Source organism: Schistocerca americana, chromosome X (genome assembly GCF_021461395.2).
Source record: "Schistocerca americana isolate TAMUIC-IGC-003095 chromosome X, iqSchAmer2.1, whole genome shotgun sequence".
NCBI lineage: Eukaryota > Metazoa > Arthropoda > Insecta > Orthoptera > Acrididae > Schistocerca > Schistocerca americana.
The window spans coordinates 628,083,211-628,155,299 of record NC_060130.1 but is presented as its reverse complement, the minus strand read 5'-3'; positions in this window follow the sequence as shown (position 1 = coordinate 628,155,299).

Genomic DNA, 72,089 nt, shown 5'->3' with positions numbered 1-72,089 from the left:
TAACTAACTACAGAGCTCAGTGGAAACGTAAAGTGAGAAGGACCGCGATTACGTTGTGCGGAACAGGAGTCAGACCTCATCCATAACTGCTGGTGTCGATGATGATTTTATACATATTGCTGATATACATGTAGGCCTTCCACTCAGAAACTAAAGCAAACCTAGCTTTCTAATTAAGTATAACAAATATTATTCAATTATTTTACTTAATAATTGTTTTCAGAGAAATAATAATTTCCAGCTAATACCCTAATTGCACTGGTTAATAAGTACATTTCTCTACATACTGTCTTAACTATCTTATTAAGGTCACTGTCCCTTCTCCAGTTACTTCTTTCGTGTGCACAATAATTATTATTACTTCCTTATGCAATAATAATTATTGCGATAAAGTGAAGGCTTGTTATTTGGGGAGAAAAACAGAATATAGCCACCAAATAAACAGAAAAGAAGGAAGTATTGCACACATGTTTAATGAGTAAGGAGGATTCACTCAATTTCAATTGCATAATCAAAGTAGATACTGCGTGTCTGGGTGCCCCTGAAAGAGGTGCTTTTAGTGTGTAACACGTTTGCCATTGTCACCAACAGCGTAAGGCCAATTCTAAGGAATCCAGTGCAATGTTCCTCATTATTGAAGAATTTTGTACCAGTTTCGTTCTTGTACAAACTTGCAACAACAGTATGTCTGTTGTAACTCACAATAAGGAGGTTGGAGGAGTTATAGATGTTCTACAGATATGTGTATGTGTTGATTTTAATTGCTCTCGTTGTATCTTTTATTCGCCTGACTTTCCTTTGAGAGACATCACTCTAAGTTTTAAAAATGCAGTAACGTTTCTAGGACTCACATTTTACTCGTAGCTTATATACAACAGGTCAAAATAAAATATCATTCAGGGCAGTAAACGTATTCAGATCAAAATAAAATGTCATTCAGAGCAGTAGACGTATTCAGATGTCATAGATATTGGAAAGCAGATTTGTAAGACTGTCGTACGATCCCAGTTAAATTGTAAATGAATAGTGAACGGATCAGTGAAAACTACTTATATCAGACAATCAAGTCTGTCCTAAAATGAGGGAGATTCGAAATAGAAACTAGGACTCTGATTCAACGTTTGATAACCTGGAAGCTTAAACCATTGCCTATCGCCCACCTGTTGGTCAAATATTGGTGATGAAAATTCTTCCAGCCCCAGAATTCGAAACAACTATCTCCAGGTCGCGAGACAGTAAACTTGTTTCCGTTACTGACCTTGTCTACAGAGATGGGTAAAAGTGAAATGTAATTTTCTGGAACTGTTTCTTAACTCTTTCCACACCATTAAGATTTATCTTGCAAATCATCCATGGAACATGAAACTAACTAACTAACTAATCCAACTGCATTTCTCCTCCGTTAATATTTCACAGAGGTGTCATCATCAATAGAGCGCTATTCCGGCCTTGATGAGAATGAGGAAGTTATCACCCCTGTCCTTGTAACCCCAGCAGTCTGCTGAACTAATTCTTCAAAGATCACTTTGGTAGGATAGAAAGTGTAGTGAAATTTGCAGCTCTGAAAGAAACTGCTATCAGAAATAAAGTTCACAAGCAAACAGACTGTAAATAATTTACTTGCGATATTAATGACAGACCAGTCAGTCTGAATAAAAGTAAATTGTTTAACTCTTGATGAATTGCTTTTACTGAGAACCTACCCAAATCATGCAGAGAACTAAGCTTAACTAATGAGACAAATTCGGTACTGTACCACATCAAGTAATTGGACTGATGAAGTCGGTGACAACAAAGACTCGTACAAAATATTTCTAAATAAATTTTCCACAAGTAACTATGTACGTACATATCATATTAAACCATATGACAGAAAAGAGACCGACCACTTTTTTGCGGTGACAGTATGCACAGTTTTGCAATGAAGTTTTTGTACTAATGATCAGTACTAAGGACGTTGAGAAATAAAACCGCTTCAGCTGTATAATCCTTTTACTGTCAGGCGTTAACTGTTTCACAGCACTTACAGCTGATCTTCAGGTGCAAATCTGTATACAAACAGAAAAGCAATCATATAGAAAAATAAATAATCCCAAACCTAAGATGAAATCACAATGAAAAATGTACTCATTGGAGTCACATGATGATACACAGAACATGTTACGGGAAGACCAAGCGTTCATAGTCAGTCCCATGCAATGCATTATCTGCAAAAAAAAGGCGTATATCCTAAAGCTAGTAAGATATGATGTAGAATGCTCCCACAAAACCTACGGAGAAGGGTAAAAAACAATGTCGGAAAATTTTACGTATGACTGCACGGATAAGAAGGGGACGCGAGAGGCACTCACCGAACGTTACATGTAGAGGGAACACCCACTATCCCAATTTTATCTAGGTGACAGTCCACCGGCAAAAAAAATTTGCCTCCATAATAGCAGTATGTCAAGGAAAATGGACCGCAGTGTAAGGGTTCCCATTAAAACCTAAAATAACAATCGGTACTATAACAAGCAGGCGTAATGTTTCGCTAGTAACCCAAATGAAAATTAAACTGAAAAAGAAAATACTGACGTGTAGTGCCAGAACTACAATAAGTTTCGTTGTAAGCAGACACGTACCTATCAGTTTTGTAGATTAGGGCCGATTTCTACTCAGCGAGGTGTCAAAAACGATAAAACTTCGATGACATGTGTCCAGTTGCAAGACGAAAAAACTGGTAATGAAACATCGGCTGATAAAGCAGAGGTCGTATGTGTTGTATTTCGTCCTGAACTCAACTTGCTTGCTTTTACCTGACGTCATTCAGGTGCACATATGAGCTCCGATCTTAGGGATGACGAGCCTGGTATGAAAATTGTTACATATGCATGGCTTCTACATATGTCCTGGAGTATATTTTATGCAAAAATTCTTTGAATGGAAAGCCCCAGTAGATATCAGTATACACTTCGGGAGCAGTATGCACGTACTTCTGATGGCTGCAGATAGTGAAATATGCTTTCTTGATTTGCAGACAACATTTGATACTTTATCTCACTGTAAATTAATGAAACAATTATGTTCCTAATATGGAACATTGCTCAGACAAATAAATGGGTCCACTACAGTTATTATTAATAGGAGCACTTCAGCGAACGGTGTTATCACATGATACAAAATCCTGTAACTCTAGAGGTAATTTTCTGAGTGTAGAGACAACGAGTGCTATGTAGTGCAACATATCGCAACAATGGCGCTTGCTTATCTGGTCCGGCAAGCCTTTATTACTTCATCCTTCTAATTTTATGTTGCAGCCCGAGATCCGATACGTGTCGTATTCTCGACAATACGCGCCTTCCATATTCAGGGTGGGCATGCCAACGCACGAGAGCGCTTAGTAAGTTCGAAAGGCAAAGCAAATTCCCTCACAGAAAAGCTTTGTCCCACAGGCGGCTGTGCTGCCACATTGTAATTTGGCACTGGTTCTCGTTACTTTTGAACATAATCAACGGGGTAGTCTAAGTATTTTTCTCATCGCTGCGCCAAGGCAAAGAATGACGTGGCCAGCAGCATACATAAAGAAGGCAAGTCCAAGTTGTAGTTGCGCTGGACAGTTAAATTCACTGTTCCTAGATTTCAGAAATGCTTTCGACAACGGTCCACATTTTGGTGTATGAAGATTAACCGATACATCGTCGGATGTATCCCAAGGTAGGGTACTAGGACCACTAATGTTCTCGATCTACATGAACGTTGAATAAGACGGTGTCAGCAGCCCTCTCACATTGTCCACTGGCGACGCTGTTCTCTACACGAAAATACCGTCGTAGATGATCGTCTGTAAATATAGAATAACTTGGACAAAATTTGCACTTTATGTAACGGACGGCAGCTCTCTGTATGTGTGGATAAATGCTATATAGCGCTCACGAAAAGAACGCCGCTCACGACAAGAAGACGTGATAAAGAACCCTGTAGCCTCCGATTATAAGTGGTAATTTTTGAAGCCTGTCAAACTGTTTAAATAATTAAGGGTTATGCCAAATATTGGTGTAGCGAAGACTTCAGTTTGTCGGAATGGGTTGGAAAAGTGCATTGCATCTGTAGAATAAACCTCATACACTAAGCTAGTGCGAACAATTTTGCAGTAGTGACTCAGTTTGTAGACTCTTCGTCACCAGTGAGCAGTTCGTTGGACTTGTTTTCTTTTTTTTCAGTGAGTACTACAACCTCTCAAAATATTCCACAAATTTTTGTAACATCCTGTATTTGGTAGAATCTTAGAATAATGTAAAAACAAAAGGTAGTAGTATTATCATAAATTTGTTGTATGTTCAGCTGTTGGATAATTAAAATTTTTTCTTTGGTCTTCTAGTTGCGACTGAAAAATGTAATTCATTTGCTAGGTGTCAGTGGCAAGTTCTTCACATCTGTTGACATTTAAAGGAATAAAATTCATATATAAGCAAAACTATAACGATAAAGTCTCTGGCGATACCACTTCGAAAATAAAACACACCAATAGTATGTAGCACGCTCATTCGTTTTTCAGTCACATGCATATGAATAATGACAAAAACTGGGGAGAACGTCACTACCCAAGAACTAATGAAGGCCCCTTTCTTTCGTGTCCTCGAACAAAGTTTGAACGCGACGGTAACTATTTTGTTCGCGTCACATAGACATGATTTCGAAGTAAAGCTAATACTTAAATAATTATGTTACAGTTTTGATCACACAGTCAATTTAATTGAAATCTCATAAAGAATTTCTGCGCATTCACCATGATCATAATCGGCTGTACACGGAAGTTACGTCAGCGTACCGCACATTCTGAGACGATGAACGCAATGAGGTAAGTAGAGTTATGTCAAATAAATTGATTGTGCGGTAAAGAGTTTGCCTTAATTATTTAATCGAAATTACTGCTACCATTTTAAAACACTGTTTTGGTTGTCCTCTCTATACAAAAAAAAGTTGACAAATGTTTTAGGGCTCTAAGCACTATGGGACTTAACATCTGAGGTCATTAGTACCCTAGACTTAGACCCACTTAAACCTAACTAACCTAAGGACATCACACACATCCATGCCCGAGGCAAGATTCGAACCAGCGACCGTAGCGGTCGTGCGCTTCCAGACTGAAGCGCCTAGAATCGCTCGACCACAGCGGCCAGCGTAAAGTCATTACTATCGTTATAATACAGTAAATTAACTAGACCATTACAAAATCATTATGATACCTCATTCATTTTGTCAGTTTTGTTTAATGCCGGATAAACTTGGGTTAATCATCTCTCCAGTACTAATACGAAAACCTAATAAGTGATTTTTCACAAATAACAAATGCTAAACTTTGGAGTTCAATTGACAGTTCATCGCAGGTCAAAGTGTGCTGTACTGAAGCCTAGCCCCTCGTGATAAAGTGAATGAAATTAATCATATAATATCTGTGCGCTTCATTGTTTTGATAGCGGGAATAAATAAATGACTGAGACCTCTATAATGTTTCATTTTATTCACACATATTTCAATTCGAAATTAAAATGTTTTGGGGACTCTCTTATAAAGACTATCGAAAATGACTACAACAACGCTTACAAAATGAAGAAAAATTTCACTCACAACAGTAATCAGTCTCTTAATACTCATGTCTCTGGACATACTCGGTGGAAGATGAGAGACATATAATTGCAGTTGCTTGCCGCAATTTACAGAGAAATATAATTCAACCACACCGACTGGTTAACTTGCACATCAACATTTAAAGGTGTTCGTCGAGTGCCAAGATAATACTCACCACAAGGAAGTACGTGTGCTAACAGCTGGTCGATTTTACCACGACTTTTATATGCATTGGTATAATAAAATTTTAAATGGAAACGAAATTTGAATACTTCATCAACAATTCTCCTGTAACATAAGCAAGAAAGTATCTAAAACTAAAGAGTGTAAACCATTGCTGCTCACTATCAACGAACGTGTCATATATTCACAGAAAATTCCGTCAAAAAATTTAATTTTTAACGGAAATTTTAGAAAAGCATGAAGAAAAATACTTAGTGAAAAATTTGCAGTTTATATTATAATATTAGCATCTATAGTCATTATTTCTGGGGCTTAGAATATGAGGGCTTCAAAGAAACATAAAAATAATGACTTCGTTACTGCAAAAGAAAATAGTAACATAAACGCATAAATCTAAAAAGGAAATGCAGCAGTTTTAAAGCAAAGAATAACCATAAATAGCAGCAGAATTTTAGTTGATGTTAAAAAGAGATGAATTTTATCATGAAGAAACGGTTAAAAACAAGCATTTCTGCCACTTAAAAGTTCAAAACAAAAATGATTTCGGCAAAGAATTAATTTAGATTGTGCTTCAGTTGGCGGTGAAAGCTGAATACTAGCTGAATAAAATATTATGCCTAACGAAATAACGGCAATGTAGATAGGAAAAAGTGTACTAAAATCGATGGGGAAAAGAAACACAAATGAAGAATTGCTAAAAATGATAGCTGAAAGACGATCACTTAACAAAAACGTTAATAAGTGAAACTTAAACTTCATGATACAAATAAATCGATTCAAAAACTTTATTCGGCAGAAACCAAAACCAAACTGTAGCAAAAAGTACCATTCAGATTTATTCAGAATCATGAAGCCCCTTGATACAATATCACGAAGACGACAAACTTTCAATGAGTTAATTTAAAGCTATGTGACTTAGACCTAAGTTGACATAGAGATTCGTGTTGTGGACGTCAAGATTCTGAACAGGATTAGACTGTCAAACGGATTCCAATAGCTCAGACTCCGAAGAGTCTGATCTGGGAGGTACGAAACAAATTCTAAAAAATACTGTTGTTGACAGCAAGTGAAAGGCTAAAGCCGATGCGATAGGAGTCAAAGCAGAAACTCGTACTGAACAAGGTTGTGGCAGGGGACAGATTGTCTCCTCTTCAAAATGGTTCAAATGGCTCTAAGCACTGTGGGACTTAACATCTGAGGTCATCAGTCCCCTAGACTTACAACTACTTAAACCTAACTAACCTAAGGACATCACACACATCCATGCCCGAGGCAGGATTCGAACCTGCGACCGTAGTAGCCACGTGGTTCCGGACTGAAGCGCCTAGAACGGCTCGGCCACCGCGGCCGACTCCTCTTCAAAGGGACCTTCCCTGCATTCATCTATAGTGATTTGGGAAACTACAGAAAACATGAGTCAGTTGCCCTAACTATCTCATACTCGGTTAACAGTAGAAGACCTGTCACCGACATGACATTTCTAACAACTTCATGGGAGGAGATAAAATTCTTCCTCCGCCACAATATCGTTTCTAAGATGCTAACAGTTTCGGAGAATTAACTTTCGGTCTCAAGCCATAAGTCGAACAGAGTTACATTATTGAATCAATCCAACCATGAAGTAACTGAAAACAATTAAAATTAATACCACAAAAGCAAAACGTTTTTCATAAAATTATTATCCACTGTAATGTGGACAATACAACCAAGTGGAAAAGGAGAAGCTATCAGCCTTCAGTTTTATACATTCTCTACTATTTCCACAGGTAAGGATAACCCATTTTGCAGCACTGCATTTGGTGTGCCATATCTTTTTTTCCAGATTGAATGCATAGTGCTTTTAGGTTGTTTCTCGTGATGTTAAGAAAGGTATTGCATGACGCCAAATCCTTGACTGAATTGGACAGCACTGGCAGTTTATTAGTTTTTCTATGTTCAGAGAGCGCTGATTCCTCGGCTGTGTGTTCAGTCAAAGAAAAGCCACTCCACTTGCTAATAAGAACTCTATTTGACTTTGCTTCTCTGCAGCACAATTTGTAGATCCTCTTGGGAATTTCTTCACGTAAAGAGCTAAACCTGTCATGGAGTTAATGAAGTTCTTATTAGCAACTGGAGCAGCTTTTCATTAACTGGCGATTTAGACACATTCGCACAATATTAGTTCATATGTGTATGTATGTTTTCTTTCCGCACCTATGTTTATTTGTCATAGTTGTCAAAGGATTTATTGTCTGGAAACGCTTCCAGATGCAGGAAGTTTTAAGTGTAGGCCACCGTTCGTGGTAATTATTCTCGTCCGCAAGTGAGTATTTGAACGTGACTTGGTACACTTGATCTTTTAGGGGTTACCCTTTAGGCTTCATGCCTAGTCCATTTTCGTACACGCCCGTAGCTGAGTGGTCAGCGCGGCTGTTGTCATGCGGAGAACCGGACTTGATTCCCGGTACTACCAGGGATTTTTCCCAGGTGGAACGTGTTGCACTCAGCCTCCTGATGCCAGATAAGGAGAAAAGTTGCCCGAGTAGTTGCGGCTCCAGGTCACGAACATTGACAACGGCTTGGAGAGCCATGTGCTGACTCCACGCCCCTCCATACCGCATTCAATGATGCCACTGACAGAGGATGACACGGCAGTCGGTCAGCACCGATGGGCCCACCAGGACCTGTAGACGGAACTTACGTTACGTTAGTCCGTCTTCATACTCAAGGATATTAAGCAATGTCTGCGTCGATGTGGTGCGTTTAAACGTGGTAACATAGCAAGTAATGTTTTGTAAGTAATTGTTGTTATGCTGTGCGGTTAATTATAATGCTTGTGGAGATTGAAGGTTTAACTGAGACAGTTAATTGTTCTTCATAGTTGCCACGGCTAAAATAAATTGTACTCTACTAGCTTATTCCTTACTTGCTCTTGTAACTGTCCAGTTACAATATTAATTTCAGTAATGTAATTCTTTTTTAAAAATGCCACAAGGAGGATAATTAATCCTTCTCAAATAATAAACAAGATGGTTGAATATTTAGAGTAAGCTGCAAGTGCCAATGCTTATTATACAATTAATTTTACCTATCTCTTCGAACCCCAATACATTCTACGAAGGGACTTCAAAAAGTAAGTTATACTTCGTATGGCAGGCCAAATAACTTTTATTGAATGCTGCGCTACACTTCAAAGTGACACAGATACATGGCAGTATTTTTCAACATCGTCAACAAGTCTCTGTAACCAGCGATCGAAATGTTGTACCAATCGTTCAATTCCTCGAGGATAGAAATCCGCTCCTTGAACGTTGAAGAACCGCTACGTGAACGTCGTAATCGTTGAAAAATCCCATTCTTCCCAGGTGTTATTTCAGCCTGCCAAAAATACGGAATTCGTATGGTGCAAGATATGGACTTCCCCATCAGCATTACCAATGGCTGTGCGGCCTTGCTCAAATTGTTGGCATCATTTAACTACGACTGGACGCGACATTGCATATATCGGCAGAAATTTCATGGTCACTCTGTGACCAAATTACACGTTTTCCCTACAGCTGTCACACTGTACAGCGTGCTTCTACTTTAGAGTACGTTTCCCTCTGGCGCACCATTCTACTCGCACACTCTAATGCACTGTTGCCAGTACCGCAGCAAAACTGTATCTGCAGGAAACCGGGAACACGTACTCTCTTCTGAGAATGTGCCACTCTTTTTGAGCAATGGTCGTACCGTGGGGCGACATGTGTAACTTCCTCTCTGATATCCCAACGTTGCATAATAGAGTTGTGTCGTATTAAACGAAATACAGTGAGTTATTTTAACTTATTGGAAATACGAGGAACGTTTTCCTTGGCCGACTTCGGTCGAAAACATGCAGAATTTCTTGTGACACGTCGTGGAATATTCCCGCTTCAGCCCCTATAGCTTCATGAAGTTCCTATAGGTGGCGGCGCTATACGCAGCCTTCAAAATGGTGTCTGGAATGGCGGTGCGTTCCAAGCAGAAAACTGTCATTGAGTTTCTTTTGGCGGAAAAACGGAGAATCGCACATATACATAGGCGCTTGTAGAATGTCTACGGAGATCTGATAGAGAACAAAAGCACGGTGAGTTGTCGGGCGAGGTATCTGTCATCGTCGCAACAAGGTCGTGCAAACCTGTCCGATCTTCCGCGTGTCGGCCGGCCGCTTACAGCTGACTCTCACAATGTTGGAAACAGAAGAAACGACTTCCGCTCGTTCGTCGTCACAAAAATGCAAACGAGCTTCTCCTTCTCCATGACAACGCAAGGTCTCACACAAGTCTGAGTACCCAAGCGGAGATCACGAACTTCTCTGGACTGTTCTTCCTCATCCACCCTGCAGCTCGATCTCACATCCGACTTCCGGCATACAAGCCTTCCTAGAAAGGTGGCACAAGGCCCACGCATTGAACGGAGATTATGTTGAAAAATAGGGTTTTTTGGGCCGAAGTGTGGGAAATAATACGTTTTATTGGAATTCTGAATAAAGCCAGCATGGTTTCAGAAAAAAATGTGTTGTATTACTTACTGAACGCCACTTGTAATTAAGAACGGGCGTATAGTCTGTTCCAGTTCAACATGTTCAGTTTTTCCTGCTTGCGGACGGCAGAAGTAAACCGGCCCACCATCTTCCTCCCAGCTTTGGTGCTTGGTTGGCAATAGCCTCGTCGTCGCCGCACCTTAATTGCGCTGTATACATGTCACAGTATGTATAATATTTTTACATCTTATAAAATTTGGGTACAAAAACTGCAAATGTTCGGTACTAAAAGTTACGAAAATTGCATCTATGTGAAATGGACAGGATATTAACAAGTCATTGAGAGGGGGGAGGGAGGGGGGCGAGATAAGCGACGTCCATAGCACAATATTACGAAAGAAAATTTCAGGCGGAAATAAATAATTGAATGCTGTAACGAATTCGCGGTGATCGTATGGGGTGTACTGACAATCTAGAATAATTGTGAAATGGATAAAAGCTCCGTGAGTTCTGATCCTCTGAGACAGAAAGGGGGTAGTTTTGTGGAAATATCCACGTTTACATCTTCACTCCGCGAATCATTATAAAGTACGTGGTAGGCGCTACTTTTTATTGTACCACAGATCAAGGTTTCCTTCCGTTCCATTCGCGGATCGAGCGAGGGAATAGTGATTGCCCGAATAGCTCTTGGCTAGTTGTTATTAACTTATATCTAATTTTAAACGTTGTGGGAATGTTCTTGTAGAAGGTATATACATTAGGATTAAAGGAGACTAGTCACTGGAAAGCAGAAGCGTTAAGTTTCCGATAGGCACCCACAAAAAAGGAAAACTTGCTAGCTTTCGGAGTTGTCCTTTGACGAGTTAGAGTACACACACACACACATAAAGATGCCTATGCTCCTACATGGTGACGGCTGCCGCGTGTGCGAGTGTCAGTGTGTCTGTGTCTTTGACTAACTCGTCAAAGGATAACTCAGAAACCTACCAAGTTTTCCTTCTTTTGTGTGTGTCTATCGACAACTCAACGATTCTGCTTTTCGTGGATGGTCTCCTTCAAACCTAAAGTATTTATATCTAATTTTATCCACACGAGCTCTGAGGGGTTGATACATAAGAGGATAAAGAACGTTAGTAGTTACTGTACTGAAATGCGGCTCCTGAAGTTTTCCAGACAGTTTCTTACGAGATATTGGCGGGCGTCCACCAGCCAACATTTTGCAACGTTTCTGTTCCACTCTCTCTCCGTTACTCACACAAGGCAGAAACCTTTTCTTCCGCTCTTCTTTGTTTTCGCTCACCGCCCTTCTTTGTTTTCGCTCGGTATCTGCTGTTAGTATGATCTGATATGGGTCCCTTGTACTTGGAAAATATTCAAGTATGGATCGTACCCTAAAGAAGCCTGTTATTTACTTTACTGAGCCTATCTGGTCGTTCAGTTTCGTATCTCTACACACAGTTACTCCGATATATTTGTCTCACATGACTGACTCTAGATGTGGCTCATTAACCATAAAGTCGAATGGTACCAAGTATTTACGTCTCGACAAGTACACAACTTTTCGTATTTCTGTATTAATAGCCAGAAGGTAGTCTTTGCTCGAGGATGATATTTTGTCGAGGATAAACTCAACGTAACTGCAGTTTTTACCGGTAAGAGTTTCATCATACGCAGCTGCACCGTATGCAAAAGTCCCCAGATTACAACTGATCTCGTCTGCTAAGATGTTAATGTATAACATAAACAACTTCGGTCCCTTTACACCACTCCCCCCTTCCCACCAGGACACGACAGTTTACTTGAATGTCTGCAGATGAGCCTTCATTGAATATAACGTGCTGTGTCCTGCCTGTTGGGAAACTTTTCGGTCGCAAACCTGTGTAGATATCCTATAGGAACAAACCTTCTCTGAAGACGTTGATGTAGCATCAGAAGAAAAGGTTCTCAAAAGTCTAGTAACAACGAATCAGTTTGGTTTCCTTTGTCCATGGCATTGAGAGTGGTACGTTGAGTTACGTGCTATCTATGGTCTCGAAACCCACATTGAATTTCAAGAAGAAAGCTATTTTTTCCCAGACAGATCATAACGTTTGTGGTCAGAATATGTTCTAGTATTCTGCTAGAGCCCTTATTCGATGGAACAGTATCATTTCATTTTTTTATAGATGTGACTTGTGCTCTTTTCTAATAATGGGTAACTTTTCTCCGCTCAAGGGATCTGTTACAAATTATGAACAAGAGTAGTTTTCTCTTCTGAAGGAGCATTTGAAGACATAATTTAATGTTTTGGCTTTTCATTTGCTATTCTCTATTTCGGTTCCTACCTCGTCCGCAAGTGTCTGGACACAGATTTTCATTTCACCTATAACGTAAACGTATGATCTAATTTTTTGGCGGTTTTGAGACAGATCCGATAACAACATTTTCTACGGCAGCTATTGAAGGCTACATCCCTTCAGCAGCAGAGCGTATTTCAATTAACATCATGGATTGGCTTATTGTACAATTGGTGCTGTTCCTTAAGACGTTTCCTAATGCTGTCCGTATATTAATCGTCTTCCGAACAAGCAACATGCAGGAGAAAATGCAGTTTGCGAATCGCAATTATAGATCATTCGATCTATAATTGTGGCTGTGTAGGAACGTTAAGCAGTGCGTGTGTGTGTGTGTGTGTGTGTGTGTGTGTGTGTGTGTGTGTGTGTGTGTGTATGTGTGTGTGTCCAACCATGAACTACCAAATTGATGGTTGGAGACACAACATTGTTGTTACGAGTAGTCTGCGAAAACCAGTTCATAGAAGTTGGCCACTGACGAATCGTGTACACGATTGGTGTTAACCCTCTCAGCGTCAATTGAGGCCTGAAGATCGTGTTCTGAAGCACCGAAACTGGTAGCCAGATAATAAATATCATCGCAAGGACGGCTGTAGGTGTTCCATTTTATTACATAAGTGAACGGCCAAAGTCCCTCAAACCTCCAATCAGAAGGATGGACATACAAAAATATTTACATTTTGCGGGGCGATTATTATAACCACGAAAGGTGACACTACCATCGTTTATGTATATCATAAACTGAGAGCCAATGTTCTTCGGTAGGTATGCAAAACTACGTAAACAAAATTTCATTTGATTATTCTATAAATGTCATAGTTTCTGACATCCACACTTTCAAAATATTACCACCCATTTCGGTTCCCGAGAGAGGTGGCGCAGTGGTTAACACGCTGGACTCGCATTCGGAAAGGCGACGGTTAAAATCCCCGTCCGATCATTCAGATCGAGGTCTTTAGTAAATAGCTCCAGCAAATGCCGCTATGGTTCTTTTCAGAATGCCACGGCCGATTTCCTTGCCGATCCTTTCATAATCCGAGTTTGTGCTCCGTCTCCAATGATCGCGCTGGCGACGGGGCATTAAAACTCTAACCTTCCTTCTTTCCATCTTCCGGTCTGTTGGCAGACTTAACGCAGGCATTCTTTACTTTGGTAACAGGACATGTCCCACCACTAATGTCGTTAGATTTTTCGCGATAATCTCAGACTTCCTTGTGTTCTCTCTTTTTTGTCACACCTTATGTTCAATGCTCAATTTAGTTTAGAAAGGGAATATTTCAGGGATTATTGCCAAGAGGGCTGGTTTTAATAAATCCGTTCCTACTTCAAACTCATCTTCCTGAATACCTCAGCTTCTTGCCTAATCGCCCTGTATTTACAGAGTACGCCACTGAAACAGAGATAGTTCATCTAGCATTTGGAAGGTACAAGTTTTTTCAGGCCATGGGTCTGCATGAAAGGAAAGCCACTACTTACAGAAGTTTTCTCGTATCTGCATTTCCTTCCTAAACACTTTTCATCTGCAGAAACGTGAAGTGGATTCTCCGAACTGTGGTACAGAGCTGGTGTTTCTAAGCGCTGCCCGTATTTTTGGATAGAGGCCGGGTGGTCTGATGGGGAAGTGGGATCAGTCAACCGGTAAATCTCCCCTTTGTGCGCAAACGCTGCCCGCGGAATGAATGCATTCACTCCCGGCAGCGCTAAAATACTTCCACAACATCATGAATTTAAAAAATTGCATTTTTTACTTTTTTGTACCGCCGATTGAGAAAGTGAGTCACGTTAAAAGTTCTGTGATTCAATTTCGTTGTATTATTCAGAATGTACAACCAATAACTAAATTATTTTAAATATGTTTCTATAAAAAAGCATAACATAGAAATATTCTGAAAGTGAACTTTCGCATAATGTGCTTATTTTGCTTTTATCGATTGAGCTGGTGCAGCTATCAAAACATTGGACTCGTGTGCGGAATGAATGAGATTCCAACGATTTTCAGCTGCTTATGAAATAATTTCAGGCGAATGCTGCAACGTTTTCCTCAAAACAGCACGCGGGGCAGTCGCTTTCCCTGCCCCGTCTGCACTTATAGGGTGACTACTATAGAACTATACGAAATAAAATCGTCATAACTTCTGAACGGTTTGCGTTAGGACGTTCAAACTGCACGGTTGGCCGCAGGACATGGTTGGAATTAGTATGCGCTGTACGGTTTGGTTTAGCGACGAAGCTCACTTTCATTTGGATGGGTACGTCAATAAGCAAGACTGGCGCATTTGGGGGACTGAGAATCCGTATTTCGCTAACGAGAGGTCTCTTCGTCCTCAGCAGGTAACTGTGTGGTGTGCAATGTCCAGTCAGGGAATAATCGGTGCGCTATTCCTAGATGGCAGGGTCACTACTGGATGGTACGTGAAGATTATCCAGAGTGACACTGATTTCGACAAGATGTGGTTCATACAAGACGGAGCTCTACCCAATCGAAGCAGGAGAGTGTTTAATGTCCTGGAGAATCACTTTTGGGACCGAATTCTGGCTCTGGGGTACCCAGGGGCCACTAGCATAGGCCTCGATTGGCCACCATATTTTCCGGATCTGATCACCTGCGACTCCCTTTTGTGGGGCTATATTAAAGACAAGGTGTGCAACAATTACCCCCAAAACCATTGCTGAGCTGAAAACAGCCATTCAGGAGCTCATCGACAGAATCGATGTTCCGACACTTCAGCGGGTCATTTCGCTATTCGTCTGCGCCACATCTTCACCAATGATGGTAGGCGTATCGACCATGTCATACCCTAAATTCGAATATCTGTAGTGCCGTTTACAATTTGAATAAAGTACGCGCACACTGTAACTTGTAACTAACTCTCATTTCTTTTTTCATACAGTTCAGTAATTGTCACCCTGTATTATCCCTCCCTGACGGCTGCAAGACGTTCTGCATTAACATTTCGTTCTTTCTTTTCATCATCCACTTACCTAAGACTGTTTCTACAACTCAGTAGCAAAAATAATCAAATGAATTGACGCATGGACAGTAAACAAAAGGAAATGAATTTAAGTAAATACGGAGCACTTACGAAGGCGTGCTGGACAGTAATGCCGCTGAATTTTTTTATGTGAGGCTCTTAATGCTCTATAAATGAAACGAATGTTATTAAAATTTTACATTGCAAATTTGCAGCCCACTGTCGATAGAGGGCTCCGATTTGCACCGTGTAACATTGCGGTGAGTGCGTGAGAAACAGAGTGCTGTAATCGAGTTTCGAATTCGAAGACTTCGTCCATACATGGAGCACCTTCTACTTTAGCATGACAATGCGAGACCTCACACGGCCACTGCGACATCTGCATCAATCCGATGCCTTGGGTTCGCTGTCATCAATCATCCTGCCATATATTCCCGACTTGGCTACATTCAGTTTTCATGTGTTTCCAAAAGTTAAAGAACATCTTCGAGGATTTCGTTTTGATAGTGATGAAGCAGTGTAAGTAAAGATGAGGTTGTGATTCCGTCAACAACGTCCAAGATTCTACAGTGACGGTATCAACAAACTGGCCTCTCGTTGGGAGAAATGTGTTCGTCACCGGGGTAACTATGTTGAAAACAAATATGTAGACGTGAAGAATAAGGATGTCGAATGGTAATAACGTTTGTGTTATTTAGAAAGCTTTAAGAGTTTTCACACAAAAATTCGGATGCTTTGCTTTTCAGCACGCCGTTCTAGTAATACTACTTATAAATGGAAAACACGATTCTCTTACCATATCGTAAGGCTAAAACCATTTGGACACAGTCATTGTGAATACTGATATCGTCATGCGATGAATCTTCGTGCTAACATGTAGACTAAACATTGCCTTCGTGAAATAATAATAATATGCGTTGCGTAAAATAAAGAAAAACCATGATTATTCGTCCAAATCGCTGGCATAAAATATTACAGATAGTATCTGTTCATTAGTGTTTCTTGACTTTTGAGGCTGTTTAAGCAGACATTGTTGAGCTAAAGAAACTATAGTTGCACACATTCATAGAGAGAGCTTCGAAATTCGGATCTTTTTTATATTTCAGTGTTAGTCGAAGTGAATTGTCTTGTTAGTAAAAAAGTATAGTGAAGTTAAGAAAACTCAGATTTCATAATAATGAAAAAGTGAAACAATTGTTTCGGTTCTGTCAATTAAAGCTCATGAATAAAGAGTATCCCGTCTTCGCGGTTCCGTAACAGTTGCAGTTCGTGCAATCAGGGCAAGGGAGAAATGTGTAACCCTTAGCAGTTCATATTATTCCCCTCTCTGGAGAAGAACACGAAAGAATGAGAAACAAGGACGCCCTAGACATTTTCCTTCACAGGTGCTGCCAACTCGTCATCGTCGATTTCATTCAAATCTATGATATATGCGGGTCTTGGACAGAAATGAAAGTGACAGAAGCGATAGCTTCTGATGGTCAAGAGTGTAGAAAAAATGAACTTTTGGCGCGGGTCATGCGAGACATGGGACATTTATATTTGTTGCGTTGTTTACGTGCAGCGGTTGGTGCAGCGGGAGACCGATAATCCGAGGGTCGTGGAGCCGAATTCCGATGCGGAAACATTTTTATTTTAAAATTTTGCGTTACTTATACAGTAAATAAACCCTAATTATCCTCAGTATATTGTGTTTATTAATATTTTCATCACAGGACTGAAAAACATAGGCAAAGGAAAATTTGGGATTGTAAATCAATTTCCAGGAAGGTACGTGAGCTTCGTATATAAAATTAGATTCTTTTTTTGTTTTACAGTTGATGATTTGCAGCCGACCGCGGTGGTCTAGCGGTTCTAGGCGCTCAGTCCGGAACCGCGGGACTGCTGCGGTCGCAGGTTCGAATCCTGCCTCGGGCATGGATGTGTGTGATGTCCTCAGGTTAGTTAGGTTTAATTAGTTCTAAGTTCTAGGCGACTGATGACCTCAGAAGTTAAGTCGCATAGTGCTCAGAGCCATTTTTTTTTTTTTTTGATGATTTACATGTCGTGGGGGGATATTCGTCGTAAGAACCGGGGATCACATAGTTCGCGTGCAGCTGCGAAGGGCTAGTCGAAGGTCAAATTGAAACTAACGGAATACGAAGTCCTGTGCGCTTTAATTACAATGTCCTCTTGAAAAGTTATTTGCAATGTCCTCGTGGGAACTGTGAGTGCAGTTCCTTCTTGGAAATTTTTTACAAGCCCAGTTTTGATTTTGCCTTTCCTTTTCATGCTATTGGTAAATACAGTATACTGTGAATTGTTTCGGTTTTATTGCAGAGCAAGTAACGTAAAAATTGAAAAGTTTCTGCACTGGGACGCGACTCCATGACCCCTGGAGCACCGTTGTGTAATCTTTCCGCTGTGGACAAGATGGGCTGTCGAAATACAGTGCGCTACAGATTCGTTTTTGTGATCGTGTTTCCAAGATACTGTTACGTTAGTGAAAATTTGTGAACAGTGACCAAGAAAGCCAAGAGAGGCATGGAAATGGAAACACCTCAGATCATCACAACGAGACAGACGCCAGAAGAACAAAGATAACCACAGCATTTAAGGAAAGACTATGTAACATCAGTATGACCTTATTGTAAAATTGTTTTTGTAATGCCATTTAGCCTGAAGATGAGGTATTTCCTCGAAACATGTCGCTAAATAAATAAGTTATACAATAGTCAACAAAGTTTGTGACTGGTAGCGCTAATTTAAAAAACTTCTACGTCAGTGATACTACCGTATATGTACATTCACAAGAACTAAATTTTCTATGAAAATGAGAGTATCTTTGAATTTAATAAAGTATAATACCTATATGTTTACACTAAGTTTAAGACGCGCTAAACAATTCGGCACTTCCGCTAGTGCAGCACCCATATGTGCAAGAGTCTAGTGTATTTGAATGGAGTGCCGCGGGATACATCACGTTTGTTGCCAGATAAGTTTGAATTTGATTACACAGTTGATCGGGGACATATTATTTCCGCGACGCAACTTTACGTTGACACACTGACATAGTCTTCCAGGTAAGACTTCGCAGAAGCCGCTGCAACAACAGAAAAAGCTATTTCCAGTCCGTCATATCTTGACAGATCTATCATGCGAAGTAGCCAGCTAGAATAGAGAAAACCGAATAAAATTATTATAAAAAGCAGAGATGCGTCTGTTCTACCACCCATCATGGTCTTTTATCTGTGAAACTGTGCGTTTGTGCACAATCGTTGTTTGAAGGCTGACGAATCTAAGGACTAGGAAATACACGTCGCAGTACCGGGTAACTCAAAAGTATACACACCTGATTCATAAGAATCGTAAATTAGGTATTATAAGGAAAAAAGTTAAACTTTTACTTGAAACAATACATGTTAAAAAAATATTACTTAAAGACTCGCGTTTCCCAAAAAAGAAATTGCTGTGTTGTAGTTCTTCCCTTATACGTCATCAAAGTGCAAATGAGGATTTTCAGTTAAGTGATTAAAACACAGCGGAATGGAACAGTACGCACACTTGTAAAGGACAACATGTGGACATGCGACATCAGTTTCAGTTCCGTGCTGCACTTGTGGAAATATCAAACGCTAAAGTGATTACATTACCCAGATCTCTACCACGAGCTGTTCCATTCCGCTGTGTTTCAATCACTTCACTGAAACTCCGCATTTGCACATCGATGAAAAAACACGGGAATAATGTACCAAAAAACAAAAAAACAAAATTTTATTTTGGGAAATATGACTCTATAAGCGCTGCATATGTTAACAAATATGTTAGTTTTTTTGCCAAATAGTGCCTCTTTTCAGATGAGCAGCAACATGCATTAGGTCAGTGAATAACATATGAAATATTTTCCTGTTTTCTACTGCACAATGGTTATGTTAACTCGTTATTTATATAAACGGAGAGTGTTGTTTCGGCAGTTTTTCATTTTCAAGTTAGCCTGCAATATACAATGTACAGTTTTTTTAGTACAAAATTACGAAATATAAGCTAGGTGGCTTACGTCTGTTTTTGTAGATATTTACGTTTTTATATGTCACAGCACAGACACTCCAAAACTATTAGCACACAAGAAAACTTAAATACCCATAAAAATGGACGTAAGCCACCTAACCAATACTTTATTATTTTATAGGGAAGAAACTGTACATTGTATATTGCACGCTAATTTCAAAATGGCAAACCGCCGAAACGAGACTCGTAGTTTACGTAAATAACGAGTTAATAAAATCATTATGCGCAGAAATCTGGAAAATATTTAATATTGTTTTTGCAGTGACTAGTGCTTCTTTAATCTTTACATTTGCTAACCTTCAAACAGCGACTGAACACAAATGAAGGGTTTTACATGTAAATGATCTTGAGGTGTGGTGACACCGACACGTCCTTGTATTTTGAAATCATTTTCATTCTGCTTTAGCCCTTCGAACACGGGTACTTACCTTGCAAGAAACAATTATTTGTCACATTAGGAATTGCTGTTCCGGAGCCAAATTACGACGTACTTCCATTTAAAACGACAAAGTTAAGTGTAGTTAATCCTCTATCCGTCTTTGTAAGCATAGACTGTTAGCACCACATTATCTACCATTTATTTATTTTTTATTTATTTATGCATTTATTTTACCTGGCAAGATCAGGGCCTTCAGGCCCTCTCTTACACCTAACCAGGCATACTCAGATTCAACAAATTTCAGTTTCTACAGAACATTAAGGACATATAACATGTTATACAGTATTAATGTTAAAGAAAAAAAATAGAGATTATAAAAGTAGTACAATGATAATTATAACAATCAAAAAATAATTATAACAATCAAGAATAATAATAATAATAATAATAGTAATGATAAGCAAACATATTTTTCTTTTATGAATGTCAGTCCTATTGCTAGTTGGGAATTTACTCGTTATATTCTTGCAGCTTGTGAGTTATTCTCATCAAGCAGAGACATAAGACGATAGAATGGGGTGAAAGAGATATAGAAGAGGTAGATAGGTTAGAGGAAGAGAAATAGAATGGTAAAATTCGAAGCTATGATGGAGAGGAGAAAGAAAAAGATGAGAGGGGCACAACAATGGTGGCTATACCGTCCCTAATATGTTAAGTCTTGAGTAAGTCTTAAAGTCCAACAACTTTTATCTGAAGCTAATTTTGTCCTTCTGCAAAAATGTGAGTGTTATTCTGGTAACCTGATTCACCCTTTACAAAGCTATCAACTGTGTACAGAGACAACAGTTATTATAGAGATGAATCTTAATCGAACACCTAATAAATTAGCATCATATACGATTTGTTGTCCACGTATGTGCAACTGTTTTGAGGTAAAAAATATGCATATACTCAAGCCGAAATGCATAAATACTAATGGTTCAATAATGTCCGCTCAGCTACTGTTATTTCGATTATTTTTGAATGTATGCGTAGTGAAAGCGTCCGGAGAAGCAGAAATCATGAGCACGCTTGTTAAAAGTGAATTATTCGGTTTGACGGAAAGACGAATATCTCGTTGAAAGACATCATGTCTGCTTATGGCTATCTGTATTTTACTGCGTGCTGTTCAAGTTACGACATTACACCATTTTCAAGCGCAACCAATTTGCGACCAAGAGTTCTACTTTCTTATTAGTTTCGCCTCTTGTTTCTTCTGATTAATCCCGGAAGTAATACGCTATAGTTTCCGTTAAGCTTAACTCAAGTTTGTATCATGGGATGACACAAATTGATTGTCATACAAAATGATTTAATGCCAAAATTGTAATGGCACCGATAAAATATAGACAGCCATAAGCTGAAGTAATATTACTCCGTTCAGACAATTTATGTAGAACGCAGACCTGTTCCTCAAGAAGACAATGTACCTGTTATCCTCTTGGAATGCTAAATTCACGTCCTAGACTACTGTTAAGTATAATTTTCAAACACAAACTAAAATATTAGTTATAAAATGCTATGGGAGGCATGTAGTCAGCTGGAAGGCTATAGAAAGATAAATTACAGCTTAAAAATTTTAAATGTGGAGCTGGTTCTGTTCTTATCAGGAATATATGAGTTCCATAGTACTCGCAAGCCTGCTTTAAATTTTATTTTACCCATTAGAAATGGTTGGTTAAACCTACTTTTAGTGAAGCTACATTTTATGTAACATGCAAGTGGATCCACAAACTAAACCCTAAACAACTTTAGAATACAACTCCATTTTCCCAGTCCGCTTTTAATTTTATTTTATCCGTTACAAATTATTGGTTAAACCTGATTTTAATGAAGGTACATTGTATAGTAACATACAGGTGTATCCACAAACTAAACCCTAAATAACTTCAGAATGTAACTCCGGGTCTCAGAAGCCTAATCAGGTTGGTACACAATGCTGAATGCTAAGATGTGACGCATCGCGAAGTTCTAGGGCAGTTTAAGACTCGCACACAATTTGATAACACAAGTACAACTAAGTATCTACGAAAGATATCTGAATCTCTTGCCAAGCGCTGTGAAATTTTGTAGCTGAGGTGCCAAGTGTTGCATTTTATCGCAGATGAAGGTAATGCGGTTTGTGGCATCGACCACTGAATTTTATATGCACTGATGAGTGAAGCTTAGCTCCACATCAGTCTCCATTAAATATTGTTTTTACAGTTGCATTCAACGACTTTCAATTAGCTTTTGCAGTGTAAGATTGTCTCACATCCCAGATATACCTTCAAATTTTTGTAATTACGTTTTATTGGCAGATAAGTTAGATTTGGTATTAATTATTTATTTTGTACTCTCAAAAGGAAATTAAGATTACAGGTTCTTAAATACTTAACTTCTTCTTAAACTTTTGTACAATTATTCGCTTCCACGTAATCTTCAAAGCCAAAATACCAAGTGTTCCAATGCATTTTACACTTACTGTTTATTGGCTTGAAGGCGTGATAAATGAATCAGAATCCGATTTTCCTTTCAGACATCCGTCTAGACGGACACAGTTGGTTTCCAAAAATATTCAATGGTATTACATGTAATAAAATTAACTGGTATATATCACCGATTTATATGCGGTGGCCAATAATAATACACTTCACTCGAAACAGAAAAGGTGAATAGAATACGAAGAATTCATAGCAGAACACTGCGTGCAGGATAAATGAAGGTCAGTTGTACCTCAAATTAGTAATTGCGGCGGCCTGAAACGAAATGTAAGGACCATGTATATAAGAAAAGCCATACTGAGTGATGTTCTTGGTTAATTTTTAATGTTCCCTATTTCATTTATACTATTTATGAGGCATATATCGATAATATTTATGAAACCACAGTAACGAACTAGTTGTCAATTCTCTTTCCAGAAAAGCTGACAAAACCATCACTGAAGGCCACTCAATAGACGCCAGATTTGAGTAACACACTCTACTCAAGATGACATTCAATTGTTTAGTAGTTTTATGAGTTCAAGAAGTTATATTGTTTCTTCATACACTGTGTTACGAGCTGTTTCACTTTCTATCACGTAATTTGATTTGATACGTTTTATTAATGGAACGTAGAAAAAGCGCAAGATTAATGTATATTTCATATGTACTAAAATTTTCTCATTTTTATACTCCCACTAAATCAGAATGTGTTCCATTTTTTGCGATACACATTGCATATACGATTATATGGCAGATTTCGTATTATATGGTTTCATTAAGGCGCACAGTATCTATAGCAGCATCCTCGTGCCTTACCTAATGGTTCTGTTTTCTAAGATTTGCACTCCCGTTAGGTATAGTGTTTTTGTAAGCTCGCCGAATATAGCCTCTATCTTCAGAATATCGTCGCACATTCCTAGAGATGTTTAGACGGGGACTGATGACCTTCGCTGTTTAGTCCCCCTTAAACATCCCAACAACCACCACCACCATGTTTAGACGTACTACATAAGCTTATCAGGAGCGGCACCATCTAATGACGTTCACAGTCTAGCAAAAGAGCACACAAAGCAGAACTAGATCAACTGTTTCCTTTTCGCGGTATAGGCATCCTGATGGACATTAGTGTTCTTTCTCTTGGGATTAACAACTTTTATTAGTAATAAATTTGTGGATTACTAGGACTATCGATTTTTATCTGTACATAAACTGCTTTCGCCAGAGAAATCAGGAGACACGAAATCAGGCTTCTTGATGTGATGTTGAGTGCAGTTTTTCGAGACTGACAAATCGTTATCGTCTTCTGAAACTTACACTCCACCCTAGTAAAAGTCGGCATGCGAGTGAAAAAAAATAGGATGTAAACGCTCTCTGAGTGGATTATGTAGATAGATGAGGGCCAGCGATACACCTATGCAGTTCGCATCAGCTCGAGCAGAATCTGGTCTTGATAAAAAGGGGAGCACCCCCTACTCAGTATTCGTTTTAATTTACTCTGTTTCCTTGAAAGAGTAAGTGCTATTATAAGAAAGGCTCCTCTACCATCATACTACGGAGGATATATGTTTTTTTAATATCGTCTCACGAACGTTGTTATGCTGACGGAACGAGTGTGAGACATACAAAATACTAAATGCTTTCAATTACCTCCGTAAGTTACGTAGTTATGAGCAAAATGTGACTGAGATGACGTATATTGCCGAATCGTTTCGAAGCTCTAGTCTAATATCTTTTCTTTAAAGCCAGCCAACAGTCCACTATAAGAAATATTATATTTCGTCCAAAGGTTTCAAGGTATCGTCAAGACGGCCTGAATGACATATACGTTCTCTGCTCGAAAACGAATTCTTCTCTCTAAAATGACCTGTGAACCGCCACGACAGACGACAGATGCATGCGAGTCACGAAACCTGCCATCCAGATCCGCGACTCGGTGTACATCATGGTTTACCCCAGTGCGTCTTCTAAATCGTCCGATCTCTCGCGGAAGGTCAACCTTACTACACGGCAGATAAAACCACAGAAAAGTAGGAATGGAACAATTTCCGCAAACGCACTTAACAAATCTGGCGCACTCGTCACTCACTGTCTGCTATAATACCGATCGCAACCAATGTTTATCAATAAAAAATGAATGAGAAGACATTTTTTTAACCTGTCCTCGTTTTTCATCACTGTAGACCTAAATTAACGATGGACAGCGACGTGAAAACAGCAGCAGATGAATGTCAAAATAAAACAACAAAATTACGAGGGTTATTCGGAAAGTAAGGAACGATCGGTCGCGAAATGGAAAATACAGTGAAAATCTGATGAAGCTTTGCCCAGATGCGTTAGGCACTGTGTCTAGTACGCCCGACGATCGCATCATGCCGCTCTTTTCAGTTCTGAGCTCACAGTGAGAACGTAAAGATGGCTAGAAATTAGCGCCTCCCGCCAAGAATGAGGGCCTGGCGAAAGATTTCGCCTGAAGCTATGCATTCCACATAACATAGTCATGCGGTTCGTTCTACACTTCAATTCTCGGCCGCACTCTGCAGGGGATATGAAGATGCTCCTGCAGCATCTTCGATGGGAAGTGTTTGATCACCCACAATACAGCCCGTAATTGGCTACCCCTGAGGCTCATCTCTGCTCAAATGAACCGCTGGCTATGAAGACAATATTTTGACACAGACAACGAGTTGCAGTCCAGAGTACAAAATTGTCGAAAAGCACTGGCGGCTGTCTTCTATAACGAGAGAATTGAAAAGTCGGTACAACGCTACGATAGATGTATAAGTCTGAGCGGCGACTGTGTAGAGAAGTAGCTGGAAGGTGACGTTAACCGTTGCAAATCAAACAGTTTTGATTTTCACTGTGGTTTCCATTTCGCGACCTATTGTTCCTTACTTTCCGAATAGCCCTCCTACATTCGCTGGTATGAAATTAATAAAACTGGTGGAGAATGAATGGAATGATGTACAGTGAAATGAAACGATATCTGTGAAGTAGGTTCAGAAATGCTGAACTCCAAACATAAGGAATATGACGTCGTTAATGAATATTTCTGCAAATCGAGAATCGATTACAGATCTGCTTATTGTAAGCAGTCTCCATGAATATTAGGCAATGTTTTTCTTTGTTACCTTCTAGATTTATATGTTCACTGCTCTCATATATTTAAAACCCAATAATCGCTTTCAAAAGTTAGGCTTCCATATTGTACCTTCCGCATTGAAAACGATTATCTGAGCAAGCCCTCAAACTCAGACTCAAACTTTCTTCGTCACTGATGTTATTGCTTGTTTTTACTTTGAAAAATTCAAGGTTCTCTCCTACAAGAGGAACGGATATGATGGACCTTGACTTATCCTGACACAACGGATATATATCAGTACAATGAGATTCACTGATGTGTAAACAATGGAAGAATAGAATGAATTGCAATAACATGGTATGATCTATTGATACATAGCCAGCACGTATTTAGAAAATATTGTTCTTGTGGAACACAACTGGCTCTTTATTCACTGGAAGTAATAACTGTTATCGATCGATGATCTGAAATTGATTCCATATTTCTAGATTTCCAAAAGGCTTTTGACACTGTTCCTCACAAGCGGTTTCTAATCAAACTGCGTTCCTATAGTTTATCATCACAGTTGTGCGACTGGATTCGTGATTTGCTGTCACAAAGGTCACAGTTCATAGTAACTGACGAAAAGCAATCTCGTGATATCTGGCATTGCCCAAGAAAGTCTTATAGACCATCTAATGTTCCTAATCTATATAAACGATTTAGGAGACGATTTGAGCAGCCCTCTTAAATTGTTTACAGATGGTGTTGTTGTTTATCTTCTAGAAAAGTGATCAAAAGATCGAAAACCAATTGCAAAATGCTTTGGACAAGGTATCTGTATGGTGCACAAAATGGTAATCGATTCTAAATAATAAAAAATGCGTGGTCTTCCACATGAGTGCTTGAAGGAATCCGCTAAATTTCGATTACACGATTAATCACACAAATTTAAAGATCGCCTAAACGTTTGAGGATCAGAATTACGAGCAATTTAAGCTAGAAAAAACTCATAGAAAATGTTGTATGGAAGCCGAACCGAAGACCGCCTTTTATTGGTATCACCCTTGGAAAATGCAACAACTCTACTTAAAAGACTGCCTACATTGCCCTTGTCCGTCCTCTCCTGGAGTACTGGATTATAAGCAGGTAGGATTGTTGGAGGATATCGAAAAAATTCAGAGAAGGGTAGTTCGTCTTTTGCTATCGCAAAAAAGGGAAGGGAGTGTCACGGATACGATGCGCGAGTTGGGGTGGCAATCATTAAAACAAAAGCGCTTCTCGTAGCGGCGAGATCTTTTGACGAAATTACGATCACCAACTATCTACTCTGAATGCGAAAATATTTTTTGGCTCAAACCTACATGAAGAGATAAGACAATTATAATGAAGTAAGAGATATCAGAGCTGGCACGGGAATATTTAAGTTTTCGTTTTCCCCACGAGAACAGAACAGTAGAGAAATAGTCTGAAAATGGGTCAACGACCCTTCTGCCAAGCTACTAAGTATGATTTGCAGAATAGTTATGTAGATGTAGTTGTAGATACAGAATATGATGCAAGCTCAGAAGCGCTGAACTCCATACGTAATGAATATGTCGTGACAAGTGGAAATTTGGGCCGGAACGCGTATCGTCTACTTATCACGAGAAGCCTTCTTAACCATGATTATATCTGAGCACGCTTAGGTGGGGGACGTAGTAAGAGTAAGCATCAGAGGGAAATAAAGATCTGCGTCGCGATTGGAGCCGTTCACGGATAGGCGACAAATAGGACATCGGTGTTCAAGTAACTTTGTGGCACAAATTTTCGTAAGTTACAACATATATCAGTACATATTCGTTACATAGATGAAGAAGGTGTCGCAGTTTAATGACAAAGAAGAAAAAATGCGATTGTACGAAAAAATTATTGTTAAGGCACCTGCTCGCGATGAGCCAGAGATCCAAAATCAAGTCCCGATGTAGGACAATTTTTCATTACTCGCAGAATACTAATTACGTAAGCAAATAAATCATAATTAAATAACAGAAAAGCAAAAAGAATCTATCACAGAAGGTAGAATATGTTTGTTCAAACTTTTTGATTTAAAGGTGACAGTTGCAGGAGCCCATAAAGAAAGAATGTTAGGAAGAGTAACAGAATTTTGGAAATTTTATAAGTATGTTTGTTAATTTTCATCTAAATCCGGATAGTAGAAGGGAGAGTACGAACTCGGGGAAAACAACTTCCTGAGATATCTATAAAAAACATTGTATTCGCTGATTGACCATTGTCTGTCAATCTGGAATCCTTACCGTGTATGATTAGAGGAGGATATGCAGCAGGCAGTTACGGGCTTCTCGACGCAGCTGGACACAGTGTTTTACCAAACGGGTATCTCCAATCTGGTTCGTCGCTGAGATGATTGCCTCAATGCTCACTGCGATTTTGCCTTGCTGGCATACCGATTTTAGACTTCGAATTAAAACTTTTTAATCACCTCTTATGTGTAGCTTAATCCCTAGTCTGGCTCAGATGGTTCAAATGGCTCTAAGCACTATGGGACTTAACATCGGAGGTCATCAGTCCGCTAGACTTAGAACTACTTAAACCTAACTAACCTAACGACATCACACACACCCATGCCCGAGGCAGGATTCGAACCTGCGACCGTAGCAGAAGCGTGGTTTCGGACTGTAGTACCTAGAACCGCTCAGCCACAGTGAATCCCTAGTCTCTATTAGTTAATTATCTGTCATTATGGACCCCATTAAACTAAGAGGGACACATGATTGCCAGTTATTAACACCCTCAGCATCTAAATCTAGATTTATACCCCACAAACCCTGCTACTGGTTACAGGTCCTCTAGTCGAATCATTGCACAATAATGTCTAAGCTTCGCTTTAAAGGACACCGCTGAAAGAGGTGAATAATCCTTCTACCAAAATCTTTGCTCAATTACCTTATTATATGAAATATATAAAAGATAGTCAAGACAAATTTAAAACCAGAATACGCAAGATTTCCTCTGGGCGGCTGCTTCTCTTTCACACGGGAATGAATAACATCTTACTTCCACCAAGTTACATCGCAGTTGCTTTTAAATGATTTCATTGTATACATCTAGATCTATATCAATACTCTACGAACCACTGTGAAGTGCATGGTAGAGGGTACACCCTTTGTGCCAGTTATTAGAGCTCCCACCCGTTCCGTTCGCGCATGAAGCGCGGGAAGAATGATTGCTTAAACGCATCTGTGCAAGCTGTAATTAGTCTAATCTTGTCTTTGCGGTCCTTACGGAAGCGACAGGTAGGAGGCTGAAGCCTATTCCCGGATTCTTCACCTAATCCTAGTTCTTGATACTTTGCAAGTATGTTTTCGCAGAATAGTCAGTCTGTCTTCAAGTGTCTGCTGGTTCAAGTTTTTCAACGTCTCTGTGACGCTTTTCCGTAAGAGAATGCCACGTCTCTAAGACTTACGGTGTTTCACTGAAGTTCGAAATTTGCCGCAGACTTCAGTGCGAGATGTTTTTAATAGTTTCCACAGGAAACTCTGTCTCTAAATCTGGCAGACGAGCCAAAGTGGTACTGGTCGTATGACACACTCAGTACGGTCACTCCACAATAGCAATGGTAATGTTACCAATGACAGCGCCACTGAAGCGGAGTTACTGAATATTGTTTCCCAACATACCTTCACCAAAGAAGATGCAGTAAATTTTACAGAATTGGAGTCAAGAGTAGCTGCCAACATGTGGAATTTAAAATTAGGTACCGTCGGAGAAGCTAAGCAACTTAAGTCAAGTAATAAAGGCAGGGGAGGATCTAGGATGGAATTCACGTTGGTGAGGTGAAAAATTTCCCAGTGATCTGAAGCTGTTGTATATTAGTACTTAATTAAACTGTTTATGACACTTTTCGTTACCAATAATCAGACTAGGACATTTACGGTTGTTGGGAAAACTCGAGAAAAGTACATCATTTTTAGGCTGAGTTGTAAGGACCTAGTCTTTTTGAGAACAGGTCCCTGTGCTGCAGGGAACGGGAGGGGGGGGGGGGGGGGGAGGAGATGGATGGTGCCGGGATCTGGGGGCGAGATACTCCCCCGCCGCCCCCTGACCCCCCCCCCCCTTGTATTCGCCTCACCGGCTATGTATACCAATTATGTTCATTTCAGAGTATGCTGAAGTAATAGGTCCGTATATTGCAGTCATATACACCCGCACGCTCGGCAAAAGATCCATACGTAAGGATTGGAAAGTTGTACAGATCGTACGAACACACAAAGAAGGTAATATAATTATAAACCCAAATCAATTTGCAGTAGGATTCTGCAACATATACTGTGTTCGATCATTGAAAAATACCTCGGAGAAATCCATCTGTTAACACATAGTCACTACGGACTCTTTGGCTCTTTATTCACACGAAGTAATGAGTACTGTCGAGAGGAGATTTCAGGTTGATACCATATCTCTAGAGTTTCAGAAATCTTTTGAAATCTTTCCTCACAGGTGACTTCTAATCAGATTGTGTACCTACGGAGTATTGTCGCAGTTATACGACTCAATTCGCAATTTCCTGTCAGAAGGGTCACAGTTCGTAGTAACTGACAGAAAGTCACTGAAGTGTTAGAGGCTCTCTGATGTTCCTAATCTACACAGCCGGAAAAAATTCACCGCCGTCAAAGACTGTTAAGTGGCACCAGGGAATTATATGTCGATACTGTGAGGTTGTAGCGTCACTGATTCATCTGTCCCGGTCATCGGTGATCAGATGGCGCTCAGGAGGGCTGTCTGTGCACCCTACGTAAAGACTCTACAGACAGTAATTGTGCTGAGTTTAAGTGTGAACAGTGTTTCCAATATTCGTTTCAGGGTACAACCATGCCCTAAAGACGAGTACGTACGCCTGTTGAATAGCCTCAGTCATTTGAAACCGATCGCATTGCTGGCCTGCGGGAAGCTGCATGGGCGTACCGATGGACTGCTGCACATGTTTGGGACAATGTATCGGTGGTGTGTCGCTGTTTCCATTGGCACAGCTTTAGACACGGTTTCGGATGCCTGCGTAGTACAGACGTGCGGCAAGAACGACGCATTGTGCGAGCAGCGGTGGCCGCTCGAACGTCAAACAGGGACGGAATCCAGGCACATATTGCACAAGCTTTGTCATCACGGACCAGTGGGAACCATCTTCTTGCTCCAGGATTAACATCACGTGTGTCTCTGTCCAGGTACCTACTGACATCACGACATCGCAAAGCACGGCTACTCGACTGTCGCGAAAGAGTTGACTGGGGAGCGGAATAGCGCTCGATGTTTTCAGTGATGTGTGGGGGACCATCAGTTACAGTTCGCGGTCACATCTGGTGTTTCTGCTGGATAAAGTAACCAGCGCCCACTGCATTTGTATTACTGTTACCCCCGCCCTTCAGTCAATTCTTCGACAGGAAGGTGATGTGCTTCTCAGCGGGACGTACCGCTGCTGTGACGCAACGCGCTCTTCGTGGTGTAAATTGCTGTCGCCAGCAAGATCGCCGGACCTTTCACCAATTGAATTCGTAGGGGGCATAATGAAGCTGGAATAACTCGTTCTCCGGGCCGTTCTCCAGGGCCCGCAAGAGCCACTGCCGAATTGCCACAAAATGCGCAAGATGCTCGGGACAGTCGATCGCAGGATATCATTCGGCACCTTTGTGATCGTCTGCATGCGAGAACACACGCCTGTGTTGACGCTACAGGGGGCACACTGTGTATTGATGCGGTTGTTGGGACACCCTTTACTGTGACATGTGTGTCTCATTTGGTCTGAATTTGTTATCATATATTCCTACAAAGATGAACTACGTGTCGCCTCACTTCTCACTAAAATGATCTTCTCCTTGAGGGTGTCGCATTTTTTTCTAGAATTGTGTATAAACGATTTGGGAGTCAATCTAAGCATTCCTCTTAAAGTTTGTGCAGATGATGCTGTCATTTACTCTCTAGTTAAGTCATCAGAAGATCAGAACCAATTGCAAAATGATTTAGACAAGATATCTGTATGGTGCGAATAGCGACAACTGACAAAAGTGTGAGGTTCTCCACATGAGTACTAAAAAGAATCAGTTAAATTTCGGTTATGCGATGAATCACAAAAGTTTTAAAAGGTTTCAGCTTAACTAAGTATATAGGGATGACAATTACGAACAACTTAAACTGTAATCATCACACAGAAAATGTTGTGGCGAGAGCGTTTCATTCGTAGAACACGTAAAGGTGTAACAAATCTGCTAAAGAGATTGCCTACACTGGGCTTGTCCGTCATCTTCTGGATTATTGCTAGGCCGTATGAGATCGTTACCAGATAGGACACCGAAAAAGTTGAAAGAAGGGCAGCTCGTTTTCTTTTATCATGAAATAGGGGCGAGAGTACCACGTATATGATAAGTGAGCTGGAATGGAAAGCATTAAAACAAAGGCGGCGAAATCTTTTCACGAAATTTCAGTCGCGAACATTCTGCTTCGAATGCGAAAATATCTTTTGGACTCCCACCTACGTAGGGAGAATTCACCATCGTACTAAAATAAGATAAATCAGAACCCGTGCGGAAAGGTGTAGGTATTCGCTTTCCCCACGTGCTACTCGACAGTGGGACGGTAGAGAAATAATCTGCAAATTGTTTGATGAATCCTTTGCCGAGCACTTAAATGTGAATTGCAGAGGAGTCATGTAGATATTAGTTGTATATGTAGACAACAATAACACCCACTTCACTTTTTTCCAGTTCTGCCCGTTTCTGACTCGGGTGCATTTTTCCGGCAGTGTCATTTCTACTTTAACGGCGAGCCATAGCAGCTTGAATAGGTTACCGATAAAGCGTTGGCCGATACGCACCGCGTGTATGGATGCACTGAAGGTAATGAAAGGGCAGTACAACGACATTATCTGTTCCCGCAGCGATGGCAATCACATCACATGACTTTCGCGTCCGTGTATTGTAGCGTTACTCTTTGTTCTGTTTTGCTCGATTTGGTAACTGCATATTACAATCTTTTTCACTGTCGTAAAGGCATTTTGACAGACCGAATAAATCATAATTACGTTATTACTCTGTAACGAGCCACCAGAGACTCACAGGTCCCATATTCCAAAATACTCGGAAAATATCGCCGAAGAGCCTCTGTAATTTTTCGGTAGAGTTCGAGCTCCACCCGTAGGTCTATAAGAACATGAGTCACGTTATCGGATGATCACTACAGACCGGCTTACATGCATTTGCATGTTGCATATGCATTTGCATATTTGACTCCTTTTCACCAGTTATTGTATATTTTAACTAAAAACTAGTGACGACCCATATTTTCACTCTATGTTTATAATATTTAATATTTAAAAAATTTTGATGGGCGGTCTCTAGCTCGATCATGTTTTGATGCCTCACAGATTGAACGCGACCTAGAATTGCGTGCAATCACTAACCCAGAGGCCACTCCCTAGCGAAATCATTACAGAAGAGGAACAGGAACAGGCAGACAGAGTCAATACTCCTGCGCCCGCGCCTCCGGTTAATCCCCTCCGCTGCCATACCGTACGCGTCGGCAACAATTAAATTAAACTACACACGCGTTTAGTCGCACGTCCATCGTTTCAGTTTAGCTTTCTATTTACATGTACACAGTTGAACGTGTTTACGACGTGTAGTGTGTAACGTGTTGTGCATCATGCCGCCCGAAAAAAAGAAACGTCGTTTCGTGGATAATTGACCATCCTGGAACATTGCTTTACATTGTCGAGTTTGCGTGAAAAACGTTTAGTGCAAAAAAATGTTTCAAATAGACCAGCATGTCAAGGCAGGTCTTCATATCGCAGCACCACGACAACAACTTCTGACAACAGCAAGTCGCAGCAGCAGGGATTTGTCCAAAAGTAACCAAAAAAGTCGGTTTAACATGGACCTATGTGAAGCATTCATTGCAAGCAATAATCCTCTTCACAAACTTACAACCCTATCCTTAAAGGCTTACTGTGCAAATATTGCTTAAATCAAAATATACCAGATGAATCAACATCGCGTAAAAATTACATACCGACAATTTAAGTAAATGTTCTGGAAGAAATACGCAATGAACTCAAGGACAGCATTATCTGGATTTCAGTTGATGAAAATACAGACGCTTGTCGACGTTACATTGCAAATTTAATTGTTGGTGCTTTAGAAGAAGATCCTTCTTTTTCCTGTTTAGCGACTACAAAGAACTTGAAAAAGTAAACCATTCTGCGATCGCCAGGTTTGTGAATGAGGGTATTAGAAAAAAATTACCAGAATCTTCTGCAGATGAAAGGGTGTTTGTGTTTATTTCAGATGCTGCTCCCTATGAATGAGGGTATTAGAAAAAAATTACCAGAATCTTCTGCAGATGAAAGGGTGTTTGTGTTTATTTCAGATGCTGCTCCCTATATGATCAAAGCAGGAAAAGCCCTCCGAATATGTTATCACAATTAGATTCATGTGACGTGCTTTGCTTATGGAGTACATCGCCTTGTTGAAGAAGTACGTTCCAGATTTGTGAATGTAGCCGGCCGCTGTGGCCGAGTGATTCTAGGCGCTTCCCTCCGGAACCGCTCTGCTGCTACGGTTGCAGGATCGAATCCTGCCTCAGTCATGGATGTGTGTGATGGCGTTAGGTTAGTTAGGTTTAAGTAGTTCTAAATCTAGGGGACTGATGACCTCAGATGTAAGTCCCATAGTGCTTAGAGCCATTTGAACCATTTGTGAAAGTAAATAAACTGATTTCATCCACAAAGAAAGTGTTTCTAAAGTCTCCTGCTCGCATCAAGACCTACAAAGAAAAACTACCAAATGTGCCTTTACCTCCCGAACCAGTGGTAACTCATTGGGGTACGTGGGTCGAAGCTTAGTTGTTTTACAATGAACATTCCGAGGCCATTAGAGGGGTATTAAACGCCTTCGCTAGTGCAGAGGCTTTGGTAGTTTGCCAGTGCGAGGAAGCTTTTAATGATTCCGGTATTAAAAAAAAATAGATATTGCAGCATTGCTGTGATTAACACTCATTTTCCCCATATATCCGCAAGTACTAAAAAGTTTGAAACTCAAGGTCTGTCTTTGGATGAATCTGTTTAGTTAATGAATAAAATTGTTCTAGTGAATTCCTCATTGCCGGATTTATTCCCAAGAAAACTTAAAGAAAAGTCTGAAAACATTTTAAACAATAACACAGGCTTTGAATCCTTGTGCCAAATTGATAGTTTTATTAATGGGACGGATGAACTTTTACCAGAAACAGTAAGTACCAACAAAGCACTACTTCCCAGTTACCTCAGTTGATGTAGAACGGTCCTTTCCTGCTTATAAAAATGTTTTGAATCATCGAAGACACAGTCTTACTACCAAACACTTGGAACAGTACTTGGTCGTTTATGTTTACAATAGTAGAAAAATGTGAAATAAGTTGTAAATAATAATTTTGTCCAATAGTATTAATTAAAAGTTAATGCTGTTCAAAAACGTTGATAATTGTATGTTTTTTTTAAATAAAATATTATGGGGTTTATGAGCGTACCGCTCCGCGTGCAATATATCCTGTACATATCGACTGTCTCGTTGCTACTCACTCGCATCACATCCGCTTATTACCGACAACATAGCAAAGAAGGAACAATTCTTGAAACACGGTATGCGTCCCCATTTCGCAAATTTTTAGAAAATAATCCCAGAAAGGCCCCCTTCCTAACCTCTACCAGAAAGTATTCAGAAAATGATAGCGTTCTAAATGTACCAGTTTTTTGCGTGGCCTGCGCTCTTCCTCGTAATTGATATGGACTGGTTCGACGTTGAGATATAATGCACGCAGTAACTATCATGTTTTTTATTATTTGATCTTGCATAATTCGACACATTTCATGCATTGTTAAGCATTTTTCTTTCATATTTGCATGCATATTTTAGGGTTTATATGATGCATATAATCCGGTCTCTAATGATCAGTATGGTGCGCTGGAGAAGACAGCGCTTGCGACACAGCCATCATAGTGACGTGCAGTGCTGCTTCTGGGATGATGGACGGGAAGACTGCCAATTATTATTAACATCCTCGGCACAAAACTTTATATGTTATTGAAGGTTTTCTTCTTTTGGCAATGGCAACGCTGTTTCTTGCCTGCTCTCGGAATGATTTGTTGCACTACACATTTCTCGATGTAAACTTCAACATAATTTAGCACCACTACTTTTTTATATACTTTTTCAGCCAGAAGTTTTCAAACAAACCGTAGTAATGTCATATTGCGTCGTAGTTCACACCAGGAATTGCGTAATGCTGCAAACCAACATGAGATTAGGCAAGAACAGCAGTGCCAAACGAAAAAAGCTAGCTGTCAAACTTGAATTTCTACTACTATCAAATAATAAATAACGTATGATATGAGGGTTATTCGGAAAGTAAGGAACGATCGGTCGCGAAATGGAAACCACAGTGAAAATCCGATGAAGTTTTGCACGGGTGTGTTGGGCAATGGCTCTAGTATGCCCGTCGATCGCGTTACGTCGTTCTTTTTAGTCCTGAGCACACAGGGAGCACATAAAAATACCTAGAACAATAGTGTCTGCCGCCAAGTACGAGGGCCTGGTGAGAAATTTCGACTGAAGCTATGCAGCCAACATTACATAACTGTAGTGCGTTTTCTTCTTCAAGACAATTCTCAGCCGCATTCTGCAGGGGCAGTGAAGATGCTTCTGCATCGTTTTCAATTGGAAATGTTTGATTACCCACAATACATCCGGTAATTCTCTCCCTCTGAGTTTCATCTCTGCTCACATGAATCGCTGGCTATGAAGACAACATTTTGGCACAGACAACGAGCTGTAGGCCAGCATAGAGAATTGGTGGAAAGCACTGGCGGCTGCCTTCTATACCGAGGGTATTGGAAAGTTGGTACAACGCTACGACAAACGTTTAAGTCGGATTGGCGACTATGGAGGTATGTAGTTGGAAGTTGTAGCTAACTGTTGAAAATAAAACAGTTTTGATTTTCACTGTGGTTTTCATTTCGCGACCTATCGTTCCTTACTTTCCGAACAGCCCTCGTTCAAATGGTTCAAATTGCTCTGAGCACTATGAGACTTAACGTCTGAGGTCATCAGTCCTCCTAGAACTTAGAACTACTTAAACCTAACTAACCTAAGGACATCACACACATCCATGGCCGAGGTACGATTCGAACCCGTGACCGTAGCGGTCACGCGATTCCAGACTGTAGCGCCGAGAACCGCTCGGCCACTCCAGCCGGCAATAGCCCACGTAATATACGTGCAACAGCAAATTATCGAACAACCTGACAACATCACTGACGAAAGTAATGCATCCAACAACTACAGGCAGCAATAATAGTTTACTCAGAGTTGACATATGTTCATCTACAACGTCGGGACATGTACTGATGGAGACAATAAAGCCGAAATAAGCTTATATACTAAAACAAAATATCGAGTAGCATAGTGTCTACCAATTCTCTACAGATTCTCTATCGAATCATATCTACATTTACCCGACTTTTCGTGGCTGTGGACCTACTTACGAAGAAAAAAATTGATATATGTGAACAAAACCGAGGTTTCGGCCACGGTTGCACTGGCCTTTTCTGATTTTATTGACGTAATGATGATCGCAGGTCGCTTGCGGAGTACTGGTGTAGATCCACAGTGACTAAGTAAGAGGACGAGTCACCTCTCTCGGTGAGCTGGAGGAAACCTACCTATCCTAGTGACGTGCTGTTGGTGCTGTTGCGATGACGGAGGCGAAGGAGACAGAGGTGGCGGTGTGGGCAGTGACGGTGGCGGAGGTGGTGGCGGAGGTGGTGGCGGGGGCGGCGGCTGCGCGGAGACGGCGAGTGGCCGCAGCAGGCCCGCGCTGTAGTACGCGGCGTGCAGCGCGAACGGCAGCCTCAGCGGCGGCGGCGGTGGCGGCAAAGCCAGCGGCGGTGGCGCCAGAGCCAGCGGCAGAGAGCGCGCAGGCCGCGCCTCCACCAGCGACTCGACCAGGAAGGCGCGCGACATCGCACTGCGCCCGCCACGCCCCGAGCCACGCACCCCAGCCGGGGGGACGACCCACCCCACCCTCCTCTACTCGCGGCCAATAGCTGCCGACGCCAGCCAGCGCCTAATTGGATTCCCTATGTATGAGCCCAACCTACCGCAATGAAAGCTGCACCATTTCGAATGCAGGTATAGCCCTCTGGGTTACCGAGGCCGACCCTAATGGGAGCGCCCTCTTATACTCCACTAAAGGGGGCGTGGACGGATCCTTCCCCAGTAAGCGATGCGACTCGAAAAGGTCAGACACCTGAAAGGTTTTTCTTTTTTTTCCGAAGTGAAGCTGACTCCGAGAAGATACAAAAAATTCACTGCCAACTGAGTCGTTCGTTACAACTTAGCGCCTATCACAGGAAAAGCATAACAGACTGAACACGGCCAGATGTCAAAAGGGACCTAGAAATGATAACAGATACCGTCTCACTGTGCATTTCTTCTAAATCTACTTCTACATACAGAGTTAAGGCACCTAAGACAGGCCACGCTAATTAAATGTGGGATGACGAAATACATCGAGATGCGGTTTTCTCCAAGTTGTAGCAAGAGGAGCAGAACAGGTACCGCCTCCCAGAAAAGGATATTATGAAGAGTCAAATCTTTGGTCAGCTTCTACCATGACGAACATAAAATCTCTTCAAAGATGAATAAATGACAACATTTCAAGCCAGTAAAATAGTAATACTCAGTACTAACGAAGAGCAGTTGAACGGAATGGACAGTGTCTTGAAAGGAGGATATAAGATGAATATCAACAAAAGCAAAACGACGATAATAGAATGTAGTCGAATTAAGTCAGGTGATGCTGAGGGAATTAGATTAGGAAATGAGACACTTAAAGTAGTAAAGAAGCTTTGCTATTTGGGGAGCAAAATAACTGATGAGGTCGAAGGAGTGGCCGTGCGGTATTAGGCGCTACAGTCTGGAACCGCGTGGCCGCTACGGTCGCAGGTTCGAATCCTGCCTCGGGCATGGATGTGTGTGATGTCCTTAGGTTGGTTAGGATCTAAGTTCTAGGGGACTGATGACCACAGCAGTTAAGTCCCATAGTACTCAGAGCCATTTGAACCATTTGATGGTCGAAGTAGAGAGGATATAAAATGTAGACTGGCAATGGCATGGAAAGCGTTTCTGAAGAAGGGAAATTTGTTAACATCGAGTATAGATTTAAGTGTCAGGAAGTCGTATCTGAAAGTATTTGTATGGAGTGTAGCCATGTATGGAAGTAAAACATGGACGATAAATAGTTCGGACAAGAAGAGAATAGAAGCTTTCGAAATGCGGTGCTACAGAAGAATGCTGAAGATTCGATGGGTAGGTCACATAACTAATGAGGAGGTATTGAATTGAATTGGGGAGAAGAGGAGTTTGTGGCACAACTTGACAAGAAGAAAGGATCTATTGGTAGGGCATATTCTGAGGCATTAAGTGATCACAAATTTAGCATTGGAGGGCAGGGTGGAGGGTAAAAATCGTAGAGGGAGGCCAAGAGATGAATACACTAAGCAGATTCAGAAGGATTTAGGTTGCAGTAAGTACTGGGAGATGAAGAAGCTTGCACAGGATAGAGTAGCATGGAGTGCCGCATCAAACCAGTCTCAGGACTGAAGATCACAACAACAACAACGAAATATCTTCTTTATACTTTCACAAAATTAGCTGCAAATAGTTTATTTGTTGTTGTTTCTACACAAGTTCACGACAAGCTTGTTTCGGCATTAGTACCATTTCAAGCGCTCCTGTTAACATTACATTCATATCCTCTTGAGCCCCGAGGTATCGTATACGATACCTCCAAGCTCTATTTTCTTTTCTCTGATGCATACGAAGCCGCAACTTCTCTGGCTTGCGGTGTCATGTACGATATACATCGCACTTATACAGCTCATCCATCTGCCGAGCACCACGAGGTAACACCACTGATTGCAAACTTCGGATACTGCAACTGCACAATATGTCTCTTCGAAATAAAGGTGAAGACATATCTTTTTCTATTTCCAAGTGTTTCCACTTATTAAAGCTGTACAGACATTTCTCTGTTAACAGCTAAGAATAAATTAATGTTATCACGGGTTTACAATCTTTAAACTTTTGGGTATCAAATATGAAACCTCGGGATCCAATGCCAACTTTGTTTACATCAGTGTAAGTGGCATTATATATTTTCTTTAGCTTGTTTCCCAGGCTGGATTGCCATGTTTAGAAGAACAAGTCAAAATGCCATGCAGAAGGCTGCAGCGATCTTATCTTTGTATAGTGTAAGCAGTGCAAAGTGTTCCTCAGTTCCACTACTGACAGGTATTGCTTTACACATTTCACAAAAAATAAAATGAAATTACGACAAGTAACGTTAGCTTAATACCGATCCATGTAGTAATATTAGGAAAAACAAAAATACTTTGAAAAATTTTTGCTACTGTAATTTTGTTTAAATATCTCGAATTGTTTACTTACGATTGTTGAAAGTTCTGATACCAAGTGTATGTTTTGACCTATCTTGAAATCTACGGCTAATACGTGCAATGTAGTCTATGTGACTCGTTTTTTATAATAAAGCAATTAGAAGCTGCAAAGTTGTGTGTATAATTGTTTCTGTTTAAGTCCTGGGATATAATATGTGATAACATTTGTAAAAAAATTCACTAGGGTTTAAAAAAGTTTTTTTAGGGTCATTCATTGTTAGCTAGCATTAACACAAAGCAGTTAACACAATAGTAACCCACCTGCACTTTCGACATGTGCTCGAAACTGAAGAGAATATAGCACTTTATTCTACGTCTATGTAACAGTTTTTTTTATCTTATATTATACTTACGTCTACATGGAGTGAAGTACATAAAACGTCTTTATTTAGTACGTTGTTAATATAGGTCACGTATTTACCTTCTATTGAAATTTCGTGTTATTTTTTACTGTTGTCAAATGACAGATGGTTACATTGATGCAGTATGTTTACAAGAAAATTACATATTAAGTAGTCAGAGATATTTTTTGCAAGAGATATTTTGCGTTATGTAGATGTGCGATCTTAATTTTGTCTATTGTTTTTTGTTCATCATGTTGCGTATATCCTTTTTTTCCGTTATGTCAGTAAAGTTTTACAGATAATTTTTATGTCTGAGACCCATTTGATCGTTCAGAATGTCATTCGGATATCTATTTCTATGTGTACAAATTTCTAGTTCTTCCAGAATATTCATGATTTGACGTTCTGGTATCCTATGTACAATTTTCAAAGCGTTTTAGATTGTGCTCACTCCAAGGTTTTTATTTCTTAAGTGTACGCAAAAACTTTATTGGCTGCTTTTGCAATCTCTCTTATATTCTTTAAATCATATAGTAAAACTTCGTACTGTTCGTCCAATGTAAAAGTATTGCAGGCGTCACAGAAAATTTTGCGTATATCTGGATTATAAATGATATGGAGGTCGCTTTTTCTTGGTCTCAGCATGGTTTGTAAGATATCGGTAGTGTGAAATACCAGTCGTATTTTCGGATTCTTTACAATTTGTTTATTTTGTGTGATATGTTGTCTATACACTGATCAGCCAGAACATTATGATCACCGACCTAATATCAATATAAACCCGTCCAGGCGATAGCAGCGTCACCTGGCGAAGAATGACATGAAGTATCAGTGAGCGTACTGTCCGTGTGCAGAGTGAGGAAGGCGCGCGATCTGTCGGAGTTTAATCGTGGACAGATTGTGATGGCCCAGAGGTTCAGCACGAGCATTTCGGAAACTGCACGACTTGTCTGGTTTCGGGGAGTGCTGTGGCGAGTTTCTTCAACAAGTGGCGAAACCACGTCCAGGCGTCGTGGCATTGGGAGGCCACCCCTCATTACAAATGCCGGACGTCGTAATCTGTGCAGACTGGTAAAACAGGACAGGCGGCGAACTTTGGCGGAACTAACATCAAACTTTAATGCTGGATGGCGTACAAGTATGTTTGAAAACACAATGCACCGAACACTCCTAACGATGGGCCTCCTCAGCCGACGACTCATGCACGTGCCAATGTTAACACCACCACATCGGCAACTACGCCTTAACTGGGCACGTGACCATCGGCAGCGCCAGACCGTTGCGTGGTATGATGAATCCCGTTTCCTTCTTCATTATGTCATGCCGATGGGAGGGCGTGAATCCGTCGTCTTCCTGGGGAACAGCTCCTTGACACCTGTACTGCGAAACGGAGACAAGCTGGCAGCTGCTCCATTATGTTCTGGGGAACATTCACGTGGGCATCCATGGGTCCAGTGGATCAAGGAGTATCGTACAATGGTTGCAGACCATGTACACTCCTTCATGAAGATCATGTTTCCCGACTGCAGTGGCGTTTTTCAACAAGATAACAAACCATTTCACAATACCAGGAGTGTGATGGCGCGTTCCAGTTTATGAGCTGGCCCCCCAGGTCGGCAGATCTGAACCCGATCGAACACATTTGGGATATGATTCGATGTAACGTCATAGCTCATCGCACCTCTCCCTGAAATTAATGGGAACTAGGTGACTTGTGTGTGCACATGTAGTGCCAACTCCCTCCAGTGACTTACCAGGGCCTCATTGCTCCCATGCCATGACGTGTCGCCGCTGTAATCCGTACCAAAGGTGGACATACCGACTATTAGGTAGGTGGTCATAATGTTCTGGCTGATCAGTGTATATGTAGTTGGTACATATATCGGTTTGTCTTTGGTTTTTTCATCTCGTTTCAGTGTTTCGTTTTTATGCATGTTGTCTGCTTTAGATTTAGATGGTCTTGGTAGATTCTGAGTACTATATCTGGGTCGAAATTACTTTTTGTGCTATGTATTGTAGTGTTTTAATTTCTTTTTTTATTGCTTGTTCTTCCAGCCGTAAATTTCTGATTCAGTTGATCACTGACTTAAAGTATATATTAATTTTTATTGATGACGATGTCTGTAGTTTAGGGTGTCCAATCGTCCCGTTTTTCCCGGGACAGTCCCATTTTATACCAAAATGTCCCGCTGTCCCGAAATTTTTTTTGGGGACGCTCAAATGTCCCGTTTTTTATGATTCCTCTTGGCTAGAGTATTTTACTCTACTGGTTGTTTGACTTGCTATTAACTGCTCAATTATTTACGCTAGGAAGCGTGTGATGACTTTCAGCATACTCCAAACATGTACCGAACTGTCAGCAATCGTAAGTAATTTTAAACGCACTATAGGTTACGAATAACAACGAAGATTCTTCTCTTCTAAATCGATCCACTGAATCCGACCTTTCGGTCCAGAGATACTCAACACCACTAATACTTGTTCTCTGGCTTTCATCGCCACACTGTTAATGTTTTGCACTGTGCAATCACTGTTTCATTATGCCAAAACGAAAGTGTAATTTTAACAACAATATAAAAAGCAAGTTTCCTTTTATCACTGGTAGTGGAGAAACTGTAGAATGTACGTTGTGCAGATCAAAATTTGCTATTGGTCATGGTGGAAGGTCTGACATTGTGAATCACATTAAGACTAAGAAACATCGCATGAGTGATCAAACGAAAAGAGCAAACAAATGCGTGAGTGAGTACTGTTGTTGTTGTTGTGATCTTCAGTCCTGAGACTGGTTTGATGCAGCTCTCCATGGTACTCTATCCTGTGCAAGCTTCTTCATCTCCCAGTACCAACTGCAACCTGTATCCTTCTGAATCTGCTTAGTGTATTCATCTTTTGGTCTCCCTCTACGATTTTTACCCTCCACGCTGCCCTCCAATACTAAACTGGTGATCCCTTGATGCCTCAGATCATGTCCTACCAACCGATCCCTTCTTCTAGTCAAGTTGTGCCACAAACTCCTCTTCTCCACAATTCAATTCAATACCTCCTCATTAGTTATGTGACCTACCCATCGAATCTTCAGCATTCTTCTGTAGCACCGCATTTCGAAAGCTTCTATTCTCTTCTTGTCCAAACTATTTATCGTCCATGTTTTACTTCCATACATGGCTACACTCCATACAAATACTTTCAGAAATGACTTCCTGACACTTAAACCTATACTCGATGTTAACAAATTTCTCTTCTTCAGAAATGCTTTCCTTGCCATTCCAGTCTACATTTTATATCCTCTCTACTTCGACCATCATTAGTTATTTTGCTCCACAAATAGCAAAACTCCTTTACTACTTTAAGTCTCTCATTTCCTAATCTAATTCCTTCAGCATCACCCGACTTAATTCGACTACATTCCATTATCCTTGTTTTGCTTTTGTTGATTTTCATCTTATATCCTCCTTTCATGACACTATCCATTCCGTTCAACTGCTCTTCCAAGTCCTTTGCTGTCTCTGACAGAATTACAATGTCATCGGCGAATCTCAAAGTTTTTATTTCTGACCCGTGGATTTTAATACCTACTCCAAATTTTTCTTTTGTTTCCTTCACTGCTTGCTCAATATAGATTTTGAATAACATCGGGGAGAGGCTACAACCCTGTCTCACTCCCTTCCCAACCACTGCTTCCCTTTCATACCCCTCGACTCTTATAACTGCCATCTGGTTTCTGTACAAATTGTAAATAGCTTTTCGCTCCCTGTATTTTAACCCTGCCACCTTCAGAATTTTAAAGAGAGTATTCCAGTCAACATTCTCAAAAGCTTTCTCTAAGTCTACAAATGCTACGAACGTAGGTTTGCCTTTCCTTAATCTAGTTGTTGTTGTGTTGTGTTGGGGGAAGAGACCAAACTGCAAGGTCATCGGTCTCATCGGATGAGGGAAGGAAGTTGGCAGTGATTCCGGCATTTGCCTCAAGAGATTTAGGGAAATCACGGAAAACCTAAATCAGGATGGCCGGACGCGGGACTGAACCGTCGTCCTTCCGAATGCGAGTCCAGTGTGCTAACCACTGCGCCACCGCGCTCGGTCCTTAATCTAACTTCTAAGATAAGTCTTGCTAAGAGCCCATCTGGGCAAGCGTCCAGGTGAGTGACGCTGGGGGAGGAACAAGAAAAAAATGGTTCAAATGGCTCTGAGCACTATGGGACTTAACATCTATGGTCATCAGTCTCCTAGAACTTAGAACTACTTAAACCTAACTAACCTAAGGACATCACACAACACCCAGTCATCACGAGGCAGAGAAAATCCCTGACCCTGCCGGGAATCGAACCCGGGAACCCGGGCGCCGGAAGCGAGAACACTACCGCACGACCACGAGCTGCGGACTCGTAGGGTCAGTATTGCCTCACGTGTTCCGATATTTCTACGGAATCCAAACTGATCTTCCCCGAGGTCGGCGTCTACTAGTTTTTCCATTCGTCTGTAAAGAATTAGCGTTAGTATTTTGCACCCGTGACTTATTAAACTGATAGTTCGGTAATTTTCACATCTGTCAACACCTGCTTTCTTCGGGATTGGAATTATTATATTCTTCTTGAAGTCTGAGGGTATTTCGCCTGTCTCATACATCTTGCTCACCAGATGGTAGAGTTTTGTCAGGACTGGCTCTCCCAAGGCTATGTAAACTTAAAATCAGTAGCAGAAATGGATTGGCAGTTGGCAGCACAAGAAGCTACGTTTGCATACCACAGTGCAATGCATAACCATAGCTTTAAGTCTACTACAGCAATTGTTAAAAAAACTTTTCAATCCTAAATTCACATGTGGACACACAAAACGTAATGCAATCATTTCAAATGTTATTGCACCGTATGCAGCTCATCAGGTTTTTAATGAACTGAAAAGTGCTCGATTCATTTCTCTAATGATTGATACATTGAATCATCTGGATTTGAAGTTGGTTCCTCTCCTTATCAGGTACTTTCACCCTGAAAATGGCATCACGGTGAAAGTGCTCGAATTGGTTAATTTAGCTGCAGAAACTTCACATTAGTTCAGAATTATGTGCTGGAGGTTTTAAAGAAATATGATCTGGAGGAAAAGGTGATTGTAGTTTCTGCAGACAACACTAACATCAATTTTGGTGGTTAGCAGAGGAAAGGAAAAAAACGATTTGTTCTATAAACTGCAACAGAACAAAGTGAATATTATATAGTAGGTGTTGGCTGTCCAGCACTTGTGGTGCGCAATTCCTTACAAACTGGCTCAGATTGCCCACCCATCGACTGCCAATTAATTGTAAACAAAATCTACCAGCATTTCCACATCTATACAGTAAGGGTTGAATCTCTGAAGTAATTCTGTAAGTTTACTGAAACTGAATACAAAACTGTACTTGGGCACAGCAAGACAAGGTGGCTATCTCTGCTACCAGCATTGGAAAGAATTGTAGAGATATTTCCTGCTTTGAAATCATATTTCATTTCCCTTGATAAGTGACCTGTTATCCTTAAACAATTCTTTGATAACCTTCTGTCTATTGTTCTACATTTTCTTGTTAGCCAGATAAAAACCTTTCTCCACAACAATTAAATGTATTGAGAAACAAGAAATCACAATAGTGGAAGTTTATCAAGAAATAAACAAATAATTGGGCAAATTACAATGTAGAAAATCTGAAAGTTTTCTCACATCCTTTGTACATGAGACACTAAGAAAGCTAGAAGAAGAGGGTGAAATTACTGTAGAACAATTTCATATTTATGCTGACCTCTTCTATGACTCTTGCATTGAGTATATTAAAGAATGGTGTTTACCATTTCTCACGCCTTTTAAAGCATTTGACTGGGTTAATACTGAAAAGGAGCAGCTACAGTGGAAGGATATTCAAGACTGTTGTGTTTTTGTTAAAAGTATTGTACCAAATTTTCCTGTTGATGAAGACGAACTGTTTGATAAATTTTCATGTGTTCAGAACTTCATAAAAAGCGAAAAAGGAGACAAAGAAAGAGTTAGTGCAACGTGGTGTAAAATATTTGCTTATTTCAAAAGTAAAAACATTAACACGAAAAACATGATTCATTTGGTGGAGTTTTGTCTGGCAATTCCTGGGTCAAATGCTGCTGTGGAACGTGTGTTTTCGTTAGTGAACTCTTTGTGGTCAGATGAAAAAAACAGAATGAAAGTTGAAACAGTGAGGGCCTTGCTCATAGTCAAAATACACTTTAATGGTGTATCGTGTACTGACTTTTATGATACAATTTCAAACGAAAATGCACTTCTTGATAAAGTACATAAAAATGAAAAGTATGGTGATAGTGTGGCAGAATAATTGTAAAAAGTGATTTGGGGTCATCTGAGTGCACGTTGTAAAGGTAAACTTGTATGTGTATTAAATTAGTCTATACAATATTTATGTCCCCTTTTTTTCTTCATTGTCCCAGGTTTTTCTCTAATTTATTTTAAACGTCCCCTTTTTCAATGTAAATGAAATGGACACCCTACTGTAGTTCTAAGTTTTATGTAAATTTCAGACTTATGTTGGTTATTATCACTGCTTGTTTTTAGGTCTAAGAAATTGATGGATTTATTGTTTTCTGTTTCTATTGTAAATTTTATTTTTGGGTGGTTGGTTGGTTGATTTGGAGGAGGGGACCAAACAGCGAGGTCATCGGTTCCATCGGACTAGGAGAAGATGGGGAAGGAAGTCGGCCGAGCCCTTACAAAGAATCGCCTGAAGCGATTTAGGGAAATCACGGAAAACCTAAATCAGAATTGCTGGAAGCGGGTTTGAACCATCGTCCTCCTGAATGCGAGTCCAGTGTGCTAACCACTGCACCACCTCGCTCGATATTTTTGGGTCCAGATTGTTTAATTGCTGGTGAATTGTTTGTATATTCTTGTTGACTCGATTTACTAGTAGTAATGTGTCACCTACATACCTGTAGTAGTAGCTAATTTTGTTGAGGGATGAAGTAGTGGAGGTGAAAAATTTTTCTTCTAGTGCATTGAGAAATATGTCTGCGATAGTACTTTCTATGCAATTTCCCATTGCTACCCGATCTTCCCGTGTGTATGTATTCTTATCAAATTGAAAGTAATTTTGTAATAGAGTGAGCTGTAGTAATTTTGTGATTTCAGAAGTTTCAACTGGAGCTGTCTTTAATAATTTCAGTTGTCTCAACTACTGATATGTTTGTACACAAATCTATTCTGTCGAAAAAGATGAACTTGCAAGCTGTGGGGATTTGTATGCTTTTTATGGGTTGGTGTTAGCGAGTTTTTTAGAGTGTATTTTCTATTGAATGTTTATAGTTTGTTCAATAATATGTTCAGCCTTTTACTTAGATTGTATGTCAGACTCTCTATATAACTTATTACTGGATGGACCAGGATAAGAGCTTTGTGTATATTTGGCTGTGCTCGCAAAGTTGATGTTCGTGGATTCATTACAGTGCATGATTTTCTGTCTTGTTCAGTGAAAATTTCATTTCAATTTTTTTACCGCTTTCCTGGTTAGAGTATATTTGTTGGTTGGGTTATGTTTCATTTCTGTTGGAGAAAAATTGTACTTTATCGATGTAGATATTTTGGTTTATAATAATACTTTTTCCAGTTTCACAGCTGTAGCATTTTGTGTTATCAATTTGGTATCTATGCTGTTTGGTGTGTGACATTCAGTGCATCTCTTTTTATTTTGATGTTTCCTGTTTTTTAGTTCTATTTCAATGATTTTTTTTTTTTTTTTTTTTTTTTTGCAGTTTGCCAATTTTCTTCATATTCGGATAGTTCTGCCATGTTAGTAGCCACCTTTGTTGTAGCTATGAGGTGTTTTACAGATATTTTGTGAAATAATGGTTCAATGTATATTTTGGGCCTTTATTTAGTAAATCTATTTCTTCAATTGTGAACGATATATTGGTAAGATTTCTTACTCGTGTGTACAATTAAAAAGTTGAAATAATTTTCGGTTTAGGTTTTCGAGTGAGAAGTTGTTCTTTCATTAACTTTTCTAATTTCTTTTTGTGTTTGTACGTCTGTATCGACTGGTATGCCAAATACATCTACCTATGAATAGTAACATAGTCAAACTTCAAAAGAGTTAAATTTTGACTTGATTTTAGACGAACTGTGCATACATCTTGGTTAAGTTTGTCTTTATGACTTAGTTTTTCAGTAATTTATTGTTTACCCAGATTTTAGCTTCCGTGCCTCTTATGCGGTTACCAAGTCGAGATTTTGTTTCAACATTTAATCACACATGTGTTGGGATGATTTTGCACCTTAGACACTGTTTGTTGTAACGAACGCTTTCAGTTTTACCACTTTAACTTTCAGGCATAGAAATCGCAAAATGTTCCCCACAGCTTCTCCTGAAGTTATAAATACATTCATCACTCCAGCTACTGCGTCCCAAAGCAAAGGACCAAACACCTAATTTCACTAAATTATTGGAATTAGAACAGATAATTTAGGAATTACATTTCAAAAAATACATCGGAACTGAAACGTGGGACGTTACCTCGATTTACTTGTATAACCAAACACTCAGCCACCAGACTAGTCAGAATCGACGTCTCGAATAGCCTAGAAGATCGAGTGCTGCAAGTTGAAATCAGGCCAGTAATGGTTTTCCTATCATGCCTCACATATAGACGGAAAAACAGGAGAGGTGCCATGCAAAAAGAGTTGTAAGTTCAACTTTGCTCATCTCCTAGATGCAGAATGGACTTTTGTAAATCATGGACAGAATGTATAAACAGATTTATTACTTGTAACTTATTAACAATGTGTTGACTTAAATATGCAAACCAGAAATAGGGAGGACGCTCAGAATCTACGAAGCGGAAAATAACTTACGTTAGAGGGAAACAATGGAATTTTATTTCAAATGTCTGAGGAAACTGCGTCACCAACACTTAAAGGTAATAGAAAATGCGGTGTCCGCCGTCAGATACATACACAGAGGGCGCCGCACAGCAGACCTGGTCTTGACCTTGAGAGCCACTATGACCTGATGCCAAAGAACGCGCTGATTACAAGGACTACATCCTGCTTCCACCTTATACCGGAAGAATAGTCAGCAAGCGATCATTTTTGACCGATAGTTCGCATACGAGCACTGATTCGACAATAGTTGATAAAAGTGGAGACACAGATTCAGTTGGCCAGCTGTCACAGTTACCATCAATCACGAGTTGCCATACTATTAGATTAGTTACTCGTAGTTCACTGAGTTAGGTTTAGACCAGTCTTAAGTGCCATGCTATGTCATCATCAAACTAAAGCTGAGTATTTTTATAAGTATGTTTTTTTATAAATGATGGTTATTTGTTACTCATTGTGTTAAAAGCATTATTTTTGTCCACGGAACTCAGAGGGCCATAGGCAAGGGTTCCCAGGTAGATGCCGTGTTTCTTGATTTCCGCAAGGCGTTCGATACAGTTCCTCACAGTCGTTTAATGAACAAAGTAAGAGCATATGGAGTATCAGACCAATTGTATGATTGGATTGAAGAGTTCCTAGGTAACAGAACGCAGCATGTCGTTCTCAATGGAGAGAAGTCTTCCGAAGTAAGAGCGATTTCAGGTGTGCCGCAGGGGAGTGTCGTAGGACCGTTGCTATTCACAATATACATAAATGACCTTGTGGACGACATCGGAAGTTCACTGAGGCTTTCTGCGGATGATGCTGTGGTATATCGAGAGGTTGTAACAATGGAAAATTGTACTGAAATGCAGGAGGATCTGCAGCGAATTGACGCATGGTGCAGGGAATGGAAATTGAATCTCAATGTAGACAAGTGTAATGTGCTACGAATACAAAGAAAGAAAGATCCCTTACCATATAGCTACAATATAGCAGGTCAGCAACTGGAAGCAGTTAATTCCATAAATTATCTGGGAGTACGCATTAGGAGTGATTTAAAATGGAATGATCATATAAAAGTTGATCGTCGGTAAAGCAGATGCCAGACTGAGATTCATTGGAAGAATCCTAAGGAAATGCAATCCGAAAACAAAGGAAGTAGGTTACAGTACGCTTGTTCGCGCACTGCTTGAATACTGCTCAGCAGTGTGGGATCCGTACCAGATAGGGTTGATAGAAGAGATAGAGAAGATCCAACGGGGAGCAGCGCCCTTCGTTACAGGATCATTTAGTAATCGTGAAAGCGTTACGAAGATGATAGGTAAACTCCCGTGGAAGACTCTGCAGGAGAGACGATCAGTAGCTAGGTACGGGCTTTTGTTGAAGTTTCGAGAACATACCTTCACCGAGGAGTCAAACAGTATATTGCTCCCTCCTGCGTATATCTCGCGAGGAGATCATGAGGATAAAATCAGAGAGATTAGAGCCCGCACAGAGGCATACTGACAATCCTTCTTTCCACGAACAATACGAGACTGGAATAGAAGGGAGAACCGGTACAGGTACTCAAGGTACCCTCCGCCACACACTGTCAGGTGGCTTGCGGAGTATGGATGTAGATGTAGATGTCCTATGACGAGACAAAACCTGCACCGTGCAAGCATGCCACCTCAACACAGTAACTACTTCCTGCGGTATGGGGCTTCGCTCCCTATTACCTTCATGTTGGGCTTCAAACTTATTTGGTGAATACAATAGAAAATTACTCAAAATTTAAAAGAGTTAAAGCCAAATTAATTGGACTGAAGAAAGAACAACTACAAAGATATGAAGCAAGAGAAAAACCCAGAATGTGATACGATGAGACAAAAGATCACTGTACCAGACGAAACATCAATGTATCACGTGATACATGAGAAAAAAGTGTGACCAGAAAGATTTTAACACAGCTGAAAATGGGCGATGAAGTGACAATATCAAAACAAAAGAAATTAAGGGAGTTGGCACTTAAATAGTGTCAACTATTTATTCAGAACCTATACAAAAGAGTTACATGTTTGCACCTGTTACTGTCCTTCAAAGTAGTCACCAGCGTTGTGTAGAAGCCGTGGCCAGCGATGTAGAAGGCGTAGTTCTGTTGATGGTGCGAATGGAGCGGTCTACTGCCTGTCGAATCTCTGGAACATTTCTGAAGCGAATGCCACGAAGTGGTTCCTTCATCTTCGGAATCAAATCAAAGTCACAAGGACTTAAGTCCGTGGTGTATGGTGGATGGTATAGTACTTCCCAGTCCCATCGACCGAACAGAGCAGCCACAGCTTGCGCTGTATGCGCCCGCGCATTGTCGTGCAAAATGATGGGTGGGTTGCGCAGAAAGTGTCGCCGCTTCTTTCGCAAAGCTGGTCGCAGGTGATGCTCCAAAAGCGAACACTAATAGTGTGCATTGACGATCTGCCGAGGAGGAACGTAATGCGTAAGGATAACACCACCACAGTCGTACACGAGAATCACCGTAACTTTCATCATACTGGGCTCTGACGCACTTTCGACTTTCGCGGCGTCCCGTAACGACGCCATTCGTTGCATTGGCGTTTCAGTTTTGGATCGTACGATGTGGCCCATGTCTCATCCAGTGTTACGATACGTCGTAAGAAAGCCTCTCCTTCGCGCTCGTAGCGCTCCGAGTGCGTCTGAGCAGCGTCGTAACATATCTATTTCTGCATTTCCGTCAAGCTATGCAGAACCCATCGTGATGCAATTTTTCGCATACCCAGGCGTTCCTTCAGGATGCGAAGCACAATCGTATGTCCTAATCCGGTTTCGTGGGCGAGCTCACGAATCGAATGGCGTCGATCACTGTCGCCTAACGCGGCAACAGCATGCACTTCTTCTTCAGAGACGCTATGACGACCTGCCCAATGCGTGTCTGCTACAGCTTGCCGACCTTCGTTGAAGTCTTTCACCCTACATGCCACTGTTCTGTACGGCAATGCCGAGTCCCCACACCACGCCTCTTGAAGACCTTGATGACACTGTCGTGCTGTACGACCTCTAGTACATTCAATCTTGATCCAACTCCGTTGTTCCTGTTCCGAAAACATAGTGGCACAGTTACGTAGACCGCTCGCTCACAAGTGACTGTTTCCCTCGATTGTGCGCAACGCCGGTGACGTGGGAGGGGCGAGTCCATTGCTCGGAGGTAAGGTAGGTATGTCAACAACGTGTGCTATTAGCGACAATAGTAGATCCCATTGCATAGTGTCTCCACAGCAGTGTTGCGACTATTTAAGTTCCAACCTACGTAAAACTACGCCAACAGCCTCGGTAGCTGCCTTCCACGGCGCTACGGTCGCAGGTTCGAATCCTGCCTCGGGCATGGATGTGTGTGATGTCCTTAGGTTAGTTAGGTTTAATTAGTTCTAGGTTCCAGGCGACTGATGACCTCAGAAGCTAAGTCGCATAGTGCTCAGAGCCATTTGAACCATTTTTTTGACTTCCACGGCAGACAGCCACGTGGGGAACTTCCAGGGGTTTTCCCGTAAAGGGAGGACTGGTACGGGGTGTACACAGCACAGTGAAGCCAACTGAGGAGCTACTCGACTGATGAGTAGCAGTTCCAAGGTTAATATTAACCCTACAACGACAGAGAGAGCTTTGTATTGACCACATGTCCCTCCATACTGTATTCGACGATACCACTGGCAGAGGATAACACGGCGGTCGGCCGGGACCAATCAGGCCAGAATGCGGAACTTTATCTTTTTACTTACATAGTTATGCCACTAGTATAATGACCTGTCAACCTATTAATGAAAATGCTCAGAAAGAATTAACAAGAAACCTACAAAGAAGATCCAGAACAGAGCAATAAGAGTTTAACAACATGAATCGACGAAGAAGGAGTTGAAGACGCGATCGAACAAAACTCCGAAAGAATCCCCAAAGAACTTTATCAAATTTTCTTACCAAAAATGAAGAACAAACTTTTATGCACATACAGAGAACTAATGGGCCTGAATTGAAATGTACGAAAGGAATTTTTAGAAGGGATAACGGTCTTAGTTCTGAAAAGCCCAGGAAATAAAACAATTGCAAACTTAAGACCAGTTACTCTACTGAAAATCGATTGTAAAATAATGGCGCGGATCTTAGTACAAACACTAAAAATGTTAATGGAGATATTCCCAGTGCCGTACCAAACAAGTGTCGACAAGGGTAAGTATCCTTTGCACACGTAAGTGAATATCTACATATAATAGCAAATAATGAATCCTGTAAAACTGAATGAGTAGTTGTTTCTTTAGACTTTGAAAAAGCATTTGATCAAGTAAACCATCAACAGCTATACAGCATGATGCATGGTATGGACTTTGTACCACAGTTTATCAGTTCAATAAAAAATTTAAGTTGTGGAGTCACAACAATAATGGTTAACAGACAGCCAACAAAAGAAGTCCAGAGGGAAAGCTCTGTGGAACAAGGTTGCAATCGAACACTTACTCCCCACCTTGACAGAAGAACTACAAAGTTCGTATATAAATGGGAAAAAGATATAATTAAATGTATATGCAGACGACGTAGGATATTTGCTAAAAAGTGAAAATGAGGTAGATGAAGTCATACAGATTATAAATAAATATGAACAAGGGTCTGGAGCTAAAATAATTTAAGAAATGCCAGTCATCGTGAATACAGGAAAAGGAATCCAAATGCAGAATCAGATGTGCTTAGTCAGTAAAAGTGAAATGCCTTCACACCATTTTGCATAGTCAGATGACTGCATCCGCAAGGCAAACCCACGTGAGTAGCACCCATCTACAGCACTCACCATGCATGTGCGCGTGGAAGCATGTGACAGATAGTTCAGTCACTCAGTATCACTCATGGAATGACAGGCAACAGCTGGGTGGCCTTGTCACATGGGTAAAAAAACATACACTGATGAGCCAAAGCATTATGACAGTAGTAAAGCAACAGGGATATGGCTCATCGTTGCATTGTTGCCAAATTTATTCAAGATGCCGGATCCAAGCTGGCGGCGATAGATGTGGCAACTTCGCAATTATATCATGGTGGGAAGTTCAAATTTTGGGGGGAAAATAGCTCAATTGGGTTACCTCCACTAACCTAACCCCTGCCACCTTCCATTCTCCAAGAAAATAGCAGGAAAATTATGGCAGGGAAAATGGTGGGAAGAAAGTCACTTGGGATACTTTCATGAACTATCTCATCCAACCACCACCACCTCTTCCTTGGAATTTGCGGGAAAAGTTCTCAGTCTGTGCTGGGCTGCTAGATAGGATGGACTAAAGTGTTTATTTTGCATGCATTGTTTATTTAAACAATCTGAGTTGTCATAGACAGTGTGTTCACCATGATGTCTGGGGTCCAACTTATCTAATTCACAGTACCACCACCAGAGGGCGATGTCATCCCTCCTCCTCTCCCCTCCTGTGGTGTAATCCAAGATGGCGGTCTCGGGAAAAAATGGCAGGAAAACGACTCAGTTTGTGTCCAGCTGCTGGAGAGGAAGGAGTGTACTTTATGTATTTTCAGTGGGAAGTTGGAACAATTTATTTATAGACGGATTTCAAGTAGTTTATTTAGTACACTAATACAAAACACTCGCCCTGATGTGCTTAGAGTAACAATAAATTGCCTACAGACCTGTGAACTACTCATAAATTACTGGAATAATGCAGTACACTGATGTACAGACACACAAACAACTCGTAAATTGTCAAAAAATGCATGTAAAACTCTCTGTAAGCACACTCTCTAACTGTAAACTGTCAAAATAATGCAATACACAACCAACAGACATGTTCACAAAATAATGTAGTAACTTATGTACAGACACATTTACTACCCATAAAATTGGCAAAATAATGCTTGTATAATGCTCTACAAACAAACTCAAAACGCTTAAACAGGCGAACTAATGCAGTGCACGAACACTCATTGCATGTAAATACGATTTCGAACTATCGTTAAGAAATTTGATCACAACATATCAGCAAACTGTTCCCTATAGAGGTCCAAGTCACATACATCTGGGTGGCACATGCACACCTGGTAATGTGTTTACCTGGCTACCATGGCTGAGGCATCTGCCACCATGGCTGATGCATCTGCTTTGTACCTTCGGGTCTAGTGCTGGCCTAATTCCCGAGCGAGATATTTGCCTAGCGACTCACTCTCACGGGTGCAGCTAAAAGGTTGTCAATGTTATTCTGACTTCTCATACCTATGTAAGTCTCCCACTGGACATACTATACGTATCTTTTGCAATGCTTTCAGAAACTGTTTACGAAAATATCCCAGAATAACACAGGATGCATTCTTCCTAATGATCCTAATGGGACAGCTGTCCATTACATATCAACCCTTCCCAGGAATCGTAAAGTGCCGTAAAAATAACCTGAGGGGTGGTAGCTAGACAGAGCGGTGGTGCCAGGCTGACGGTGGTGGCAGTGGCGATGGTAGCCTCCCACACGGCGAATAGCTAGAGGCTGTTCCACGTAGCATTGCTGCTGCTGTAGTGGGTGAGCCTTTTCAGCCACCAGCTCTACCTCCAGGTCAGTTTGCATTTGCATCAAGTGAGCTAGAGAAAAAAGAAAACAGGTGTGAAATGAGAAAATTTTTGAATCGTTACTATAGAAGAACAAATTACAATGAAAATTATACTCACAAGGCAATCCAGGCTGTGAGCCCACTACAGGAGGCTGGACTTCGAGAGTCTACCATGGTCCAGCCCCTCCCCCCCCCCCCCCCCAAATCTCTCCTCACAACAAGAGAAAATCCTGTATTTGTGCAATAACAAGGAGACGGAATTAATAAGGCGAATATAACACACACACAAAAATTTGCATTCAAAATACAAATTATTTACTCAGTGGGTAATCCTGCCTCCAGAACTCTACATCTCCTGCTGCTATACTCTGAATGGTTGCTGCTCCTACCTCTCTTGATCTTGGGAATAAAAATGTATGCACAGACAGAGATGAAGGAATACACAAGAAGACAGACAGCAATGGACTGAGAACAATGGAGGCTGGTTGTGGGTTTATACATAGACCGAGTCAACCAATGATAGAGCTTCATTGGAATGGACAGCCAATGAGAAGCCTTTACGGAATGCACTATTTCCTGGAAGGGCTTTATGTGGCCATCATCTCTCTATCCATATAATAAGAATGCTTTTATGGTTAACGGTGTTTTGCAAGCATGCACAGACAAGATAAAGGCTTTTAGCAGTGAGAACAAGAACGAACGTTTACTGTTCCTGAGACGATTGTTGAAAGCAGGAAGGGTAACACATGATGGATGGGGTGACTCATTAGGACCATCAGGAACAATGCAGTCGGCGTTATTCCTGTTAGAACAAAAATTTCCATGCAGACAAGCTGACACATCATGAAAGCTCCTACAACAAAATATTTTTTCAACTACTAAAATTGAATTTGCTGATTTAAATGGAAAAAGAAATTTTGAACTAGATATTACTAATTATTATAATTCTGATGAGTTTGATATGCCCTACTTTATTTTCGTTGTTGCCCAGACTAATCGAAAGATTAATCAGTTAAATGATTCTTCTTTATCTGATCATGGTAAATTATAAAATATCTATGGAAAAATGGAAGAAATGAAATTTTTCCTCAATAATTGTGGAATCTTGACCCATCGAACAACTTTTTAAAAGACTACGTTGTTTGTAGAGATATTAAAAGAATAACACAATTATCCTATGTATGTAATAATTATGTCTAGAAGAATGAATGTTGTAACTATTGAAAAACAACAATGAAATGATGTGCATTTTTAATGAAAATTTAACCAATGATACAATTGCATATATAATTATACATGGTTAAAGGAATTTAACTTATGATTCACAACATAAAAGTTGAACTGAAAATTTTTAGTTTCACAAATGAATATGAAATGACAAAAAGTTTTAGAAGAATGAACTTCATGTTTACATTTCCTTCTGAAATAATTTCAAAACAACAGGAAATACAAACTGAAAAAAATAGATTTTACAAATTTTATATATTTTCATTATTGCTTGATAAATATTTAAAACTCATATACAAGCACAAATATAATCTTTTAATTGTTTAAGTGTTATATAAAATTCATAACTCTCTTCTATATTTGTTGCATTATAATATTAACCTGCTATGTTTATTACAGCAATAGATAAAAGAGAGATTGGTTTTTGAATTTCTTCCAAAATATCTATATTTTTCACCTTTTTCTGTTGTATAAAATAGGGATTTGATCTTTTAATTTCTTCCCAAATATCTACACCTGTTTTCTCATAACCATAAAATGTCCATATATAACATTCTTTAGAATAAAATGCTTTTAAATGATTAATTGTATCATTATGTTTTTCATTTCACAAATGTTCTATAATTATTGACAGTTCAATTTTTTTTTTTTACAAATTTTATACTTGACTTTTTCCTCTTTTGGTCTATTAAAAAATTTTCATCAAATTTAAATTCATTCCACACATTAGTCATTTTTTTAATTTATAAAGGAAAGATTCAATAATTTTTTAAATATTTTTAAAACAAAAAATTATTTTATGGGAACAGATAAATTTTTAACTGTTGGATATATCAAAAGTAAAATCTTATTTTTAAATTGAGAGATTTTTAAAACAATATGCTACTTGGTCGAGAATTCTCATAAATATACTACTGACAACTCTATAAAATGAAAGAACTGGTTTTACAACTACGAATATGTTCAGACTTCAGATGCACAACTGATTAGTGACAATGAAAATTTTTTATTTGGATCTTTATGTTATTCATAGCTTATAAGGTCCCTTTGTAGATGTTCATGTTCCACAATCAATGCTGTGTTGTTACCATTTCATTTTTGTTCCTCTGTTTTGGGAATACTGCCAATGACAGTGTTCTTAAAAAATGTTTTAAAGTATACAATGATCAAAAGATATGTTGACCAATCACAAAGATTATGGCATAACCACTGGAAAGCTCCAAAAATGTGAATCCCATCTGTTGGATGATCTTTTCAATTTTCAGTAAACTTAAAGCCAGAAAAACTAAAATAATGCTTACAGATAATGGTTTACTGTATTCAGTATGCAGTCAGTGCATCTGAATATTGTTAGTAACTATGCTCTAATCCAGACACCTAGACCAGAAATGGGAATAAAACTCAGGGAAATATTCTTTTGGTATTCCAACCATCAGCAGCCGTATCTTCGTGACACAAGCTGTAGTCTCTTCTAAGCCCACTCAGGAAAATACATCAGCTGTTATTCTTCCTGCTGGCAGTATAACTGAATCTTGGCAACAATGCATAATTAGTTTGGCAGCTCTTTAATCGATGAGTTACTTCTTGCATGGCGCAAAATAATCCTGCTAAATTCACTTGATTTTTATGTGATTTCCATTGAATAAAACTTGAAAAAAACTCCACTGCAGAGTGAAAATCTCATTCTGGTTCCATTGAATAATCTCTGTGATTTTTTACTTAAGGTGTAACATAATATTATCATTTTACAGTTCTGGGTCCAGAAAATTCTTTCCATGTGGAATCTGCAACTAATCTCATCTTTCACTTTGCAATTTATCTCTCCTAGCCACAGCTGGAACACTAAGTGAGAGACAAATACTGCATCTCTTCACTTGATCTATAGTAATGTGTTCACCTCTGGAATAAAGGCTCCTTTGGCTCCTGGTTCCAGTCTTGCTTAAGGCCAGACTTTTAGCTGTTCTGTTACAGAGTTATGAACAGTCACATAGAAAATCAATGAGGAAACCTTAAGAAAATTTCTCCAACCAAAATCGTCTTCCTAGTTCCAGTATCTCATAGCGTTCCAGTGAAAAACTGTTATGATGCAGAACTGTAAGAAGTAGACATAAAAAAGTTATTAAAAGTCATATTGCGACAGCTAAATTCAAGTCATGCCAAAGACAGAGGCAGAAACAAGAAGCGAGGCAGTATGTCACAAGTGAGTGAGATGCTGTCTGCTGAGTAATGATACACTTTCAACAGAAAGTAGACTGTGACAGAAAAGCAAAGCAAGCAAGACAATCAATTCGTTAGCTTATGAGACGTGCTGCAATAGACTCTATCTATTCATAAGAGCATATAGGGAGGGACTGACACGGTAGTTAATAGCCTGTTGTGTCAACATAATAGAATAAGGAGAACACATTCGATCATTATGAACCGAGTCTTGCGTCTTAGCCTTACACTAGCACCCTTTAAATACTCCAGCTCTCAAGTTCTCATAATAAGTTGATCATTGGGACCGATGGCATTCACAGTAACAGCACTCAGTTCCATGATAATGACACTGTAGTGAATCTATGTCCTAGATGCTCCACCACAGTCTATGAACTCAAGATGATGGCCTTCACCTGATGAGCTTCATGCTGCTGACTGAGTATAATCTACTAGCGAAAGAACATATTGTAGAGTGCTGCAAAAACCATACTTCAACATGGAAACAAGCAACAGGGCCTCTTCGAGTCTACATGCCTGTTCAACATTCAGACACCTACCAAGGGTTGGGAGGAGATCAACTGACCAAACAGCTGTTGGCACCGCGTACACCGTGGATGTGTCATCAAGAGTCATCGTTTAATTCAAAGTGGGACTGAGTACACTCCAGCAGCTACCCAGAACGGCCTTGCCTGTTCGCTGGTGGTCCACCGCGGGCGGCGCCAGAGTTACTCACACCTTTTCCTGGGCGTGCAACTGCTGAGCTGACTCGGCGGACGTCAAATAAAATATAACATGTAGCTGAACGAGCTACAGCCGAGACTGACGAGAAAGAACGACAAATTGTAATCACTGTGGATAAATAAGTGAATTCGAACGTTTTACTGCACTCATTGACGCTTCACAGGTTGCCAACAGGTATCCCGACTTCACGCAGTGGTGTCTCCTTTCGGCCCTCTGTAAACTGGGTGCCAGAAGCGTGCACTCTGAGGCTGTCATCAGAAGATTTGCCATCAGAAGCGCTCGACTCCACCGTTTGGAAATCGGAGGCAGTGTGGTATGTATCTACGACTGTTACACATCGTAGCAGTAACCGCAATGCAGTATCACAAAAGACATTTTTCTCTTGCTTTGGTTATGATACAGCAGAGTTTAGGTGTATGCATGGGTGTGCTATGTTCAAAGTACCTTTTGTGAAACCTACAGAAGCTGCTGATTTGTCAGAGGATATTTTAAAGAGACATGCACTATGTGATCAAAAGTATCCGGACACCGCCAGAACCATACGTTTTTCATGTTAGGTGCATTGTGCTGCTACCTATTGCCATGTATTCCATATCAGCGACCTCAGTGGTCATTAGACATCGTGACAGAGCAGAATGGGGCGCTCAGCGGAACTCACGGACTTCGAACGTAGTCAGGTGATTGGGTGTCACTTGTGTCATACGTCTCTACGCGAGATTTCCACACTCCTAAACATCCCTATTTCCACTATTTCCGATGTGATAGTGAAGTGGAAACGTGAAGGGACACGTACAGCACAAAAGCTTACAGGCCGACCTCGTCTGTTGACTGACAGAGACCACCGACAATTGAACAGGGTCGTAATGTGTAACAGGCAGACATCGATCCAGACCATCACACAGGAATTCCAAACTGCATCACGGTCCACTGCAAGTACTACGACAGTTAAGCGGGAGGTGACAAAACTTGAATTTCATGGTCGAGCGGCTGCTCATAAGCCACACATCACGCCGGAAAATGCCAAACGACGCCTCGCTTGGTGTAAGGAGCGTAAACACTGGACGATTGAAGTGGTAAAATGTGTGGAGTGACGAATCACGGTACAAAATGTGGCGATCCGATGGCACGGTGTGGGTATGGCGAATGCCTGGTGAACATCATCTGCCAGCGTGTGTAGTGCCAACAGTAAAATTCGGAGGCGGTGGTGTTATAGTGTGGTCGTGTTTTTCATAGAGGGGGCTTGCACCCTTTGTTGTTTTGCGTGGCACTATCACAACACAGGCCTACATTGATGTTTTAAGCACCTTCTTGTTTCTCACTGTTGAAGAGCAACTCGGTGATGGTGATTGTATCTTTCAACACGATCGAGCACCTGTTCATAATGCACGGCCTGTGGCGGAGTGGTTACACGACAATAACATCTCTGTAACGGACTGGCCTGCACAGAGTCCTGGCCTGAATCCTACAGAAAACCTTTGTGATGCTTTGGAAAGCCGACTTCGTGCCGGGCCTCACCGACCGACATCGATACCTCTCCTCAGTGCAGCCATCCATGAAGGATGGGCTGCTATTCGTCAAGAAACCTTCCAGCACCTGATTGAACTTATGCTTGCGAGAGTGGAAGCTGCCACAAGGCTAAGGGTGGGCCAACACCATATTGAATTCCAGCATTACCAGTGGAGGGAGCCATGAACTTGTATGTAATTTTCAGCCAGGTGTCCGGATACTTCTGATCATATAGTTTATTTGGTACCACTAATATGTACTGTTTGTAATTTAGCGGGTCCTAGTGAATCATGCGCTAAGTTCAAACGTGCGAGAGTGGAAGCTGCCATCAAGGCTAAGGGTGGGCCAACACCATACTGAATTCCAGCATTACCAATGGAGGGCGCCATGAACTTGTATGTAATTTTCAGCCAGGTGTCCAGACTTTTGATCATATAGTGTATTTGGTACCAATAGGATGTACTAATTGTAATTCAGCGGGTAATAGTGAATCACGCACTGAGTTCATACGTGTAATTTGTTCTACTTGTAGACAGTATGGCCATGCAGCACACAAGTGTACTGAGAGTTGCTGGGCGATGATCAGGCAAAAGAAGCGGCTGAGTCTAAACTAGTACATTGCAAATTGTATTTTTCTTATCTGGTGTATGTTGCATTTTCAGTACAAATATAAGTTTGTGGTAAATTGTATAAAAATGATACACAGGAAGTCAGCTACTACTAGTTAGAGTATAACCGCATTGACAGAGAAAGTGGCTCAACAGAAGTTACGCCATAATGAATTTATGGTTCAATTAGAACCTTTGTGGGCTGCACACGAGTCACAGTAGGGTGCAAATGAATTTAAGTCGCTAGGAGCAATGCCCCGCTTTTCAATAGATCCTTCAGTAACTAACCCAATCACACCCTTCTCCGGCAAAACAGCAGAGAGCGTAGTGGTATTCGTTAATAATGTATTGGTTGCAGCCGGAATGAGTAATTCGTCTGATTAATTTCAATGTAGTTTTACGGTAGGAGCTGGCCATACTGTCGTTGATCGTAACAAGCGTGAATACCGTTGTTAATGTGAAAATTCCAGATGAAACTCTCTACGAATGGCCAATATACCCCTTACAGGTGAAGCCAAGACGTATGTGGTGTATCACGAAACGCTGAGCAAGACAAATACATTTGAACAATTAGTGGAAGATTTGCGTCACGGATACCGTAAACCGAATAGTGCTAGGTTTTTTTCAGAGAAAAGTTGAATGGGGTGACACAGAAGGCAAATGAGACTGAGGAGACTTTTTCGGACAGAATCCGTAAAGTAAATACGAAACATATGAGTTGACAGGGAATCCAGAATAGGATCACATCATACTCAGGGATGCAGAAAACAGAGCTCTCGATGGGTTTTTGTGAGGAATTCCTTCAGAGTTTTCGAGAAGACTACGAATGGAAAATCCAGAGTATTTGGCTACAGCACTATGTGTTGCCATACATTTGAAGTAAATAGATACTGCTACAGGAGTACGCAACGATAAGCGAATTTTTGCTTCTGAAATTTAATATCATTAAGGAAGAAAGGGCATTTGAAGGCGCAGTACAGTCAACACAGTGTTGCAGATGTGGGCGAAACGGCCACAAGAAAAACAAGTGTGGGAATAGCAAGCAGCGTATTGAAAGCAAGCAACAGAAAATGTTTAACATAAACAAGAGTGTTTCGTCCGTTGGAAAACATTCCCAGTAAGTCAGAGAACTGCAGACACTAATGAAGAGACGTATTGTTGTTTGACGGCTTTTGTAAATAGTAAACAATGTGAATTTTTAGTCGATACCGGTGTACATGTATCTATGATTAGTCTAGACTTCATGGGTAGGAGAAGACCGTGGACTCCAAGGTATAATTTACGTGGAGTGGGAAATAATGATTTGGTATCATTGGGTATGACACAAGTTGTTTTTAGGTTTTGAAATATAGAGTTTCGTGAGCATATGGAAGTGTTGCCAACTGTGGGCCAAGGGTATTATGCAATTCTCGGACGTAACTTCCTGTATAGACATCATGCAAAAATTAATCTTTCTCAGCGCACAGTTGAACTTGGTAGGAACTTGCTTTCGATGAGTCCAACAGCTACAAATGTTTCAATGTCACGCAGTACACCGATTGTTAAGGTGTCACCAACTGAACTGTGTAAATGTACATTAAAGATAACTACACATGACAAAATACCTGCTGGTACAGGAAAGTTGCTGCAGGTATCTATAGGTGCCAATTTACTACATCAGAGATTATGTACGGCTGAGCCACTGCAGAAGAATGAAACACTGAATGAAATGCATTGTTTTACGTGAAGAACTGCTGCACAGGTACCCATCATTAATGGGGAACTCATGATATGGGTAAACCTTGATAACTTTTGGACAGATGAAGTGAACCTTCCAAAAATATTAGTTATAGCGAAATTAGTAATGCTCGAAGACGACGATATCGATGGATCAATAGGTGACCGAAGCATGAAACAAACCCGTCTGTGCATCAGTACTACATGCTAAGACTCGTCACTTGAAAGACAGTGAACGGGAAGACATGGAAACTTCATTGTTAGGATATTCAGATTTTTCAGTTCATATTACATAACACTACATACCAACAGACGATAATCCACCAGTATATAGGAAACCATACGGCATAGCCAAACACCTACAACCACTACTGGACCAATTTATAGATGAACAATTACATGGGGGTATCATCGAGCATAGTGATAGCCCGTGGTCAGTAAATATTATTATTGTACCAGAAAAGTCAGTTGATGGTACTCAATAATATCGATTTTGTTGTGACTAGCGTTACTCGAACGCACGAACCACAACTGATGCATATCCAGTTGCGAACGTCATGGATACATTAGACAACCTGGGAAGATGTAAATATTTTGAATGATTGATCTTAGAAGTGGTTATCACCAACTGGAAGTGTTTCCTGAAGATAGACCCAAAACAGCTTGCACAACAGCTTCAGATCATTACCAATACTGAAGAATGCTGTTTGGATTGAAAAATGCTCCAGCTACGTTCCATCGCCTATTAGATGGGGTACTTCATGGTTCAAAACCAAAAAACTGTATGACATATATTGACCACACCTTACACTTTGTGTGGAGAAATTCTATTTTGCTCAGACACAAGTAAATTATCTTGGGCATATTATCAGTTAAGATATAGTGAGGGCAGAGTCTCAACTTACTTCCACAGTACATGATTTTCTGACACAAAAAACTACTAAACAATTACAGTCGTTTATTGGTTTATGCAATTATTATCGTAAATTCATGAAGGGATTCTCTAAAATTGCCCATACGTTAATTAATTTGCTACTACAAGGTGTTACTTATCAGTGGACAACGTAGTGTCAAGAAATATTCGAGGAGCTTAAGCTGATATCAGATCCTGTGGTAATATTCCCTGACTTTGAACAGGAATTCATATTTTCGTGTGACGCCTCCAGCAGTGCTTTGGCCTGTATTGTAAGTTAGAATGTCGACAGGAAAGAGCATTTGGTGGCACATACCCACAGACAACTGAATAAGGCTGAAACTAATTATTTGACAACTGAAAAAGGAATATTAGCAGCTATTTACAGAATCTGTTATTCTCGTTGCTATTTGTATAGTCATAAATTCAGAGTGATTAGAGACTACTCGTCTTTAAGATCGTTATTGGGACTGAGAATCCATCAAATCGAATAACACGATGGGCGTTAAAATTACGTGGGTTCAACCATGAGGTAATTCATAAGTCAAGATTGAAACACATGAATGCAGATACCCTAAACAGGAAAATAGCAGTTTTGTCATTAGCAGGTGGAAGCCAGGAAGATTGGATAAAGGCACAATCAGCTGAGAGGTGAGTGTCAATTGTTTTGAATGCAACCTCAGTTTGAAATGGAAGAAGGTTTGCTATGCTGATCTACAAAGTATGGATATCGCGATGTAGATCCTACAGTGCTGAGAATGGAAGTATTACATCAAGCACGTGACCACGACTTATCAGGTCACGAACGGAAAAGAACAACTGATAATGTCTAGCTGAAAGATTTTAGTGACAAATGCGTCACACTGATGTAGAAAGAAACTGCATCCTTTGTGCACAAATAACATATTAGAGTCATCAGAAAACTCAGTTACAGAGATTACCAGAAACTGACCAACCATTTTATATGCTGGGCTCCGATGTTTGACGACATTTTAATAGCACAAAAGCTGATAATAAATATGTCCTTACGATGTTGAATCATTTTTCACGATGTTTACTTATGGCAGACATCCCAGATAAGAAGCCGAGCACAGTAGCACAGGCCATGGTAAATAAGTGATTACTGAAATTTAGCATATCAGAAACGTTTGTTACAGACCAGGGTACTAACTTTGTATCCAAACTATTGAAGCAGTTATGTCACTTACTGAAATTTAAAGTTATGTACCAGCCCATTCCATCCTCAAATGAATGGCTGGATAGAAAGAGTTCACCGTATTTTATCCAAAATGTTAAGCGATTATGTAAATTCACAGCATTCAATTTGGGACATACACTCCTGGAAATGGAAAAAAGAACACATTGACACCGGTGTGTCAGACCCACCATACTTGCTCCGGACACTGCGAGAGGGCTGTACAAGCAATGATCACACGCACGGCACAGCGGACACACCAGGAACCGCGGTGTTGGCCGTCGAATGGCGCTAGCTGCGCAACATTTGTGCACCGCCGCCGTCAGTGTCAGCCAGTTTGCCGTGGCATACGGAGCTCCATCGCAGTCTTTAACACTGGTAGCATGCCGCGACAGCGTGGACGTGAACCGTATGTGCAGTTGACGGACTTTGAGCGAGGGCGTATAGTGGGCATGCGGGAGGCCGGGTGGACGTACCGCCGAATTGCTCAACACGTGGGGTGTGAGGTCTCCACAGTACATCGATGTTGTCGCCAGTGGTCGGCGGAAGGTGCACGTGCCCGTCGACCTGGGACCGGACCGCAGCGACGCACGGATGCACGCCAAGACCGTAGGATCCTACGCTGTGCCGTAGGGGACCGCACCGCCACTTCCCAGCAAATTAGGGACACTGTTGCTCCTGGGGTATCGGCGAGGACCATTCGCAACCGTCTCCATGAAGCTGGGCTACGGTCCCGCACACCGTTAGGCCGTCTTCCGCTCACGCCCCAACATCGTGCATCCCGCCTCCAGTGGTGTCGCGACAGGCGTGAATGGAGGGACGAATGGAGACGTGTCGTCTTCAGCGATGAGAGTCGCTTCTGCCTTGGTGCCAATGATGGTCGTATGCGTGTTTGGCGCCGTGCAGGTGAGCGCCACAATCAGGACTGCATACGACCGAGGCACACAGGGCCAACGCCCGGCATCATGGTGTGGTGAGCGATCTCCTACACTGGCCGTACACCACTTGTGATCGTCGAGGGGACACTGAATAGTGCACGGTACATCCAAACCGTCATCGAACCCATCGTTCTACCATTCCTAGACCGGCAAGGGAACTTGCTGTTCCAACAGGACAATGCACGTCCGCATGTATCCCGTGCCACCCAACGTGCTCTAGAAGGTGTAAGTCAACTACCCTGGCCAGCAAGATCTCCGGATCTGTCCCCCATTGAGCATGTTTGGGACTGGATGAAGCGTCGTCTCACGCGGTCTGCACGTCCAGCACGAACGCTGGTCCAACTGAGGCGCCAGGTGGAAATTGCATGGCAAGCCGTTCCACAGGACTACATCCAGCATCTCTACGATCGTCTCCATGGGAGAATAGCAGCCTGCATTGCTGCAAAAGGTGGATATACACTGTACTAGTGCCGACATTGTGCATGCTCTGTTGCCTGTGTCTATGTGCCTGTGGTTCTGTCAGTGTGATCATGTGATGTATCTGACCCCAGGAATGTGTCAATAAAGTTTCCCCTTCCTGGGACAATGAATTCACGGTGTTCTTATTTCAATTTCCAGGAGTGTATATTTAAGTTTTGTCATCAGCGCGTATAATTCAAAAGTTTATACTGTCACTGGCCTCTTGCCATATAAAGCAGTATATCGACAAGAAATGCCATCACCTTTTGATGTAATTCAACTTAAACTGGGCCCACAGGCTGAACCATTAAAAAATTTTGCGAAGACATTGAGAGAATCTTGGCAACTGTGAAGTGTGTCAACACAAAAATCTTAGAGAAGCAAGAACATATTGGGCAACAGACGAGTAAATTGAAACTATAGAATAGGACAGTAGGTATTACTATATTGCAAAGGGCAAAACGAAAAAATCTTTAACGAATTATCATGGACCTTACAAAGTTACTGAAATGACTTCGCCAGTCAACGTAAAATTACAGTGGCCAACAAGAGCTTCTATAGTCCGTGTAAGTAGAGTCAAACTGTTTAGAGGTGAGATTGATGTACTGCCACAAATTCCTTCAACCGTCGGGGAAAAAGAAGAATTATCATGGAAAACGGAACATCAGAGAAATAGCGTAAACTTCATGTAAAATGCATATATGGCAGTTGTTAGTTACTTGGGTTAGTCATAATTTTCTCCATTTGTCATGTTCTGTGATTATTTATTTGTATAAAGTAGAGAGACGATTGATGGTACTTCCTTTTCTCTCAGGAATTAAAACTATCATATAATAAATAGAGGACTCAGTTACAAGAGTTAACAGGAGTAGCACCACGAACACTAACAGGTAGGAAACGAAGTTGGTTAGCTGCAGGAGGGAAACTTAAAAATTGTGTTTGGAAGAGTGTAAAATGAAGATATCAAAAATTTAAACAATAAAAAAGGAAAATGGTTACAGATACAAACTCACGAAGCAATATTAGATTCTAGACAGAGATATTCTCTTATCGTTGTGTCTGTAGCAGGTTTAAAAGAATGTATTAGAGAAAATGTTATTATTTGCCCAACAAGGATGATACAAACAACAACCACTCATGTGGAATGCAGTTATTCTTAGGGAAAATCGAAGCAGAAGAATGTGAGAAAAAAGGTTTAGCTCCTCCAGGAAATTGAAGATTTGCTCCGTATTACAACTGAAACAGTAATTATTACTTCCTACAAAACATTAAACCAACTGGGATAATGCAATTAGACTTTCAGGGCAGAGGGTTGTTAATTAATAGAACTAGAAGTGAAATATCAGGAAGACAATTTCACTTTCCAGCTTCCATCACGGGAACAACAATGATTAACGTGTCCTGACCAATGTTATGTTGGCCAGACGAACCACCCACCACAAATATTACCTAAAAAAAACCTAACTTTTGTTAACTATACCTTAGATTCCACTTTCCTACCATCCTACCCAACAGTAGGCTTGACGCATCCAAGCCCATAGGGTCAAGTGCTAACATATGGAACTCTGCCGCGTCCGGACCTGCAGCGTCCTCAGCTGCCATCTTGTCGATACCTGCACTGACCCCTGGACCTGCAGCAAAAACAAGCTCCAACATGTCTGAACCTGTAGCTACCACGTGGGCTCCTGTAATGCACATAGTCCACTTGCTGGAGCAGGACACGCAGCTAATGTTGTCTGTCCCCCTCATCGATCTGTGTGATGCAGCAGGACACGGAACTGATGTTGTCTGTCCCATTCATCGATTCGTCTGATGAGGACACGTGGTCTGCTCCCAACACATCGAATGCCGCTGGTGGTCCTAAACAACAGCAAGATGGAGGACAGTACTGGTCACCAACATACGACTCATTTCAGCAGAACATCCCTGTGCTAGTGCCGGCACAGAGTGCAGATGCTGTGGATAAGAGGGTATCAAGTACACCAATGCTTTTCAATTCTATATAAAACTCCCAGTGGAATGAAACGCGTAAACGTGGGTATAGAAATTGAAAATGCATCAAAGGGTGTTAAAGAGCCGATTTCCGAGATCGACAGGGACGAAATATGTCGCGCAGAGCGCTATATCGATCAGCAGATGACTACAGAGTATTATCCAACTCGTGCTCCCCCCCCCCTCCTCCCACCCCACCCCACGACATTCGTCTTACTGGTGTGACACTATCTATTACAACAGTATATGATGACTCTGCACTACATGTAAAATCGGGTGCCAAGTGTGTTTATCTATGGCATGTCTCAGTTATGAACTATACGATCTGGATACTGCACTATGCCTTGGTCCTTAGGTATGCGTAGTGTACATGTTGATGATTTGGAGCAGTACCTTTGTTTGCACACGAAAGCTGAACCAAAAGAGAAACAGATTAAATGTGCATGTGAAAGTTGGAGGTATGAGCAGGGGATTAGGGACGTATTACCAGACTCTTCTGAGAATGGTCAATGTATTAAATGAGTTAGTTAATGAAATCGGTAAGAAAGTAACCTACTCATCTGAAAACGCCGAGTCTATTGAGGAAAAATAGATGTAGGAGTAGACAGAACACGTCAAACTTTCAAAAAGTATTTGAAAAGTAAAAAGTCACAAAAAGCTGTGAAGAAGAAGAAAGTTCTGTTGTTAGGTAGTTCACATGGTAGTTGGCCAACTGTTGCAGGATGAATTAGGGTCAGGTTACCAGGTCACAAGCTTTTTAAACCTCGTGCAAGTCTGGGTCAGGTGATAGAGGATGCAGGTTCACTTTGCAAAGACTTCACAAAGGAAAACACTGTAGTAATAGTGGGTGGAGTGGGCAACAGCATATATAGGAACCCTAATTATTCAATTGAGAGTGACCTGGTAAAGATAGCTTCAGCAACGAGACATACTGGTGTTGGTCCTGTGTCTGTTCTGAGACGCCATGGCTGGCCTCATTTAAAATCTTCTGTTAGGAGAGTTACTTTAGAGGTGGAACAGCTGCTTGGATCAGATATGGGGTCTCATATCAGTGTGGCTTCTGTTGACTCTATCAGCAGGTGGGACTATACTAAGCATCGTAAGCATGGCCTTCACCTCAACAGGAAAGGGAAGGGAAAACTGTCTGGGCTAATAGCAAATAACTTAAAGGGGGTGGGAGGTACTGTTACAAGTGGTAAAGTACCAGTGGCTACAAGTGGCAGATCAGCAGTTTTTTTAGGGTAGGGAGGGCACAAACAAAAGATGTTCAGAGACAGGCTGAAAACGACGTTCACATTGATAAAACAGGCAGCCAGATAGCAAATTTTAATATACACAATTCATGCAGATAGCCTCTGATTGAAACTAGAGATACTCAAAAATTGGCAGGAAAATTATTTTCATCTAGTTGTAATTCAGACTGTAAACATAATCAGTTGTCGTTATTGCATCAGAGTATCCGAGGACTAAGGGATAAGCTTAATGAGTTGCTTATTTGTGTTGAAGAATTAAAAGTCGAGCAATCCAGTTGATATAATCTACCTCTCTGAACATCATGTGACCACTGCTATAGATGTTATATGTTACAGGATTAATGTTAGCCTCTTACTTCTGTAGAGAAAGTATGGAGAAAGGAGGAGTTGCCACATTTGTCAGAAACTATTCTGATTTCAAGAACATTGATATTAATAAATTTTGCTCAGAACAGCACTTAGAAGCTTGTGCAACAGAAGTAGTATTATAACTCAAATGGAAAATACAAAGCATTCATTAATGAAGTTACTTCCGAAAATTGTTTTCCCCTAAAGGTAACTCAAATCAAACAGAAGTCAAAAAATAAACTGTAGATTACACAAGGAATAAAGATATCATGTTGGACAAAAAGGAGACTGTATCTATTATCTAGGAAGAACTCTGATGATAGAATTATAATGCTTTACAAACAATACAGCAAAATATTGAAGCAAGTAATCAAAAAATCGAAGCAGCTTTATTATAAGAAGATAATTACATCAGACAACAAAATAAAAACTGTATGGGATATAGTGAAGACAGAGACAGGCGGGGCTAAATAGGAAGAGGAATAGATAGCTCTAAAAATAATTGAGACATTGCTAACTCAAGTACATTTAGTGTTGTAAACCTCTTAAAGAAGTACTTCATTTCTGTCACTGACAACTTGGACCTATCAGGTTCGGTGAACAGTGCATTGGAATATCTGAGACCAGCCTTTAGAAATAAATTCAGTAAAATGGAAATGGCACTCACGTCTCCCAAAGAAGTAGCATCCATCATAAAATCCTTAAAATCTAAGTATTCCACTGGGTATGATAACATGTCAATGAAGTTAATCAAAGAGTGTTCACATGCGTTGATTTCTATCTTAAGTTATTTGTGTAATCAATCTTGTATCAATAGAACATTTCCGGACTGGCTAAAATATGTTGAAGTTAAGGCTCTTTACAAGAAGGGGGACAAAGAAACACCATCAAACTATCGACCAATTTCACTTTTGCCAGCTTTCTCAAAACAATTTTGAAAGGTTGTGTTCAAGCATCTCCTTGATCTGACTGCAAATAATATATTGTCCAAGTCACAGTTTGAATTTCTTAACGGTTCTGATACAGAGAAAGCTATTTACACTTACAGTGAAAATGTACTTAATTCGTTAGATAATAAATTAGAGGCTACTAGAATTTTCTGTGACC